The sequence below is a fragment of the Lynx canadensis genome, chromosome E2 (assembly GCF_007474595.2).
Source record: "Lynx canadensis isolate LIC74 chromosome E2, mLynCan4.pri.v2, whole genome shotgun sequence".
Classification (NCBI taxonomy): Eukaryota; Metazoa; Chordata; class Mammalia; order Carnivora; family Felidae; genus Lynx; species Lynx canadensis.
In genome coordinates, this window is record NC_044317.1 from 17,855,409 (window position 1) to 17,927,497 (window position 72,089).

At 43.9% G+C, this 72,089-nt stretch overlaps 1 protein-coding gene and 1 non-coding gene across 7 annotated transcripts; one reads left to right on the forward strand and one right to left on the reverse strand.

The window, feature by feature from the left end:
• Positions 1 to 16,387: 16,387 nt before the first annotated feature.
• On the reverse strand, positions 16,388 to 54,381 carry ZFP90 (ZFP90 zinc finger protein). Of its 6 annotated transcripts, XR_003965129.1 has the most exons (6): positions 54,206 to 54,379; positions 53,850 to 53,916; positions 23,945 to 24,071; positions 23,511 to 23,606; positions 20,651 to 20,756; positions 20,149 to 20,232 (listed from the first exon to the last, which is right to left on the reverse strand). XR_003965129.1 is itself a non-coding variant. In XM_030298071.1 (5 exons), exons 2-5 carry the CDS (start codon positions 53,880 to 53,882, stop codon positions 16,798 to 16,800), a joined length of 450 nt encoding a protein of 149 aa, XP_030153931.1. In that variant the 5' UTR covers positions 53,883 to 53,916; positions 54,206 to 54,373; the 3' UTR covers positions 16,388 to 16,797. The 6 variants fall into 6 exon arrangements, 4 of the variants coding, with proteins under 4 accessions (XP_030153931.1, XP_030153928.1, XP_030153930.1 ...); XM_030298071.1 differs by lacking the exons at positions 20,149 to 20,232; positions 20,651 to 20,756 and adding an exon at positions 16,388 to 16,991 and having other exon boundaries at positions 54,206 to 54,373; XM_030298068.1 differs by lacking the exon at positions 20,651 to 20,756 and having other exon boundaries at positions 16,903 to 20,232; positions 54,206 to 54,377.
• Positions 54,382 to 65,521: 11,140 nt separating this feature from the next.
• Positions 65,522 to 65,628, forward strand: LOC115503607. The gene has a single exon (XR_003965442.1). It is a non-coding gene; the product is annotated as a U6 spliceosomal RNA (small nuclear RNA).
• The last annotated feature ends 6,461 nt before the right edge of the window (positions 65,629 to 72,089 follow it).

The window sequence follows — 72,089 nt, forward strand, 5'->3', positions numbered from 1 at the left end:
GAGACAAAGAGAGCGAGAGATAATCCCAAGCAATCTCTGTGCCGTCAGTGCACAGCTTGACTCAGGGGTCAAACTCATGAACTGTGAGATCATGACCAGAGCCTAAATCACAAGTTGACCTGAAACTGAATCAAGAGTCAGACACTTATCTGACTGAGCTACCCAGGCATCCTAGCTGGTTGCTTCTGACAGTGTCTTGATCAGATTCAGTTTTGTTGGGGAGATAAAGGGAAGTACAGGAAACTCATGTAGCCCAGTGACCAAACCTCGTGTCACCAATATGCTACAAGTCTACAAGATGGGCTTCCTGATAATGATGTAATGGTAAATAGATAACAAGGGCTGTTATCTATTTTACCAAAAGTGATGTCACTTGGGGTGCCTGGGTGGCTCAGTCGGGTAAGCGTCTGACTCGGTTTCGGCTCAGGTCATGATCTCAGTGTTAGTGGGTTGGAGCCCTGCATCAGGCTCCGCACTGCCACTGCTGTTAAGGGCCTGCTTGGAATTCTCTTTTTCGTCTCTCTCTCTGCCTCTCCCCTGCTCGAATGTTCTAAGTAAATAAACTTAAAAAAAAAAAAAAAAAGTGTACCTGAATCTAATTATGAAGAATAAATAGGACAAATTCAGATTGTGGAATCTTCTACAACTTGTTTGGATTCTTCAAAAATGTCATGAAAAGAAAAAATGAGATGAACATTGATCAGATCTTGGATCACAAACAAAACAAAACTACAGTATACAGGACATAACTGGACAAATTGCGGAAATTGAAATGTATATAAATGTGGAGTTTCTTAGATGTGATAACGGCACTGTAGCTCTATGGGAGAATGTCCTTGTTGTTAGGAGACACAGGCTTAAGTATTTAGGGGTAAAATGTCAGAATGTCTGCAAGTAACTGTCAAATGATTTAGCCAAAAATAAAATATATGTGTGTATATAAATAACCTGGTAAGGTGTATTGACAATTGATGAATACAGATGAAAATTATAAGGATATTTATTCATTGCAGTTTTTAAAACATTGCTATTGGTTTGAATTTTTCTTAAAGAAAAAGTTGTGGGAAGAAAAAAAAAAACCTTCCTTTGCTCTCAGAACTGCTGGGCATCCTCTGCATTATTACCACAGGGGCGCCTTGGATTTGCGAGTCTTCACCATAGCTGACATTGACGCCAATCTCCCTTATTGCCGAGCGCTCCCCCGCCCCCCCTCCCCCCCGCGCCAACCCACTCCCGTTGCAAGAGCCACGGTTAGAAGCCCCAAGAGCCCGGATCCTATCACTTCCAGGCTGCTAAATTCCAAACACTGGAGGAGGAAGAAAAGAAGAGGGAAGGCCCTGCCGGTTCCCTGGCACACTCTGCGGTCCGGCACCGCCCCCTGGTGGCCGCCAGCATGCGCGCGGCGTGGGTGCTGGGAGATGGGCACTTCCGGGGAAAGATTCCGCACCCCCCCCCCCCAACCCCCCAGACTAGCGCCCTCGCAACCCCAGCCTGTTCACCCTGGGACTGCACATTTTAAAGAACACCACCTACGTGCCCAGCGTGGTGCAAAGTGCTTAACAGATGTTATCTCACTTAAGTCTCACATCATCGGCCCTTACAGGTGTGAGTATGACAGACCCCATTTTAAGGACAAAGTGACGTGCAGAGAGGGGAGGGGAAGTGCACAAAGACTGCAAGGCTAATGTCACATTTTTTCTTTCTCTTTCTTTTCTTTCTTCGTTTCTTTCTCTTTCTTTCTTTTTCTAAATTTACTTTTGAGAGAGAGTGTGAGTGAGCGAGGGGCAGAGAAAGGGAGAATGCAGAGCCCAAAGCAGGACTCAAGACCTGAGCCAAGTCACATGCTTAACCGGCTCCACCCAGGCTCCCCTAGTGTCACATTTTCTAACTCAGGTCCAATGCCCATTACACTATGTGCCCATTACAGCCCAGTTGATTCCAATGATGGTGATGTGATGATAATTACCACAAAATAATAGCAAGATAACCTACAGCGCTATGAGCCATGCACTGTGGGACATAAACACATTAGGTCTACAATAGCCCCAGGGGGTAGGTTCTATTAATATGCCCATTTTACAGTTGAGGAAATTGAGGTACAGAGAGTATTAAGACAATTGTCCCAGGGCACCTGGGTGGCTCAGTCAGTTAAGTGCCCAACTCTTGATTTGAGCACAAGTCATGATCTCATGGTTTGTGAGATGGAGCCTCACATCAGGCTCTATGCTGACAGCGGGGAGCCTGCTTGGGATTCTCTCTCTTCCTCTCTCTCTCTCTCTCAAAATAAATACATTTTTTAACTTAAAAAAAAAAAAAGAAGGGGCGCCTGGGTGGCGCAGTCGGTTAAGCGTCCGACTTCAGCCAGGTCACGATCTCGCGGTCCGGGAGTTCGAGCCCCGCGTCGGGCTCTGGGCTGATGGCTCAGAGCCTGGAGCCTGTTTCGGATTCTGTGTCTCCCTCTCTCTCTGCCCCTCCCCCGTTCATGCTCTGTCTCTCTCTGTCCCAAAAATAAATAAACGTTGAAAAAAAAAAATTTTTTTTTAAATAAAAAAAAAAATTAAAAAAAAGAAAAGAAAGAAATTCATCCCAGGTAACTCAGAGAGTAAAGAGTACTGTGAAGGCATCAGGAGACGTGGAATTGTCCAATGGCTCTGTTCATAAATCTTTACTGCACACCTACTAGGTGCAGGCCCCTGAGCTGAGGCCTGAGTGCAGCACAGAGGAGGACTAAACAATGCTAGCACAATGAAGCATGAGAAACCGCAGAGCAAGTCTATACACCAGAAATGTATTACTGAAAATGAGATCCTCAATGAGGAAAATGGTTTAGGATCAGCCAGAAATAAAAGTAAACACGAACAACTGACCACTTCTGGGGGAGAAGAGGATAGTTCAAGTAAATATAAACACTGTCACTGCAACATGCCAGCAGGGATAACACAATGGTAACACCTAATTTGAGGCTTGGCTGAGCATTTGCTTTGAAGAAAAGTAAAAGGCGCTGCCATTCTCCTGAGAAATTCGGAAAAGGAGTAGCATTTTAGACACGAATTAAAATTCCTACTCCTAATAAACAGAATCTAGCGATTCAATCTGACTTTCAGAGAAGGCCATTAGACCACCACCTACAACCAACTCCTCCTGCTTCAAGCCTAGGGCCTCAAGAATCCCCTCCCTGGTTCTAGGAAAGTCCACTGTTCTCTGGCCCAGCGGCCTACCCTCTCCCTCCCTCGGGTGCCTCCCAAGCTGGCTGCGGAGCACGTCTCCTTAGGAAGGTTCCAGACTTGGGGCCGCCGGTTCATTGCCAGAGATACACCCCTTCCTTACCTGGGTGAGACCCCAGGGTGAAGGGACTGTCACAGGAGGCCAGGTCTAGGGCCCACCGTGGGCTGCCGCTGGGACTGGAGCACTCTCAGGGCCAGCCCAGCGCTGCCCCTCTCTGCCCACACATTTTTCTCTTTTCTTGTAGACATTTTGTAAAAAAATGAAGAACATAAAGCTTTATCATTTTCATTAACCACCCCCCCCACTTTATTAAGGTATGATGGGCATACTTTAGCTGTACATAATGTTTACAACATGTTGTTTGGGTACGATTTTTTTATTGAAGTATAATTAACATACAATGTTTTATCAGTTTCAGGTGTACAGCATAGTGATTCAGTGCTCACCAGGATTAGTGTAGTCACCATGCAACATTATTACAATATTACTGAATATATTCCTTATGCTGTACTTTCCATTTCCCTTAGCTTATAACTGGAAGTTTGTACCTCTTAATCCTCTTTATCTATTTTGCCCATTCCGCCCCCCACCCACCTCCCCTCTGGCAACCACAGATTTGTTCTCTGCATTTAAGAGCGTGGAGTATCATTTTCATTCTTGCCATTCTTGTTACTATTTTGGTCTGTATCATCCAAGAAATGTTGTTTGGACATATTTGAGGAAGAGATAAGGCTGGAAAAATTGGCTAAGAGTTTGAATAAACTGGAGAAGAGTGTTTGAAAAACAAAACAAATACAGCTTCCCCTAAAAGTAGCTGTAGTTTTGATAACCTAGATTAGCAGGGCTCAAAGTGTGGTCCCTGGACCAGCAGTGTCGGCATCATCTGCAGACTTTTTAGATCTGCAAATGCTCTGGAAGAGATCTGCTGAATAAGAAAACAGCAGGCTGGAGCCCAGAAATCTGTTTCAACCAGTGCTCCAAGAGATTCTGATGCGTGTTCAAATTTGAAAACCACTCTACTACACAATAACCAAATCTCCTGTGAGTTCAGTCATATTTAAAAAATGAATTTGTATTTCCCTAGCCATAACAACAACTTCTATCTGAGACACTATGGAAAGAGGAGCCTGGAAAATGCCTGGTGTGGGGACAGTTTTCCCACCCAGAATTTCTCCTGGAGGTAACAAGTAGTATGAGTTACAGGCACCCAGATGGGTTGGGCAATGTCAAGGGTGTGGTTCCTTAATCCCCACCCCCCACAAAGTGTTTGTAATGAAACTGGAAAATAAAATGAAAGTGGAAAAGGACCAAAAATGTCCTTCCTCAGCCTGGCTAAAGGTAGGAGTGGATGGGCATGGAGGAAAGGGTTACTGTAGTTTGTGCAAGATCTCCCTTAACTGAACACCCTTGAGCTCCCAGGAGGGGTCCCCTGGGTGTTTTTTCGGCTCCCACCCCTCTGTCACTTGTCTTCCTCTCTTCATCCCTTTCAGGTCTCCTTTTGATCACCCTGGGGCCCATTTTCCCTGGCTCCATCTTTTTACTCTCTACCTTTTCCTGCACCCCACCACACACAAGCTCCTGGGTCTCCAGCTGCTGACTCTTCAGCACAGAGAGCACAGAAGTCATCACCTCCTTTTGATCCCTACATAACCCTTCACGGACTTCAGGGGCAGAGGGCAGAGGCGGTGCAGGTGAAGGAGGATGTGCAGAATCCTGCTAGGCCTGGAAGGAGAGGGGGACCCCTGTAGGGCCTGCAGGGGTTCATAAAGCTCCCCAATTTGGAAGCCGTTTTTGTCCCAAGGAAAGGCCACAAAGCCACTACCTTTTGGGGAGGCTCACCACTGCTGTTCTGCTGGGTCTTTGAGTCAGTGAAGTCACCCGCACCTCTGGCTGGATCCCTGAGCCAAGAAATGCCACTGACCTGGCAACCTTTGGGGAATGTCACACACTAAAAGGGGAGGCAAATAAGTACTTCTTTTCTCTCCCTGCCTTTGGCTGTTGCCTTGCTGGACTCCTGTGCCTTTGCCCCCCGCTCTTACGGACACAGGGACTATTTCTGGGCAGAGGCGTGGTAGGTGAAAGCCACTCCTTTCCAGAAGCTGCAGAATTTCTTCCAGATCAAGTTGGGATAGTGAGGCAGGGTGTCTGTGGCTGTGGAATCCTGGGATTTCTCTAGGCCAGGGCTGGCATCCAGCCCATTACCCAGGTTACAAGTTCCGGTTCAAGCCTGGGTCTCAGATGAAACTTCATCTGTCCACTGACCCCCACAAATAAGAGTCAAATTGCCCATGGTGACTCCTCAGCTGGATTTGCTACATTTGTGGATATTCAGAAGGCTCTTGACATGTTTTTTTCTCACCTTATGAATTAATGAAATATTTTTATTTTGTTCTTTCCATTAGCTTGTTAGACACCTGTGAGGTTTTATTTTGTTTTGACCATTCTTTCAGTATTTACTCTTTAAAGGTAAAATGCCTTTTTTTCCTTTTGATGTTTTTAATGTTTTCTAGTCTTTTTCAACCGTTTTACAATTATGTGACTAGTCAACTGTCTCTGTGGGAGAGGAGGCAATGAGAATGCTGGGCTTGCCTCAGTGAACAACCCTTCTCTTTGGTATCTTGGATCCTCAGTTCCTGCTGCTTTGGGAGCTCTCTAATGCCTTCAAATATATATATTTGTATTTTATCCATCTCTTCTAGCTATCTCTAGTAGACGTGTTAGTTTATGACATGCTATTCTGTTAATACTAGAAATGGAAGCATCACTGTCTTGGATTTTAATTCTGTATGTTTATTTTTTTTAATGTTTATTTTTGAGAGAGAGAGAGAGAGAGAGAGAGAGAGAGAGAGCGTGTGCACAAGTGGGGGGGTGGTGCGGAGAGAGAGGGAGACAGATGACCCCAAGCAGGCTCTATGCTGACAGCAGAGAGTCCGATGTGGGGTTCGAACTCACAAATCCTGAGATCATGACCTGAGCCGAAGTCAGACGCTCAACTGACTGAGCCACCCAGGTGCCCCTAATTCTGTAATGTTTAAAGACATATAAATAATACTGTTGTTTTGTACACTTAATTATTTACTTTATTCACATATGATCACTTTCTTTGGGCTTGATTCTTTCTTATGTCTCTGACCATCCATCTGGGATTATCTTCCCTTTGTCTGAAATACAGCCTTTACAACTTCATTTAGGGTCTGCTCATGATGAAATTCCTGTTTTTAGCTGCATAAATAGGTCCCCATTCCTGAAAGATTTTTGCTATACACAGAGTTCTAATTAGGCACATATTTTCTTTTAAGTGAAGATTTCATTCCTCACTCAAGTGGCTTCCCTTAATGCTACTGGGAAGTCAGATGTTACATCTCTGAAGTTAATTGATCTTTTTGTCTAATTGTTTTAAGATTTTATGTACCTTTTATATTCTTTAACCATGATGTGTATAGTTGTGGACTTATTTTTATTTATACTCTTCTGAGTTTCATTTGGCTTCTTGAATCTGGAGCTTGGTAGGTCTTTCATAAGTTCTGGAAAACTCATAGCCATTAACTCCAAATATTTCTTATTTTCCTCTGGAATCTAATTAAACTTAAGTTGGGCTTTCCTACCCAAAGGTTGCATGTGTTTTACTTTGTCTTGTCCCTTCTTCTTCTGTCTTCATCTCACTGTCTCTGCCCACCAGTTTCTGGACAATTTCTTCCTACCCATATTCCAGTTGATTCTCTTTTATGTGTAATTTGCTGTTAAAAAAGTTGTTCCATTTTTTTTTCCCAAAGGTCAATCTTTTTAATTTTTTTTTTTTTAACATTTATTTATTTTTGAGAGACAGAGACAGAGCATGAGCAGGGAAGGGGCAGAGAGAGAGGGAGACACAGAATCCAAAGCAGGCTCCAAGCTGTCAGCACAGAGCCTGACGCAGGGCTCCAACTCACAAACCGCAAGTTCATGACCTGAGCCGAAGTTGGACGCTTAACCGACTGAGCCACCTAGGTGCCCCAAGTTGTTTCATTTTTAATTAGCTATTTTTTAAAGTTCTTTGGTCACTTTTCCAAACCTACTACATGAATTTTTTAAGCTTTCTTGGTTTTGTAGGTATTTTCTAGTTTTTTTTTTAATAACTCTTTAAAAATACTAAAAATTGCTATTTTATACTCTGATAAACAATTCCAGTATTTGGAGTTTTTGCGTATTTGTTGTGCGTTATTTCTGTATGTTCTCTTTCATGATGTCCTACATCCTTGTGTATCTGGTTATCATTGAGAATGTGCTGGAAGTTACTAAGAAAAGGGCTGTGTGTGAATACTCTGATGTCTGAGATGACAATACCTTCCTCTAAGGGTCATTTTCATTTGCTTCTGTCAACACGTGTACACAACACTAGTGTGGTAAATACTGAAGGTTGAGATTCCTTTACACGTCCAAGATACCCTGAATTTGGGAGACATGTCTGCGCCAGGGCCTTTTTATCTCAACATTTACTTGAGGGTACCTACATTTGGGGGTCCCTGTTCAAATGTGGGGTGATTATTCAGACTCCCAACTTTCAGCACTTTTATACTTGTACCCCTTATACTGCAAGTCCACCAATCTTACAGCTGGAATTGTCAGTTGTCTTCTTCCATCAGCAAATGCCTTCAGGCAAAAGCAGCTTGAGTGACAGATTTATGAAGTCAGTCTGTTTCATCTCCTGGAGTTTGATTCCTAATTCTTCACTCTTCTTGTTAGCTCTTTTGAATGCTGTCGTTTTTCAACATTTCAACCAGCTCAGGTTATTTTGTATGTTAGAGTTGGTCGTAATTACCTAGACTACCATTATTGGGAGTGTGGCCCTTCACTCAAGGCTTTATTATTCTCCCTCCAGCCTGCCTGCACAGGACCGCTCCTATCCAGAGTTAGGGAGAAAGGAGAGCGGAAGAGGAGACGGTGTCTCTCTTTTTACAGCCTTGTTTCAGGGGAGCAGAAACTTACACTTCCTCAGGAAGAGCCACATTTTCTCAGAGAGATAAGATATGGTTACCTGGTTTCTCCACTTACCTACACAATCCCATTTGGTTGAACTTATCCCCATTTTGTCGGGTAGGTCACATGATCGGAAATGGTCGTGCTATCAGGGCGAAGCGCGGGGAGAAGAGGGGCGGGGCCTGGCCTGGGGTTTTCTGGTCATGGGACTCCCGTGGCTGGTGGCGGCCACTGGAAGAGGGTAGCCTGGCCCCGGGAGCAGGACGCTGGGCACAGGTCGCGAACGCCCTTGCTCCTTTGCACTCCGCGCACACAGCGCGATGGCCACGCCGACGCAGACTGGAACTGGGTGTGCCGGTGTCAGCGGCGGATGACGTCAGACACGGTGGCATAAGTGCGCCGACGCCAAGGCTTTCGGGGAATGTAGTCTCCAGCCGCGCCATGCGTCTCGGCAGGCGGAGGCCCTCTTGGTGCGCGTACTCACCCGGCTTCCCACCTAGCGCCCGTAAAATGTGAGGGGACGCAAGTGGGCCTCCTTTGACCTCTTTAAAAGGGCACACTTAGCTCTTCCTATTACTAATTCGAAATTTGGTGGTACAAACCCTTCTAACCTGCCTTCTCACCGCCGCCACGCTGTCATATCCCCTTTTAAGATGCTTAACCTGAGGGAAAGCCAATTTGTGCTTACTAATGGATATTGAAACTTACAGTCTAGCCCTGTTTAAAACTCCAAACTCATACCTTACTCTCAGATGGCCGAATGCCCTGCCTGCTCCGCGCATGGGTGAGGGGAGAGCGAAGGAGAAAGAAGATGCCCGTTTGCCGCGTTAGGTCCTGTTTGGGGGTCGGTGGCCTGCCCTCATCTGGAGATGCGCACCTGTCTGGGCGCGGCATTCAACTTCGCCCCAGTCCCAAGTGTTCATTCACAGCGGGCGGTCTCTCATCTCTTTGGCCCCATGCAGTGCTTGCATTTTTTTTTTTTTAACCCCTTGCCAGATGGGTCATCCCCTAGCTTGGTGCAGCAGTCACTGGGTCACAGCCCTATGGCTCCTGCCATCCTATTTTCCTTCCCTCTTCTGAGACCCCCAGGCACAGAGAAAAGGTTTGCCGCGGTTTTCGAGAACCGCCCCCAGCTTCTTGTTTGGTTAGCTCCCCATTCATTCTCAAGGGTCTTGGTTTCAATGGTCAATTTATATAATCACCCTCTTCAGCGTCTAGTGAAATCCGGCCTTGGGATCTTTGGCAGCAAAGAAAACAGTTGGAGTGGCCTTATCCCTTGCTTCCTAGGCACAACATGAACTCGGACCCTTAGAGGGCTTCATGATCTGCTGGTAGGGGCTACTCCAGCAGCAGCCGCCCCTCCTTCAGAAATCTCGTTTCGCCCCTGCCTGTGTTTTGTTCCTCCCCATCCCCTCACCACCGCATATACACTCTTCAGAGGTAGGTACACGGCAAGCTCTCCCAAGAAGGGGGCCTGTGGTTTGCTGGAGATGGAGCCACCAAGCTCCAAGGATTTCTGACGTCCCCAATATCTCCAGTTATTCTCTTGGTGCCGGAGTCCCCCCCACCCCTCCCCATCCTATGGAAAGGGCAGAGGCCTTCACCCCAGGACTATAAGGCCCCTCTCCTCTGGATCTGAACCTTGTTATATGGTAACATGTCAGTGGAGGCCCAAGAGCAAGAGGTTGTGTGAATCTTAAACCTCCTAGAGTCTCCTGTGGGACAGGGTGTCCGAGCCTTGTGGTACCCTTTAGAATGCAGAAGAACACGAGATTTTGCCTTTGGGGTTTTATCAGCAACTCCCAGCCAACAGAAAAGTTCCTGTCAAAATCCTGTGATAACTCTTCTGAAAACAAGCACTAAAATTCAAGAGCAAATGCTAATTGCTAGTTTCTTAATGCATACAGTGTAACAAAAACCCCGTTAATTATAATTAATACTTATCTGTTCATAGTGCAGTAAAATACCATGTATACTTCAGGTCCAAATTCTTGGTTCCTTTATCCACTAAAATGTGTCCAAAAACTGTTCAAAGGAGTGTTTTTCCAAAATAACAAGGTTTTTACTGAAATGTATTATCAAAAATCAGTTTTCTCCTCCCACCAACTCCTGCAAATAATCACTAGGGTTCTGGATCTACAGGAAGTTCTCTGCTCCCTTGCCCTTCCCCCCCCCCCCCCCCCCCCCCCCCGCCCTTCTTTTTAACTGGTCCCTAAAGAGGCATTTACAGGGAGTGGAAATGACTTTGCTTGATCTTGACAGTGCCAAGAACCTTTTTTCATTCTTAGGGTTGGATCAGCTTTTCACCCTTGAGAAAAGGAATGTCTATTTTCCTTCTCCTAAATCCTCCTAAATGTTTGATGTACAGGTCAAACAGGCTCATACCCTGAGGGGAACCAAGCTTTGCGGGAGGAGGGACCAGATAAAAGCAAGGAGGCAGACTTTAAAAGAGTTTGAACATTCAGAGTTGTACATAAAACATATGCAACATCCTTTAACACATGTTAGTATTTTGCCATGTTTGCTTTTAAAAAAGAGAAATGATGCTTTAAGCTTTATTGTATTCCTTCCTACCCTCTCCCCTCTAGCTCCAGAGGAAACTACCATTCTGAAGCTGATATTTTAATACTTCCCTACTTTTACTTCATATGTTTATTAAAACTAAAGATTTTTAAGTTATAACACCTCACACTTTACGTATCCCTCAACTTTATTTTCAACGCTAGCCTCATTAAGACATGTACATCCAGCACAACCATTTATTACATATTTGAGTATCTCCTGTGCTGAGGACACAGCACCGAATAAGATGCAAACATTGCTGCCCTCGATCACCACGCTGTTTACTTGCCATTTGTGCACTTTTCTTTTTGTTATGCTTCAATAGTTTATCTCCTCTTTCCCCCACCTCCAAATTCCTACTTTCATGGAGTTTACCTTCTAGAGAAAGACATATAGTAAGTAAAATATTTAGATGGTGGTATTATGGAAAAAAATGAAGCTGAGAAGGGAGATAGGGTGTGCCATGGAGGCAGCAGGCTCTTTTGATAGGGTAGTCAAAAAAGGGCTGTTGAGAAAATCTGGAGCAAAGATTTGGAGGAGATCAGGGATAGACTGTGTGACATCTAGGGCAATGGATTCCAGGAAAGGGAACAGCAAACGTGCAGGCTCTAAGGTGGAAGCTTGTTGTGTGTGTAAGTTACCGCAGGGGTTCAGTGGGCCCAGAGCAGTGATAAGGAAGTCGTAGTGGGGGGTGCCTGGGTGGCTGTCAGTTAGGTATCCAACTTTGCCTCAGGTCATGATCTCACGGTTCGTGGGTTCGAGCCCCAAGTCGGGCTCTGTGCTGACAGTGCAGAGCCTGGAGCCTGCTTCGGATTGTGGCTCCTTCTCTCTCTGCCCCTCCCCCACTCACGCTGTCTCTCTCAAAAATAAACATTAAAAAGAAAATTTTTTTAAAAAGGTAGTAGTGCGTCAGAAAGATCAAATAGGGAAGCAGGTGGTAGCAATATTATGTACAGCTTTTTAATTTTTATTCAGTGAAACGAAAGCTATTTGAGGACTTGAGAAGATGAATGACATGATCTTAGGTCACTACACTATCACTCTAGCTGCTAAACTGTAAACAAAGGGGGGCAAGGATGGAAGCAGAGAAACCAATTAGGCCTTTACAAATATCTGGGCCAGAGATGATGATGGTGACTTGGGCTAGGGTGGCAGAGGGAACAAGAAATGGTCATCTGCAGGCGCGCCTGGGTGGCTCAGTCAGCTGGGCGTCCGACTTTAGCTCAGGTCACGATCTCACAACTCGTGAGTTTGAGCCCTGCATCGGGCTGTGCTGACATCTTGGAGCCTGGAACCTGCTTCGGATTCTGTGCCTCCCTCTCTCTCTGCCCCTAACACACTCGCATTCTGTCTCTGTCTCTCTCAAAAATAAACATTAAAAAAATTTATTTAGAAATGGTCATCCGCATATACCCTGGAAGTTATCATACAGGACTTACTGAGGCTTGGATGTGGGGTGCAAAAGAAAAGAATCAAGAACAGTTCCCCAGTTTGGGGACTGAGCAACCAGAAAAATGGGGTTCTTTCTCCAGAAGAAAAGACTGAGGGAAGAACATGATTATGATAGAGCTGGGAGAAGGAGATCATGAGTTAGTTCATGGACACATTAAATTCAAGATGTGTTAGGCATCCAAGTAGGGATGTCACATATGCAGCCGATCATACAAGTATGGAATCCTGTGCTAGAGATACAAACTTTAAAGTTGCCAACAAGTAGATATTTAAAGCCATGAGACACAGTGAAAGGCACAATGAGTGTGACTATAGAAAAAGAATCCTAAAGATTGAGCCCTAGAAGAATTCCCATGTTTAAATAAAGAAATTAAAAAAAACTGGAAGTAGCTGTCAATAAAATATAAGGGAAAGTGTGATAACCCAGAAGCAAGCAAAAGAAATGTGTCAAGGGTGAGGAAGAGATGAACTGTAACAAATAATGCCGAAAGGTCAAGCAAAAGGACTGAAAAAAAAAAAAAAAAAAAAAAAAAAAACCCAGTGCATTTAGCTACATGGAGTCCCTCAGTGCCCTTTAGCAAGAGCAGAAACAAAGACCTGACTGGGAGGGTTGCAAGAAAGAACGGAAGGAGAGGAAGTGGAGACCATGCACATTGGAATATTCCTCTTAAGTGAAGAAATGGAGTGGCAGGTGGAGGGGGATGCAGTGCGTATATTTACAAATATATATTTAAGATGAGAAAAACCACACATTACTATGTTAATGGGAAAGATTCAGTAGACAAGGGGGAAAAAAGATGCAGAAAAGAGGACACCTATAGGAGCGATGTCCTAGTTTAAGGACAGGATCTAATACAAGAGAAGTTGGCCGTAAAGAGAACCAAGCATCACACATAGTAACAGGAAGAGCAGGAAGAACACAGACAAGATGCACATAGGTGACAGTAGTTATCTTCTAAATGCTTTTATTTCTCACTTAACTAGGACACAAGGTCTCCAGCTGAGTGAGGACTGGGTAGAAATGCTGGAGGCTGAGAAGAGAAAAACTATAAAATTATAGTTCAGGAGACTGGGACCTTAGGAGACTGGGACAAATGACTGGACTAGGGAAACAAAAGTTTGAGGTTCGCAGTCAGGAATTTAAGGTCTGGCTACTCACCAGGGCTCTGTTTTTCTGCAGTCTCATCTAGCTCCATGGGGACAGGAGTGATATAAGCAGAACTAGAATTTTTTTTCTTTTTTCTTTTGGCCAGATGCTCTGGTTACTTCACTTAAAACTGTTTTGTATTTAATTATAATATGCCACAACCTATTAACCACTTCACTTACTGATAGACATCTATCATGCGTCCGTATTTTTACTATTGCAAACACTGCTGCAATAAACATCCTTGTGCATCTTTGTGCTCACGCAGGAGTTTCCAGTCCGGGGTACACACCAAGGAGTGAAAATGCTGGGCCATGAGGTATGCTCAGCTTTACTCTTAACTGGATATTGCCAAGTTACTCCCCCAAATCATTGCCAAGTTACTCCCCCAATTATCCTCTCACCAGCACTGTGTACATGTTCTCATTACTCCCCCTCCCAGACTTCTAAATTTTTGCCACCCTAATGGGTATGAACTAGTATGATGGCTCAGTCAGTTTTAAGCATCCGACTCTTGATTTCAGGTCATGATCTCACAGTTTGTGAGATCGAGCCCCGTATGGGCTCTGCGCTGACAGCATGGAGCCTGCTTGGGATTCTGTCTCTCCCTTTCTCTCTGCGCAACCCCCCCCCCCCACCCCCCCGCCTCACCAAATAAATAAACTTTAAAAAATATATAGTATCTTATTGTCTTCTTTTGTAAAATTCTGATTTCACAATTAAACATCTTTTCATTTATAAGCCAGTCTTCTTTGTCTAACAACAGATCTCCATTCCATCGCTCACTTAGTAAAACTACAAAAGTACCTACTATGTGCCTGGCAATGTGATGAGCAGGGGAACAAAAAAGTTACCAAAATAGAAATATACCCTGCCTTCCCAGAACTCACAATCTAGTGTGAGGTGGAGGTGGGGAGAACACCAAATAATCACAAATACATACTATGGTAACATAAAGCACATTAACAGTAACCTATGAAAATTTAAAAGAGGGTGACCAATTTAGTTGAAGTAGGGAGGCAAAACCTTCCCTGAAGTGACATTTGCATTTCAACAGCTGAGTAAGAATTAACTAGTTCAGCAGCTATGAAGAACCAGGCACCATCATCAGCATGGCTAAGAACTGGAAAAGTGTTTTCTATCTTTCCATGCTGGCACAGAGGTGTGCTAGATGCTGTGACAGAAATAATGCCCGCCCTGGGGTCCTTCCCCAGACACACCCAGGGACCAGGAATGGGAGGTTTTCTCCTGGCTGCCTTCTGCAATTTTGGACTATTACTCCTGTGCTACTGTATCCAGTTTATTCCTGTACGAGTCTCACACCATCTGATTATACTAACCTATACACACTGACCCAGAAAACTCATTTTTGGATATTTTAAGAAAAAATTCTATAAAAAGGAAGGGGTGCTTCAAAAGATAAAAGTATTAAATGTCATTATTATGAAAGCCAATAACAAAGCCAATCCAAATGTGTCCCAACAGTAAGGGACTTAAGGAGATCTTGAGACTGTATAGCAACACAGAAAATATTTACGAAAAATGGTGGTTCAATTATGGGCAAATGTAAATAACAACTTGATATATTAAGGTATGAGGGTTATGGGTGAATTTAGGGGATTTAATTTACTAAAGTAGTCAGGAAAAGTATTGCAAAGCCCTTCACCATTTTCTCCCTGTTTGGTCTCCAACCTTACGTATCACCGTAACCCTTCATCCACTCCTCCCAAAACAATACTACGTTACATGCACCTCCTTGAACAGAACATGGCTCTGGGTACATCAGAGTTAGAGGTAAAAGGCCAGACAGTCCTGGGTTCAAAGCCTCAATCTTCCATGGGAAATACTACCTCAAGGGAATTGCTTTACCTCTCTGGTCCCCCCACCCCCGTTAGAAAACAGGGATACGTGTATTAGGTTTCTTTAATGCAAACAACAGAAATCTGACAAATTAGCTTAATCAAAAAAGGGTAATCACTGAACTGACAGTAGGGAGTCCACTGAATCCCAGGAAGGGCTTCAGAAATTGAGCCAGGTCCAAAAGGATCTCAGGATTAGAAATGAGAGTACCCGGGCACCCAGCTGGCTCAGTCAGTTAAGCGTCTAACTCTTGGTTTTGGCTCTGGTCAGGATCTCATGGTTTGTGACATCAAGCCCCGCATCCGGCTCTGCGCTGGCAGCGTGGAGCCTGCTTGGGATTCTCTCTCCCCACCTCCCGGCCCAGCCCCTCCTTGGCTCTCTCTCTCTCAAAATAAATAAACTTAAAAAGAAAAAAAAAAGAACTTAAGAAATAAAGAAAAGAAATGAGAGTACCATCATGTCAGCTGCATCCCCTCCTACAATAGAACTCCTCTCTCTGGTAAGGAATTGGGCTCTAGGCAGTTCTAGAACTTCACCTTTCCAGCCTAGCAACACAAAATAAAAATGGTCCTGTCAAATCTATTTTGAAAATATTCTGGCAAAGGACTCTGGCTCAGCTAGGTAACAGACTTGCCCCTAGAACTATTACTGAGACCCAGGGATATCCTGACTTGTGTTCCTGTGGTCAGTACAGCAGAGATCTTACAAGAGAAAGAGGGAGGAAAAAGTTGGGCAAAGACAAGAGCTACCACAAGATCTAGAACAAAGAGTTGTAAGGATTAAATGAAATGATGGTTGGGGCGCCTGGGTGGCTCAGTAGGTTAAGCGTCTGACTTCAGCTCAGGTCATGATCTCACACTCCGTGAGTCTGAGTCCCATGTCGGGCTTTGCGCTGACAGCTCAGAGCCTGGAGCCTGCTTCAGATTCTGTGTCTCCCTCTCTCTCTGCCCCTCCCCTGCTCATGCTCTGTCTCTCTCTTGAAAATAAATAAAAACACTAAAAAAATAAAAAAATAAATGATGGTTATGAAATATTTCACACAATGTCTTTCTAGTAAACATTCAATAAATGGTACCTGTTATTAACTCACCTGACTGTGATAAGATTAGCAGTCAATCCCTCCTTCTTGACACACCATGGTTTTAACCTTAGCCATGTTGTGAAAACTGAAAAAGACAAACTGACTCCCATTCAACTAAGAAGGCTATTTATTGAAATAATACAATGATGTTACAAGGATGCATTTCATGTGGCCTAAAAAGTTGGGTGTTTGTAAGTGCATGGTGCCTGGTTGCTGGAACTAGAGAATCCTCTGCTCAATCAACCACGCATACCATGAACATTCTGGGCTCCTTCACTATGAATGAAGATGTGCTGATATTCAGACACTGGGTGATCTAGGCCAAGCTCCACACACAAACCAGTGGTTTTCTTTGAGTCTTCTGGAACCAAGTCTTTATAAACTTTCATAAAGGTAGGATAGCACTCAACTGGTTACAATTTATGTCATTCTTGCAAACAGTCCTCTATGAGGATCCCCAATCGGCAGCAAATAAGCTCCTGATAAGAATGGTAGCCACTCAGTAGTGGAGGGTCTATGCAGGATTACCCATTGTCAAACTACGTATCAGACAACATGTGGTCTTGGCACTGTGTGTGTGGGTGTTTAAGTATGGAACATCACAAACAAGGTGTTTTTGAACAGTTAATGTCTTGGAAGAGCAGATTCTCATCTTGTTCCACTTATTGGGCTGGACACCACACATTTCAGCCCCCACGCACATTTTTCCTGCAAAGAATTATGAAGAATCATTGGGAGCTACCTCATGTGGTCCAGGATGAGACAAGGATGATGGATCCTGCTACTTGGCATGCAAAGAAGGCAGTAAGGAAGGCTTACCATCGCCACTACCCATATAACTCCATCTCATGATTCATCAGAGTGGGAAATTTTTATTATCTTAAAGGGGGAGAGGCTCTTGTGTGAAAGGGGTCAAAGTGCACACTTGCTTCCAAATTTCTCTCCACTGTTGGCACCATGAACAAACAAAGGTTTAGGAAATTCCTTTGGGATAGCCCATGGGAGGCATGAGAGAACATTAGGGATTGGAGTGGGCTATGGAAGCTTAACTTAGGCTTTACGGACAGAAGAGCAGCACTGAACTAAAAAAAGTAAAGGTCATTACATGGATTCCCTAAACTGATTTAAAGACAAATTTTATGACAATGGGTAATTACATTTATACTTCTCCACAGTAAAATTAATTTGGAGAAAATTTTCCCTGTTAGTCTTGTGTTGTTTTCCCATTGATCCAATATAGGAAGCTTGGAGCAGTGATTTTTCATGGGAGTGTCATAAAAAACACAATAAGAGAATTTAATAGGTTTATGAAACTGACATATGTTAAAGTATAAATATTACACTTGGGAAAAGGCAAAAAGTCACTAGTAGTTGAACTATTCACAGCTTTTGTTAACATTTTGGTATGTAAGCCCCCAACAAGTTGTTTAAAATAGGCCCGTGACAAATGTGCATGTATTTTGTTGTCTCTTATGCTTTTATGAATTCCCAAAGTATCCAACTTGAGTGCTCATCAAATGTTTGTGCATCTGATTTATTTCAAAATTTACTTTAAAGCCCTCTGAATTCCAAAATACCTTTTCAGTGGACAGACCACTGAAAGATCCAGGCAAAAGAATCTTTTTTTTTTTGGAAAGGGCAAAAGATCCAGGAGATCTGCATTCTCCACCCAGCTTTGCCATCATAAGCTCTATCACACGGTGCAAACCACTTCACATCTTTGGCTTTTGGTTTCTTCATCTGTACAACGAAGTGGTTGAACCAGTTGATCTCATCCTTTGAATGATGAATTCCTGGGGGTGGAATTGGTTTCCATGGTGAATTTAAGTTAAAAGCTGCAGATGAATGCAGTTGTCAAGCAATTTTAAAAGTAAGTTTTGGTCATTACTGCAGGAGTTTTATTTATTAAAAAAGGCTGTAAACAGAGTGACAAGTCAAACTGTTCAAAGTTGATGATCTCCTGCATAACTGTATTTAAAAGCTTTATAAAGTCCAATACATAGGCATATCATTTCCAACTGGTTATATATGATGTTTGTAGTTGTTTTTACAAAAGTCTGTAATCAGATTTGAGAATGTAGCTTCTATTTATTAAAAAACATGGTCTACTAGCATAGAGCTTTCTTCTCACACCACACACATGTACACGCGTGCGTGCGCACACACACACACACACACACACACACACACACACAAATTCATTACATTCTCAAGCTTCCTCTCCATTAAGAATCTTCTGATACTGAATATGAACGATATTTTAGCTAAAATTTTCTGCACATTCCTTAATTTCAGGGTTTCTACAGTTTATTTCGTGTATGAATTCTCTGATGTTTAGTCAGCGCTGAGCTTCTACTGAAGTTTTTCCCGCATTCCTTACAAGCATAGGGTTTTTCTCCAGTATGAATTCTCTGATGATCATGCAGATTGGTTTTCTTTCGAAAGGCTCGCCCACATTCATTACATTCATAGGGTTTTTCTCCAGTATGAGTTCTCTCATGCTGAATTAGGGATGAACTTTGACTGAAGGCTTTCCCACAGTCAATACATTCATAGGGTTTCTCTCCAGTGTGGGTCCTCTCATGTTGAGTAAGTGATGAACGTCGACTAAAGGCTTCTCCACATTCATTACATTCATAGGGTTTTTCTCCAGTATGAATTCTGTGATGTTCTATGAAGCTTGTACTCCTTTTGAAAGCTTTTCCACATACATTACACTGATAGGGTTTCTCTCCAGGATGAGAAACAGGTTGTTGATTAAAGTTCTGCTCACATTCATAGGGGTTCTGTCCGGTATGGATCCTCTGATGATCAGTAAAGTCAGTGATGTGACTGAAGTCTTCCCCACAATCATTACAATGATAGGATTTCACTTCATTGACAGTGCTTTCATCTTGAGTAAGAGATGAGCTGTGCTTGAAATCTACACTGTAGTTATTGCTTTGGTAAGGTTTGCCTCTCTTATGAATCCTCATATGCTTATAAAGGGACGGGCTCTGACCAAAAGCCCTCCCACATATGCTACATTCAAAAGGTTTCTCTCCCGTATGAGTCCTTTCATGCTGGACAAGAGAAGAACATCTACTAAAGGCTTTCCCACACTCCTTACATTGGAAGGGTTTCTCTCCACTATGTGTCACCTCATGTTGAGTGAGGGATGTGCCATGCCTAAAAGATCTCCCACATAAATTGCATCGATAGGGTTTCTCTCCAGTGTGAATTCTCTGGTGTTGAACAAGGGAGGAGCTGCGCTGGAAGGCTTTCCCACAGAGACTACACTGATAAGGTTTCTCGCCGGTATGAGCGTTCTCATGCTGGCCAAGCGATGAGCTATGCCTGAAGGCCTTCCCACACACATTACATTCAAAGGGCTTCTCCCCAGTGTGAATTCTCTGATGCTCAGTAAGTTGTGTCTTCCAGAGGAAGGTTTTTCCACAGTCAGTACATTCATGGTGTTTCTTTCCAGGATAAATTCCCTGATCTGTACCATTGGGGCAAGCTCCCTCTCCTTTATGAGTTTTCTCATGTTTAGTAAGTGATGATCTATGAATAAAGGCTTTTCTACATTTATCACATTTATAAGGTTTCTTTTTTGCAAGGATATTACTCTGATTAATTATATCTGAATTCTGTCCCAAATTGCTTCCAAGTGTATCACATTCACTAGGCCTTGAAGGAACATTCAGTTGTGTAACCACAACTGTATTCAATCTGGGGTTTTCACCAAATTTATTTTGCTGAAAATTTTCCTCTGGTGTGATTGTTTTCTTCTGGGTGGATGCATCTGGCCCCAGATATCTTTTCCAGTTTTCCTGGTGTCTTTCTAACTGGCTACTAACATCCCAAGTGTTTTCAAATGTGGCACGTGAAAGGCCATCTGCACTACGGGATCCTTCAGATACACTCTGCTGTAGATGTGATGATTTGCCTTCAGGCCTGGTCTTCCAGTCTGAAAGAAATCCAAAGTGCAAAAGTCCCCTATTCCCTCCTATTGAAACAAACTGCTACAGTAGGAATAGGGAAATGAAAGAGATAAAAACTATTCATGATTCTGTCTTGAAATTAATCCAGGAGTTTGGAGAGAAGAGCCAAAATGAAGGAAAAGGAAGAGTAAAGAGAAGCGACAGTGCAGGTTGCAGAGCCAGAGCGCATGGCAAGTGTAGAATGAGGAAGCCCACCTTAGGAGGGCTGGTTACGAAGTAAGGGAATAAGTGAGCATGAGAATGTTGGGCACAGATACTACTGGAATAAAATCATGGTATGTCTTGCAAGATCCTATCTGCTCTCCATGCTTCTTGTCCATTCTACAAATTATCCCCAAATCTGTCTTCCTAATACAGCCATTTCACAATTTCTTTAAAAGTTACCTCTGAGGCTCCAAATCTTTAAATCCTGCTGAGAAGATCTGCAGCCACTGATGTAACTGAAATCATTCTTTGATATACTTGGAGATCAATGGCTTTACTTCACAAGCTGAAATAAAATAATATTTCTGGAGGCAAATCATCCTTGCCTTTACCATTAGGGCTGTGGTTTTTAGTCTGAGTTCTGGTTCCATACTATTCACCTCTCTTGACCAAAAAGGATTTTACTCTGCCTAATAAGTTGATCTCTAAACCCCTGTTTAACCTCAGAATACTAGTAGCAGATAATTAATTAGTTTCTAGGTTCTAAGAATGGTAACTTTTAAAAACTAAGGGGAAGAAGTGTTCTGGGATGATGGAAATGTTCCCTATCAAAATGAATTTGGATTAGATGGGTGAATGCATTTGTCAAAGTCAACTGGATGGTACTTAGAAGAGTTGTGTATCTTATTGTATGTACATTTTTCTTACCAAAAAAACATAAATACTGAATTCTGGTTAATGATACATATGAAGTATGCAGAAGTGAAATGTACTCGTGCCGGCAACGTAGTTGGAAATGCATCAAAAAGACAGACTGATAGACAGGTGAAGAATATGTAATAAAGCAAATATAATAAAATGTTAACAACTATAGAATCTTGGTGGTAGGTATACAGTGTTCACTGTATTGATTTTTTTTAACTTTCCACACGTTTGAAAATATTCACAGTAAAATGTTAGGAGGGAAAAAACCAACAACAAGGGACCCTAACCCCCCAAATTCCTTACCCTAAAATAACATTCAATTCTAATTTCCCAAGGACAGAAAATGCTTTGAATTTCTTTTAGAATACTTCTCAGAGAGACATTCAAGAAATGCTTGTTGATATGAATGAATGAGAAAGTTCTCTCCCCAACCATATTCCAAAACAATCAAGTAATTCCTGACTACCTTCTATGTGCTCTGCAACACAGACAGAATACATAGACATATAACAGTTTCTTTCTCCATGCGTTTGAAATCTTACAAATAAGATTTAATCATCTGACGAAAAAGGAAAACCATCAGATGGTATATTTTTAAATCTGAGTTTGTGTAGTAAAGATGATATAAATGGTACCTGTGATCAGGGAAGGAAAAAATACACATATTAGTATATATTATGTTTATGGATAGACTCTTTGAACATAATATATAGCTTTGGATAGGGAGAAAGCATTATCCAATGAGGGAAAGTGTACACTACTTACAGAAAACATTAAAAAGAAGTTCAACCCAAGTGAAGCTTGTTTTAGTGGGAACAAAAGAGAATACTGGAAGGTATGACAGGGGACCTTTAAAATGAGTGGGAGTTTCTATTTCCTATAATGAGCTACAGGGAGTGACCGCAAGAGCTTGTCAAAGGCGGGTGGTTTATGAAGATAAAACATTAAAATCCAATATGGTCCACCCAGTGATGAGTAGAGAAACAAAACATGGTATGTCCATACAATGGCATATTATTCAGCAATACAAAGTAAGGAGGTACTAAAACATGCTACAACATGAATGAACCATGAAAATATTACACTAAGTGAAAGAAGCCAGTCACAAAAGGCTACATATTATACAATTCCATTTACATAAAATACCCAGAAATGGTAATCCATTGAGAGAAAAAGATTAATGGGTGCAGGGGTAGCGGGGAATGGAGAGTGCTTGCTAGTGGGTATAGGGTTTCTTTTCGGGTGCTGAAAATGTTCTGTAGTTAGATAATGAACTCAGTAAATATCTGAAAAACCATTACATTGTAAACTTTAAAAAGGTCAATTTTATGGTATGTAAATCATATCTCAAAAAAGCTAAGATTAAAAAAATCCAATATGGGTTATAAAAGAAAACACAGGGTGAGCAATTTCAACTGGGAATTCTAGTAATCTCCACCCAGGGCCTGGTTTAGGAGGAAAATAACCTGAATTGCAGGAAAACACTAAACTGACTGGGGTGTCTGGCCTGAGGGATTAGAAATCCAGTGGTTTCTAATGGGCAAAGTAGCAAAATGTGCTGGCTGGGGATGAAAGATGATTCAGACTTTAGGTATTTAATTGCATGGGACTTCTACATGGAGAGGACCTGTGAGAAGGGAAAAAGGTGACCAGGGTAGAAGTAAGGATGACTTCTGAGTCCACAGTAGAGATTCAAGAGCTGTAACTACCAGAAGGCAGGTACCCTTTTAAGGTGGTAACAAAGAAAGGGGAAGAAGTTGGAGAGCAGCCTCCTTAAGGCAGATTTGCAAACTCCTTACGGCAGTCAAAGACCAAAAGCCAAGAAATACTTAGCAAGCCAGGATACCAGGCGAGGATGATATTCCAGGAACTGCAGGGAGAGGCAATGAAGCAAACTGGCATAAAGGCATGATGGAAAGAAGATGGTACTACTCCCTAGACAGGTTTTGTAGGAGTACAGTCAGGGAGAGAAGTCTGATGGAAGTTATGAAAAGGCAGAGAATCAAGGCTGTGAGTATTTCCTACAAGTCTGGGGCCAGTGACAGTAAAAGCAGCAAGACTAAAGAAGACGGGAGTTCAATTAAAGTCTGAATGAGTAAGAAAAGGGATCGCTAATAATGAGAGACTGAGGAGAAGATAATCCAGCAATAGGGTGACAGTATAGGGAGAAATGGTATTCTGTGTAGGACAAAGGGGCACGTTTTCCTCTAATGCCTGCCAGCAGCAGGAACACCCTATTGGAGAAGGGAGACAGAGAGAAGTGTCATCCAGGAGATGGTGCAGTCTCCTGCAGGTGTAGAAGCTCCCAAGGTACCAATTTGAAGGTGCTTCCCCCCTCCCTCAGCTGTTCCACTGTCTGTATTGATTCCTGCACACCTGACTCCCCCTCGTTTACCTGGACAGAAAGGTCTTTGGATTTCTCCCTCTGATATCCATGGCTCTTCTCCTTGTTCCAATTTGAAGATCACCTCTGGCTTGGAAACTTGATATCCTGCTCATGGGTAAATACACAAGATTTGGTTGTTTGTGCAAGTGGACAAAGACCCCTCCTATAAGTCAGTACTAGTCCTTGATCGTCAGGAACTCTGAAGGAAAAAAAAGGTGCAACTTGAGGAGTCATGCAATCAAATGACCTATTTCCAGTTCTGCAAAAGAAAGAACTTCACTTAAAGAACAGTCTCAGAAAACTGTAAAGCTGAGTCCCAAAAGGGAGAACAAGCTCTAATGGTGAACATCCTCCTCACAGCCACCCGATCTACGAGCCCCACAACCTTAGCAAATGAGAGAGGAAAGACCTGCCAGTAGGCAAGATACTGAGTTGGTCCTTACCAAGAGAAACCAGGTGGCTATAGTTCTCCAGCATCACATCCCTGTACAAGCGCCTCTGAGCAGGGTCCACGTGGTGCCATTCTTCCTGGGTGAAGTCCACAGCCACATCTTTGAATGTCACGGATTCCTGTAGGATCACATTCCTGTTCAACTAGGGATCAACATCAAAAATGTTCCCATGGCAATATTGGGAATATACTGTAGGGTCATCAGGAACAGTGATCACACATTTGATATCCTGTGGGGGCAATGTTGGGTTAAACATACTAGATGTTTATGTAATTTTTTAAAGGATCCAGTATGGCAGGCAGGAAAGTCATGAGGGGCAGTATGTCCTGCAATCCCATATCCCTATTAGCTGTCTTGTTTTCCTGCAAAGCCAAGCCTTGTCATACAATCACCAATTCCTCACTGCCCATGCACTTCCTTTGTTAGAAAATCCAAATACAGCGGGGAGTAAAAACAACAGCCCTCCTTTACCCGCATCACCAATCCCACCATGCTCCCTAGAAATAATGACTGTTTAACAGTTGGGTATTGCTTTGAATTGCTTCATCCCTTTGATTCAAATCCCTTTGGATTGCTTCATAGTACTCCACATGCAAGTATCATAACATATTCTTGATTACAACCAACAGCACTCCATGCTACTGTGGAGAAGATCCAGATATCCCCACCACTTACTGGGCTCTAGCCAGGCTCACCTTGCTGATCCCTGAACACATCAAGCTTGTTTCTACCCTGGGCCTTTATGCTTGTTTCTCCCTCTTCCCCTAGGATCTCCATGTGGTTGACAACTAGTTACTAGTTATTCAGTCTCATCTTGAGCACAGGCCCCTCAGAAAAGCTGTCTTAGCACCCTCCAGTTTATTCTCCATCACATTACCACATTAATCTCTCCCCAAGCACAGCTATCTCTCATGGCCAAATCCCTGCCACCTGAACTCAGGAACCAAACACATTCAGGTAAAAAGTACTTGTACTTCTAACAATAATCTGCGATTAGCTTACTTGTTAGCTTCACTGTCTCCTCCACCATGAGCTCCACAGGAACAGGGACTTGATCTATCTTGATTGGTTTTATACCCAACACAGAGTGGATGCTTAAAAAATGTTTGGTGAGGGGCGCCTGGGTGGCTCAGTCGGTTGGGCGTCTGACTTCGAGTCAGGTCATGATCTCACAGTTCGTGGGTTCGAGCCCCGCATGAGGCTCTGTGCTGACAGCCTGGAGCATGCTTCAGATTATGTGTCTCCTTCTCTCTCTGCCCCTCCCCTGCTCATGCTCTGTCTCTCAAAAATAAATAAATGTGAAAAAAAATTTTTAAAAAAGCTTGGCGAATGAATAAATGGAACAGTCCCTGTTAGTAGACATTTGGATTATTTTCAGTATTTTGCTACTACAAACATCACTACAATAACTCCTTTGCATAAATATAGCTAGTAAGAATTGGAATTGCTGGGTCACAGGTCTTTTCCTGCTTCTTACCCCCTCCAATCATTTCTTCTTCACTACCCCAGTGAAGCTGTGCTGCCTGAGATCCCTTCAATCCGATACTCATGGACTGATTATAGTCTTGACTTACTAGGCCTTGTTAAACCATGTCACCATGCCCTACCTAAAATACTTCCTCTGGTCCTGGTTAGACTTCAAAAAAGTCTATATAGTAAAATATGGTAAAGACAATTAGTGTGAAAAGACTTTGAAAGCAGAGCTGACTACAGCAGTGAAGGAAGTTTCAGCCTTACTTTGTATCCCCGCCCCCCGCCCCCCGCTGCGCTTAGCTACAGCTGAACTGGAGTTCTTTCAATTTCCTGGAGGGTACCATTCTCTCCCCACCTTCCCACCTGTCTTTTCTTTGCTAATTCTGTTTCATATTTCAGGTGCTGGTTAAAAGATCTTCAGTGAAGTCTTCTGATCCCCTACTGGAGGGCCAATCCTCTTATTATGTGCTTTAAGCATTTTGTATATCCACAATTATTCAAATAAACCTAATAATCCATTTAATACTTGTTTTCCTAGTTAGATCATGAGCATTATGAGGGCAGAGACTCTATCTTTTTTTTTTCTTTAACTTGAAAACACCAGTGTCCAGCAAGTGCCCGATTCATACTAAACTCTGGTTTCCTGACAGAGATTTGAACTTTACAGAAGACAGGAGTGGCCCCTTTTACTGAGTGAGGAACATGACCACATCCACACATACCACTCACTCATCTGTATCGTATTCTGGCTCAACACTGCAGCTGGGTCCCCGAGGGAACAAGGAAGTGCTGGAACACGAAACTTTTCTGACTGAGATCAGGGATCTGAATGGGCCAGGTAAGATGATACTCAATATTTACTAGGCACCTGGCTTTACCAGATGCACTACGGCAGGAAAAAAAAATGCAAATGAAAAACACTGCAGTCCTTGAATACATTCCAGTGTATTTTAAAATGTGCTATTTATTAGAGCACAATATGAGATGATACATAGTGAGGTACCACAGGCATTCAGAACACGAAAAACTGGGAAAGGGAGAGAAGCTTCAAGGCAGGCAATGTACTGAACCTGAATAGGCAGAAGTACCATTTGGACACGTGAAGGAAGTGGGAATCCAATCCAGGGATTACCAAGCTTGAAAGGGGAGGCTGGGCTTGAGACGGGCATGGGGAGCAAGGAAAAAGGGGTTGGATCAAGGCAAGGCAACCTAATTACAAGTTAGGTTGTGAGAAGTAACACCTTCTCCCCACTGCCTACTCTGTCCTGTAAACACACAGCCCGCTCTAGTTAGTAACAGGTGGTTATCAGCCAACCTGGACTCCTTTGCTCAACTGGCCCTCCTTATTTATTTACAGTTACTTAATTAATTAATCTCTACACCCAGTATAGGGCTCAAACTCATGACCCTGAGATCAAGAGTCACATGCTCCTTCTGACTGAGCCAGCCAGGAGCCCCCAGGTCCCTCCCTTCCCCTTCCCCTCTTTTCCTTTTCTTCTTTCTTTTCCCTCTTTCTTTCTTTTATTTTAAAAAATAAAAAAAAAAATTTTTTAACATTTATTCATTTTTGAGAGAGAGACAGAGTGTGAGCAGGGGAGAGGCAGAGAGGGAGAGAGACACAGAATATGAAGTAGGCTCCAGGCTCTGAGCTGTCAGCACAGAACCTGATGCAGGGCTCGAACTCACAAACAGTGAGATCATGACCTGAGCCAAAGTCACACGCTCAACTGACTGAGCCACCCAGGCACCCCATTCCTTCTTTCTTTCTTAAAGTTTATTTATTTTGAGAGAGAGACAGAGAGAGAGAGAGAGAGAGAGAGAGAGAGAGAAAGAGAGAGCAACGCCTTTTTAAAATTAAAGAATTTAAAAATTAACAAGGTTATCATGAAGTATCAAGTATTTCGTCTTCCTCATGTTGACATAAAAGGTCCAAAGAACTAGAAACAGCATATACTAACTTGAGAAGACTCAATTGCCTGGGCCTGTAAAAAGTGGCACATTAATAACGTATAATATCCTTTGGGTAAATCACAGACCTCCTGCTCCAATCTTCTTATCTATAACATGGGCTCCCTGAACTAAAGATACAGGAGTTTTAAGAGCAGAAGGGTGAAAGGTCACTTCCAGCTGTACAGGACAACACTTGCAAATACAGAGAGCCCTCCAACTCTAACATGTGCCAACTCTGGAGGAGAAATCTGCTCAAATTCTAACTCAGGAAACTTTGTAACTTAGAAACTTTGCAAAGCTGAAAACCAGAGAACAGCAGCTAGTAAGTAAAAACAATCAAATTTATAAAAACGACTCCCTCTGCGACCAAAGTTAATTTGGAACACATTACATCTGCTAAGACATAGTGCAAGGTTTTCACTCAAGTACTCAGTGCTCTCTGATATCAGGCCAATAATAGTTTGGTAAACTGGGTTAACGGCGTATCTAACAATTGAGCCTGGAGAGAAGAAACTATTCACTGTTAGCCTTTACACACACAGATGCCCTACTTAGGCTAAGGGCATCATCTATTGCATCCTAACTGAAAACCCGGACCTCATCCTTGACTTTTCATTTTTCCTTTACGCCCTGGAATCCCCAAGAGCCTCAAAAACATCTATCTATAGTCCCTCCCCTTCACTTATCAAATCCTGCTCAAATCCTCCCCTGCTAATGATGCCATTAAGCCAGGAAGTAACTTTCTAGATCTATGCTGTCTAATATGGTAGCCACCGGAAACATGCGCACTACTGACACTTGTAATGTGGCAAATTCAAATTGGGATATGTGGCAAGTGTAAAATACACATTGGATTTCAAAGACTTAGCACCAAAATAAAGAAATAAATAAAATGCCTCATTCATAATTTTAAAATATTGATTCATATAGAAATATTTCAGTTATATTGGGTTAAATAGTATGTGTTACTAAAATTAATTTCACCTATTTCTTTCTACCTTGTGACTACTAGAAAGTTTTATTTTATTTTATTTTTTTTTAAATTTTTTTTTTCAACGTTTATTTATTTTTGGGACAGAGAGAGACAGAGCATGAACGGGGGAGGGGCAGAGAGAGAGGGAGACACAGAATCGGAAACAGGCTCCAGGCTCCGAGCCATCAGCCCAGAGCCCGACGCGGGGCTCGAACTCATGGACCGCGAGATCGTGACCTGGCTGAAGTCGGACGCTTAACCGACTGCGCCACCCAGGCGCCCCAACTACTAGAAAGTTTTAAATTAAATATGTAGTTTGTATTTCTTTTGGACAGTGCTGTTCTAGACTGTCCTAGCTCTCCACCTCAGCCACTCTCCAATTGAATCACCTTTCTCTCTTGGGGGGAGACGGTGGACTATGAGGATTTTAGGCTTGCCTCGTCCTGTGGATATACCTAGATAACATCCACATCTGTGTAAGTAATCCACAAAACGACCTAGAGACTGGCAGAATAGACTCTCCACAGCGAAATGTAGAAAAGAGTAGGAAGGGCAAAGACTGGTGAAGGGCCAAATCGATCTGTGGGACAGTATACAGGAGGGAGTGACAATGTGGGCATGGAGAGGACAGATGCAGACCTCCACCTGAGTTACCCCAGGCACACAGGACTGCCACTGGGAAGATGAGTCCCTATAACATTTGGCTTTGAAAGCCAGAAGAGCCTAACTTTGAGAGTTGCTACAATAAGTGGGGGCTTGGCACACAGAACTAAATATCAGTGGGTTCGCTCTGGAAGAGCCAGACAGGGTGACAGGAAACTGAGTGCCTGCCCTAAAAAGAGCACAACAAACAGCCCCACTGAGATAAACCATAGAAGCAGCAGTTTGGAAAACACCTGGGGTATAGGGACAGGAGATTTATTCGCTAATCTCAGGGCATGTGCTGGAGGAGCAGGGATCTTTGGGAGATTTCTCCAAGAACAAAAGAGCTGGAGGGCACCACTTCCCTCTCCCACTCCCCAGCCTGGATTCACCCAAAGCAGTGCCACAAGCCTGGCAACGTGCAAACAGCCCCAACAGGGGCCAGCACCACTCCAAAGTTACTCATACCCCAGAGAAAGGGGGAAAATAACCACACCCACCAGTCCCAACTGTGGCCCCAGCAGTGGGCTGGGGGCTGACAATGGGTCTGACTGTAGGCCCCGCCCATCAACAAAAGCTTCTCAGGGAACACCACCACAACACCAGGAAAGCACCCTGCAATTCCGTGCTACCACTACCAAAGCTCTGGCAAATGCTTGGCATGACTCAACTCAAGCTCAAGGCAGCCCCAGACCGGCCTGCTAACAACAGAGCGACTAAACTCTTCCCACAACAGGCAAAGAAAGTCCAGACAACTGGACTGAAGGTTAAACAGGGCTCAGCCACAACAATGGGGCACACAAACACACACAGGAGACACCCCTCAAGTGCCAGGTTCTGATGAACAAGGGATAGTGCACTGCAGGGCACTAAAGAACCTCTTCTTCATAAGGCCACTACTTTCAAGAGTAGAAGACAGGGGCACCTGGGTGGCTCAGTCAGTTAAGTGTCCAACTTTGGCTCCGGTCATGATCTCACAGTTCTTGAATTTGAGCCCCACGTCGGACTCTGTGCTGACAGCTCAGAGCTTGGAGCCTGCTTCAGATTCTGTGTCTCCCCTCTCTCTGCCCCTCCCCCACTTGCACTAGTTCTCTCTCTCTCACACACACAAAAATAAGTATTTTAAAAAATTAAAAAGATAAAAATAGAAAATAAAAAAGAGTAGAAGACATAGCTGACTTTCCTAACACTGAAACAGTCACAGAGAATTAGACAAAATGAGGAGACAGAGAAATGTGTTCCAGATGAAAGAACAAGACAAAATCACAGCAAGAGACCTGAATGAAATGGAGATAAGGAATATGCCTGATACAGAATTTAAAGTAATGGTCATAAAGATACTCACTGGACTCAAGAAAACAGTGGAGAACTTCAATGAGACCCTTAACAAAGAGAAACCATAAAAAAGAACCAAGCAGAGATGATGAACTCAAATAACAGAAATTAAAAATACACTAGATAGAATAAAGAACAGAATAGTGAAAGCGGAAGAATGGATCAGCAACCTGGAGGACAGAGTAATGAAAAGCAATCAAGCTGAAAAGGAAGAGAGAAAAAAAAAAGATAAATGAAAACAGACTTAGGGAACTCAGCAACACCATCAACCAAAATAACATTCACATTACAGAGATCCCAGAAGGAGAAGGGAGAGAAAAGGGAGCAGAAATTTTTTTTGAAGAAAGAACAACCAAAAACTTCCCAAATATTTCCCAAATCTGAGGAAGGAAACAAAATCCAGATCCAGGAGGCACACAGAGTCCCCCAAAAAATCAACCCAAAGAGGTCCACAAAAAGACACATAGTAATTAAAATGGCAGGGGTGCCTGGGTGGCTCAGTTAAGTGTCTGACTCTTGATTTTAGCTCAGGTCATGATCTTAGGGTTTGTGAGTTCGAGCCCAGTGTCAGGCTCTGCGCTATTGTGCAGAGTCCACTTGGGATTCTTTCTCTCCTTCTCCCCTGCTTTTGTATGCACACTGCTCTCTCTCTCAAAATAAATAAATAAACAAACAAACAAAGTAAAATGGGAAAAAGTAGTAATGAGGAGAGAATTTTAAAAGCAGCACAAGAAAAGATAACAGTTACATACAAGAGAAACCCCATAAGGCTATCAGCTGATTTTTCAGCAGAACCTTTCGAAGCCAGAAGGGACTGGCATGATATATTCAAAGAGCTAAAAGAAAAAAATCTGCAGCCAAGAAAACTCTATCCAGCAAGGCTATCATTCAGAATAGAAGGAGAGGTAAAGGGTTTTCCAGAGAAACAAAAGTTAAAAGAATTCATGACCACTAAACCAGCCCTACAAGAAATGTTAAAGGGGACTCTTTGAGTGGAAAGGAAGGACCATAAGTCGGAGTAAAGAAAAGTAGAAAGCCCAAAAGCAGTAAAAATCAGTATATGTCTAAAATGAGTCAAGGGAGGGATACCTGGGTGGCTCAGTTGGTTAAGTATCCAACTTTGGCTCAGGTCATGATCTCATGGTTCATGGGTTCGAGCCCTCTGTCCGGCTCTGCGCTGACAAACTCAGAGCCTCAGAGCCTCAGATTCTGTGTCTCCCTCTCTCTCTGCCCCTCCCCCACCTTGTGCGTTCACTCTCTTTCTCTTTCAAAAATAAATAAACTTCAAAAAAATGAGTCAAGAGAGTCACAAAATAAAAGGATGTAAAGTATGTCACCATATGCCTAAAGTGTTGGGGGCAGAGGAGTAAAGAATGGGTTAAAACTTTGGTGACTACTAATATGGACTGCTACATGCATAAGATTTTACATACAAACCTAATAGTAACTACAAATCAAAAACCAGTAACAGATATGCAGAAAATAAAGAGAAAGGAATCCACGTTTGTCACTAAAGAAAGCCAGCAAACTCAGAGAAGAGAACAAGGGAAGAAAGGAACAGAGGAGAACTACAAAAACAACCATAAAACAAGGAACAAAATGCAATACATACCTATTGATAATTACTTTGAATGTAAATGGACTAAATGATCCAATCAAAAGATATAGGGTAACACAATGGATAAAAAGCAAGGCCCATCTATATGCTGCCTACAAGAGACTCATTTCAGACCTAAAGACATGCAGATTGAAAGTGAAGGGATGGGAAAGCATCTATCATGCCAACAGAAGTGAAAAGAAAGCTGAGGTAGCAATACTTATATTGGACAAAATAGACTTTAAAACAAAGACTGCAACAAGAAACAAAGAAGGACACTATAGGGGCGCCTGGGTGGCTCAGTCAGTTGAGCGTCCGACTTCAGCTCAGGTCACGATCTCACAGTCCATGGGTTCGAGCCCCAAGTCAGGCTCCGTGCTGACAGCTCAGAGCCTGGAGCCTGCTTCAGATTCTGTGTCTCCCTCTCTCTCTGCCTCTCCCCTGCTCATTCTCTGTCTCTGTCTGTCTCAAAAATAAATAAAAACATTAAAAAAAAAAAAAAGGACACTATATAATCATAAAGGAGACAATCCAACAAGATATAACAATTATAAATATTTATGCACCCAACATGAAAGCACCCAAATACATAAAGCAGCTTGAACAAACATAAAGGAAATAATCAAGAGTAATACAATAATAGTAGGGGACTTTAACACTCCCCTTACATCAATGGATAGATCATCAAAACAGAAAATCAACAAGGCAATAGTGGCTTTGAATGACACATTGGACCAGATGGATATAACAGATATATTCAGAACATTCCATCCTGAAAGAGCAGAATACATATTCTTCTCAAGTATATGTGGAACATTCTCCAGAACAGATCGTATGTTAGGCCACAAAACAAGTCTGAACAAATTCAAAAAGAATGAAGGCATACCATGCATCGTTTTCAACCACAATGCTATGAAACTAGAAATCAACCACAAGAAAAGATCTGGAAGAAACACAAACATATGGAGGTTAAATAACACGCTGCTAAACAATCCACTGAAACCAAGAAATCAAAGAGGAAATAAAGAAATGCATGGAGGCAAATGAAAATGAAAACACAATGGTCCAAAATCTTTGGGATGCAGCAGAAATGGTTCTAAGAGGGAAGTTAGAGGGATACAGGCCTGTATCTTTCTCTCAAATGTTGCCTCCTGCCATACACCCCGTGCTCCTACTACATGGACTCTTTGCGCTTATAATATCATTTTCTTTGGAGTCTCCTTGTCTTTGCACATCTTATTCTCACCACCATGTACTTTCTTCCCTCGGCTCTATAGGAAAAATTCCTACTCACCTTTCTAGAACCAGTTCAATGATGCCTTCCCTCATGAAGCTTTTCTGGAAAAGCTCCCTGCCTCCCCCTTCAGCATTTGGTCCACATCTCCATTTTAGAACTGTAGTTGTGTTGATGCTTTTTTAAGCAAATATGCTTTTCTTTTTTTTATTTTTTATTAAGTAATCTCTATCCCCAAAATAGGGCTTGGACTCATGACCCCAAGATCAAGATCTGTATGCTCTACTGACTGAACCAGCCAGATGCCCCTAGTACTGTAGTTGTTTATTCACATTGTTCTCCCTCAACATTTTCTCAAACTCCTTTTCATTTCTGTATCTCTAAAACCAAGCACGTTGGAATCGTCCAGAATCATGGGGGCAAGTGACAAAACCTGCCCATGCATGCATGGAGACCTCTGCTAAAAAATTTTTAAAAACTCCTCAGGTGATTCATTATCAAAGAGCAATAGCTAACATTCAGTGAACATTCACCACAGGCCAGGCACTGAACGTGGGTCATTTACATGCACCCTCTCACTAAATTTCCTCATTGAAGCCCTACTGCTGCCCCAAAGGAAGCAGGTACCTTCTGCTGACAAGTTATGAAGTGTGGGCCTAGTCAAGAACCACTGCCTGGCACAGAGTAGGTATTCCACTGCTGAGTGAACAAATACAGAGTCTGGGTCATTCTTAAGGAAAATGAGGAGATTTTGAGGCTCCCCAAAAAATCAGGTGAATTAAATTCTTGGAAAACAAAAAGCAGCATTAAGAGCCAAATTCAAAAGCTGGTTCCTCTTAAATACCAGCCAAACAGAAAGAGTTTTGAGAAATCTAGTATATCAAAGAAACAACTGGGGCACCTGGCCAGCTCCATCAGTGGAGTGTGTGACTCTTGATCTCAGGGTTGTGAGTTCTAGCCCCACATTGGATGTAGAGATTACTTAAAAATAAAATCTTAAAACAAAAAGAAACAATAACAAAATAAATGACTTTAAAGGGAATAAACAAACCCATAAAATATATAGCAGGTATTAAGAAATGTGAAAAATCTTAATGAAGTGGGTAATTTTTAAATTTTAAATCACCAGTGTTGACAGAAAAAAACCTTAATAATTGAGGAAGAAACAGAGCAAACTGTTCCCAATTATCCTTTCCATTAAAAATCCTAGATCTAGGGGCGCCTGGGTGGCGCAGTCGGTTAAGCGTCCGACTTCAGCCAGGTCACGATCTCGCGGTCCGTGAGTTCGAGCCCCGCGTCAGGCTCTGGGCTGATGGCTCGGAGCCTGGAGCCTGTTTCCGATTCTGTGTCTCCCTCTCTCTCTGCCCCTCCCCCGCTCATGCTCTGTCTCTCTCTGTCCCAAAAATAAAAAAAATAAAACGTTGAAAAAAAAAAAAATCCTAGATCTAAATGTTTTATAGGGTAAATTCTTTCAAAAGGCAGAAAAAGATAATAAGCAATCTGAATGCTTCTGTAAGTTCAGGATAAACATATCACCAAAACCTGTATAGATCTTTCTCACTCTAAGGGCTATTTCACTTAAGAATACAGATGCAGGGGTGCCTGGGTGGCTCCGTTGATTAAACATCTGACTTCAGGTCAGGTCATGATCTCACAGTTTGTGGGTTTGAGCCCCACATTGGGCTCTCCGCTTTTCAAGTAGAACCCATTATAGATCCTGTTTCCCTCTTCACTGCCCCTCCCCTGTTTGTGCTCTGTCAAAAATAAATAATAAAAAAAAAAAAAGTGTTTTTTTTTTTTAAGATTTCCTTTAAAAAATACAAATGCAAATACTTTTTAAAAAAAATTTTTATTTACTTAGGGAGAATATGCACAAAGGGGAGGGGCAGAGGGAGAGGGGGAGAGGGAGAGGGAGAGGGGGAGAGGGAGAGGAGAGAGGGGGAGAGGGAGAGAGAGAGAGAGAATCCCGAGCAGACTCTGCACTGACAACATGGAGCCTGACTCCAGGCTCAAACTCACGAATTGGGAGATCATGACCTGAGATGAAATCTAGGGTCTAGAAAGTAAGCCATTCAGGCACCCTGCAAATAATTTTTTTAATTGTATTTTCAAAAAAAACAAAAACAAAAAACTATCCACCGTAACCAATTTTATCCCAGTATTATTTGTAATTGTAAAAATTTTAGAAAACAACCTAATGCTGAGAAAATGGTTAAAAAATTTTAGTATGCTCATGGAAATCAATATAAAACAGGGGCACCTGGGTGATTGTATGGAATCACCATATATCGCCATTGAAAGTGATTTTTAGGGTCACCTGAGTGGCTCAGTCACTTGAATATCTGACTCTTGACTTTGGCTCAGGTCATGATCCCAGGGTCACAGGATCAAACCCAGAGTCAGGCTCCACACTGGAGCTCGCTTAAGATTCTTTCTCTCTTTCTGCTCCTTTACCCTGCTCTCTCTCTCATTCTCCCTCTCTTTCATGTTAAAAAAAAAAAAAAAAACGATTTTTAAAAAAACATAAAGGGGCCACCTGCGTGGCTCAGTTGGTCTGACTCTTGATTTCAACTTTGGTCATGATCTCAGGGTCGTGCAGGGTATGGAGCCTGCTTAAGATTGTCTCCCTCTCCTTTTCCCACCACTTGTGCACTCACACTCTATCTAAAAAAAACTAAATAAGTAAATAAAACAAAATAAAACTCTTCATAAAAATTATATGAAATTTAGGGGTGCCCGGGTGGCCCAGTCAGTTGAGCATCTGACTCGCGACTTTGGCTCAGGTTATGATCCCAGGGTCATGGGATTGAGCCCTGCGTCAGGCTCCAGGCTGAGCATGGAGCCTGCTTAAGATTCTCTCTCTTTCCCTCTGCCACTCTCCACCACCCCCGGGAAAAAAAACTTACAATAAAACCTTGGATTGCAAGTAACTTGTGCAAGTGTTCCACAAGATGAGCAAACATTTCTAATAAATTTTAACTTGATAAACGAGTGATGTCTTGCAATACAAGTAGTACGTGATCACATGATCACAAGTGAGCCAATGGTTCTTCTCTTTCTCTCTCTCTGTGGGATTGTGGGTGATAGTCAATGCAATGTCACATTTCCATGAAATCCTCAAAAGGAGGCAAAAGCAAGTGTCATTGGATAAGTTCCTTGTTAAAGTTGCACAAACTTTCTTGCTTCCCTCACACCAGCCACAAAGGTTTTCAAAGATAAGTGCAGGTTAATTTATTTTTTTTTATATTTTGTACTTTATTATTCTGTATTGTAATCATTTTTATATGAAAATATTTCAGTTGTGGAACGAATCATCTGAGTTTCCATTATTTCTTACAAGGAAATTCGCTTTGATATTAAGTGCTTTGGATTACAAGCATGTTTCTGGAACGAATTATGCTCACAAACCAAGGTTTTACTGTAGATGAAATTTAAAATGTTTTCATTGAAAATGTTTAAGGGAAAAACATGCATTAAGGAGAAAAGAAGGAAATTTATTACAACAAATAAGAGGTGCTAAAGAAGGATGACAAATGACTCTTTTCTGTTAAAAAGTCTATGTTAGGGAGGAGTCAAGAGGAGTCAGGCAGAGGAGTACGGAGACCCTAGGCTTGCCTCATCCCTCGAACACAGCTAGATAAATATCAAATCATTTTGGGGGTATCTGGGTGGCTCTGTCAGTTAAGTGTCCAACCCTGGATTTTGGTTCATGTCATGATCTCAGTTTGTGAGACTGAGCCCCGCATCAGGATCTGCACTGACAGCATGGAGCCTGCTTGGGATTCTCTCTTTCTCTCTGCCCCTCCCCCACTCCCTCAAAATAAATAAATAAACTTTAAAAAGATATATCAAATCATTTTGAACGTCCAAGAAATTGATCTGAGGATTCAGAGAGTAAAAATGCACAACTAGAGCTGAAAAAAACCTACCACATTGTGGAAAGTAGTAACTGCAAAGAGTTGATTTGGGGAGGAAAAGAGCTCTAGGTGCTGCAATGGGGAAGGAACCCTGATCGCAGAGAGAAAAGCACGAGAGACAGAAAGAGACAGAAGAAAGAGTGAAAGTGCACGTGGGGAACTGCATAAGAAAAACTCTTTCCCCAAAACCACTGCCTTGGGAAAGGAGAGGGGCTCAATACCACAAGTTTGAGTGCAGAGTCTGAAGTTTCAGAGGTTTGCACCATCACCAGAATCTCACTTGGCAGGCTGAATTGTGGGCTGGTGGGGAAGGAGAGCAGAGACACAGAGCAAGCACCATGGTCTGAAGATCCCCTGGATCACATGGGGAGAAGCAGTTATGCTGCTTCAAGTGCATTTGGGAGAGGTGGCACAGTCTCTCTGGGGGCAAAAGATCTGGCAGGTGCCACTGAGCTGCTCCATTTGCTAACATAGCATAGGACGCTAGCTGAGGGCAGCAAGCCTTGGTGCCAGCTTTCTGCTGTGCTTTACATTTTTTTTAAGTTTATTTATTTATTTTGAGAGAGACAGTTTGTGTGCAGGAAGGGCAGAAAGACAGGAGAGATAATCCCAACCAGGCTCCACACTGTCAGTGCAAGGAGCCCAATACAGGTCTTGAACTCACAAACTAGGAGATCATGACCTAAGCTGAAATCAAGAGTCATGCTCAAACAACTGAGCCACCCAGGTGCCCCTCTGCTGTGCTTTACTATAAATAATGAACTGCTGTGCATTTGTATAACCCATTTCTGCAACAAGCTGGCACCGGCCAGTCTTGCAGAGCAAGACCCTCCTCTAGAGGATCAGCATGGGTACTCCCTGCACAATCTCTAAAATGTGGAGCTTTGAAACTCAGCCAATGCACCTGAGATAAAACACAGAAGTGCTGTGGCCTGTCAGGTGGACAGCTCAGATACAGGCAGGATGAAGTTGAGGATCTGGCAGAAGCCAGCCACACAAGAAAGGTGATTGTTTGCTCTCCTGTGAGGGCTTCCTGAAGAGTGGTGGGTGTGAGGTCCTCGCTGGGGGGAAAAGGGAGCCAGGTGACACAATTTTTACCCCACCCATCAGCAATGATCAACTTCAGTGAGCAAAACAGCACCACCAAGGGAGGCTAGAGTCATTTACACCAACCCCTGCCCCCTGTGCCCTGCAGGTGCATCTCCACTAGGGCAAGTCAGCCTGAATCAGTGCAGCAGCCTGCACCTCCAGAAGATAAGCATAAACCCTCACATGCACAAGTTTACTGATCATAGAATGTTACAAAGCTTCAGCTCTAGGGGAAATATTTCCCACTCTTCTTGGGATACAGAAAAAGCAATTTTTAATATTTAAAAAAATTTTTTTAATTTAATGTTTTATATGTTACTTATTTATTATTATTATTTTTTTTGATCTAGCTCCTTTTAACAAGGAGACCAAAATACACCTAGGATCTAGCTTCCTTTTTTGTTTTGCTTTGTTTTTTGACCTGGACAATATGAGAAGACAGGAATTCACCCAAAAGAAAAAACAGGAAGAAGTGAAGGCATGGGATTTAATAAATACAGATGTAAGTAAGATGTCTGAACTAGAATTTAAAACAACAATTATAAGGATACTAGCTGGACATGAAAAAAGCATAGAAGACACTAGAGAATCCCCAACTGCAGAGATAAAAGAACTAAAAACTAGTCAGGATGAAATTAAAAATGCGATAATGGAGATGCAAGCTCAAATGGATGCTGTGATAATGAGGATGGATGAAGCAGAGGAACGAATCAGTGATAACAGAAGATAAAATTATGGAAAATAATGAAGCTGAAAAGAAGAGGGAAAGAAAGGTATTGGGTCAAAATGCAGACTTAGGGAACTCAGCAACTCTTTAAAGCGTAATAACATTTGTATTATAGGAGCCCCAGGATGAAGAGAGAGAAAAAGGGGTAGAAGGTTTATTTAAGCACATTATAGTTGAAAACTTTCCTAAACTGGGGAAGAAAACAGACATCAAAATCCAAAAAGCACAGAGAACTCTCATTAAATTCAACAAAAGCAGCCATCACAGGGGCGCCTGGGTGGCTCAGTCGGTTGGGTGTCCGACTTCGGCTCAGGTCATGATCTCACCGCCCATGGGTTCGAGCCCTGCATTGGGCTCTGTGCTGACAGCCCAGAGCCTGGAGACTGCTTCGGATTCTGTGTCTTGCTCCCTCTCTCTGCCTCTCCCCCACTCAAGCTCTGTCTCTGTCTCTCTCAAAAATAAATAAATATTAAAAAAAAATTTTTTTAAAGCAGCCATCACCAAGACATATCATAGTCAAATTCATAAAATACACAGTTAAGGAAAGACTCCTGAAAGCAGCAAGGGAGAAAAAGTACTTAACATACGAGGGAAAACAGATCAGGTTTGCAGAAGATATGTCCATAGAAACATGCCAGATCAGAACGGAGTGGCAGGATATATTCAATGTGCTGAATGAGTGAATGAATATGCAGCCATGAATACTTTATCCAGTAAGAATGTCATTCAGAATAGAAGAAGAGAGGGGCACCTGGGTGGCTCAGGCAGTTAAGTGTCCAGCTCTTTGTTTCAGCCCAGGTCATGATCTCATGGTTTTGTGAGTTCAAGTCCTGTGTTGGGCTCTGCTCTGGCAGCATGGAGCCTGCTTGGAATTCTCTGTCTCCCTCTCTCTTTGCTCCTCTCCCACTCACACAGTCTTTCTCTCTCAAAATAAATAAACTTAACAAAAAAAAGAGAGAGGAAGAGATACAGAGTTTCCCAAACAAAAACTAAAGGAGTTCATGACTACTAAACCAGCCCTACAAGAAATATTAAAGGGGACCCTATAAGTGGGGTGAAGAAAAGGACCAAAAGTAACAAAGACTAGAAAGGAACAGAGAAAATCACCAGAAACGCTATTTTTATAGGTAATACACAGGCACTAAATTCATATCTATCAATAATCACTCTGAATGTAAATGGACTAAATGCTTCAATCAAAAGACAAAGGGCATCAAAATGGACTAAAAAACAAGACCCATCTATATGGTGCCTATATGAGATTCATTTCAGACCTAAAGACACCTGCAGATTGAAAGTAAAGGATGATGTAAAGGACGGAGAACCATCTATCATTCTAATGGAAGTCAAAAGAAAGCCATACTTTCATCAGACAAAATTGACTTTAAACCAAAGACTGTAATAAGAGATGAAGGAGGGCATTACACCATAATTAAGAAGATCTAACAATTATAAATGTTTATTTCCCCAACTTGGAAGAACCCAAATATATAAATCAATTAACAAACATAAAGAAATTTATTGATAATAATACAATAATAGTAGGGAGCTTTAACACCCCACTTAAAGTAATGGAGAGGGCATCCAAACAGAAAATCATCAAGGAAACAATGGCTTTGAATGACACACTGAACCGGATGGAACTTAATAGGTATATTCATAACATTTCTTCCTAAGGCAGAACACACATTCTTTTCAAGTACACACAGAACATTCTCCAAATAGACCACATACTGGGTCACAAAACAGCCCTCAACAAATATAAAAAGATTGAGATCATACCATGCATATTTTCAGACCACAATGCTATGAAACTTGAAGTCAACACAAGAAAAAATTTGGAAAGACTACAAATACATGGAGGTTAAAAAACATCCTGCTAAAGAATGAGTGGGTTAACCAGGAAATTAAAGAAGTAAAAAAGTACATGGAAGCAAATGAAAACGAAACCACAACAGTCCAAAACCACTGGGATGCAGGAGGCAGTCCTAAGAGAGAAGTAAGTGGCAACAATACAGGCCTACATAAGAACCAAGAAAAATATCAAATACTCAAGTTAACTTAACACTTAAAGGAGGTAGGAAAGGAATAGCAAATAAAGCCTAAAGCCAGAAGAAGGGAAATAATAAATATGAGAGCAGAAATAAACGATATAGAAACAAACAAATGAACAAACAGAACATATCAATGAGACTAAGAGCTGGTACCTTGAAAGAATAAAATTGATAAACTTCGGGCACCTGGGTGGTTGAGTCAGTTAAACATCTAACTCTTGATTTCATTTCAGGTTATGATTTCATGGTTGTAAGACTGAGCCCCACATAGGGCTCCATGCTGGGTGTGGAGCCTGCTTAAGATTCTCTCTCCCTTCTCCCTCTGCCCCTCCCCCACTCATGTGAACACTCCCCCCTCTCTCTCAAAAATAAATAAATAAATAAATAAATAAATAAATAACCCCCTAGCCAGACTTTTCAAAAAGAGAAAGGAGTCAAATAAATAAAATCACAAATGAGAGAGAAGATCATAACCAATACCACAGAAAAACAATTACAAAAGAATGTTATGAAAAATTATACACCAACAAACTGGGCATCTGGAAGAAATGGACAAATTCCTAGAAACATACAAACTACCAGAACTGAAATAGGAAGAAATACATAATTTGAACAGACCCATAACCAGCAAAGAAATGGAATCATTAATCAAAAATCTCCCAACAAACAATACTACAGAGCCAGGTGGCTTCCCAGGGAAATTCTATAAGGCATTAAAAGAAGAGTTAACACCTATTCTTCCTAAACTGTTCCAAAAAATAGAAATGGAAAATTCCAAACTCATTTTACAATGCCAGTATTACCTTCATTCCAAAACCAGACAAAGACTCCACTAGAAAGGAGAATTACAGGCCAATATCCTTGATGAACATGGATGCAAAAATTCTCAACAAGATACCAGGAAATCAAATCCAACAGTACATTAAAAAAATTATTCACCATGATCAAGTGGGATTTATTCCTGGGCTTCAAGGGTGGTTTAATATTCACAAATCAATGCGATATATTACATTAATAAAAGAAAGAATAAGAACCATACAATCCTCTCAATAGATGCAGAAAAAGCATTTGACAAAATCCTGCAACCATTTTTTTTTTTTTTTTTTTAGTTTATTTATTTCTTTGGGCGGGGGGAGGGGCAGAGAGAGACAGAATCCTAAGCAAGCTCTGCACTGTCAGCATGGAGCCTGATATGGAGCTCGAACACACAAACCCTGAGATCATGACCTGAGCTGAAACCAAGAGTTGTACGCTTAGCCGACTAAGCCACCCAGGTGTCCCTACAGCATCCATTTTTTATAAAAACCCTCAACAAAGTAGGGATAGACAGAACATACCTCAAATCATAAAGGCCATATATGAAAGATCCACAGCTAATATCATCTTCAGTGGGGAAAAAAATGAAAGCTTTTTTCTTTAATCAGGAACAAGACAGCGATGTCCACTGTCACCATTACTATTTAACATAGTACTGGAAGTCTTAGTCTCAGCAATCAGACAACAAAAAGAAATAAAAGGCATCCAAATTGGCAAGGAAGAAGTCAAACTCTATTTGCAGATGGCACAATACGCTATATGTAGAAAACCTGAAAGACTCCACCAAAAAATTGCTCGAACTAATACATGAATTCAGCAAAGTCGCATTTCTATACACCAATAATGAAGCAGAAAAAAAAAAAAATCAAGGAATCAATCCCATTTATAATTGCACCAAAAACAATAAGATACCTAGGAATTAACCTAAAGAAGTAAAACTATAGAACACTTATGAAAGAAACTGAAGAGGACACAAAGAAATGGGAAAACATTCCATGTTCATGGAATGGAAGAACAAACACCGTCAAAATGTCTATACTACCAAAGCAATCTACACATTTAACGCAATCCCTATCAAAATACCACCAGCATCTTTCACAGAGCTAGAGCAAACAATCCTAAAATTTGTATGGAACCACAAAAGAACCCGAATAGCCACAGCAATCCTGAAAAAGAAAAGCAAAGCTGGAGGCATCATGATTCCAGACTTCAACCTATATTACAAAGCTGTAGTCATCAAGACAGTATGGTACTGGCACAAAAACAGACACATAGATCAATGGAACAAAACAGAAAACCCAGAAATGGACCCACAACTATATGGTCAACTCATCTTCAACAAAGCAGAAAAGAGTATCCAATGGAAAAAAAGTCTCTTCAATAAATGGTGTTGGGAAGCTGAACAGCAATGTGCAGAAGAATGAAACAGGACCACTTTCTTACACCATACACAAAAATAAATTCAAAATGGATAAAAGACCTAAATGTGAGAGAGGAAACCATCAAAATCCTATAGGAGAACACAAGCAGCAACCACTTTGACCTCAGTCACAGCAACTTCTTACTAGACACCTTGCCAGAAGCAAAAAAAAATGAACTATTGGGACTTCATCAAGATAAAAAGCTTCTGCATAGTGAAGGAAACAATCAACAAAACTAAAAGGCAGCCTATGGAATGGGACAAGACATCTGCAAATGATATATATATCTGACAAAGGGTTAATATCCAAAATCTATAAAGAACTTACCAAACCCAACACCCAAAAAACCAAATAATCAAGTTAAGAAAATGGGCAGAAGACATGAATAGACACTTTTCTAAAGAAGACATCCAGATGGCCAACAGACACATGAAACGATGCTCAACATCAATCATCATCAAGGAAATACAAATCAAAACCACAATGAGATACCACTTAACACCTGTGAGAATGCATTAAAATACCTGTGAGAATGCATTAAAATTAACAACCCAAGAAACAACAAGTGTTGGTCAGGATGCAGAGAAAGGGAAACCCTCTTACATTGCTGGTGGGAATGCAAACTGGTGCAGCCACCATGGAAAACAATATGGAGGTTCTTCGAAAAGTTAAAAATAGAACTACCTACAAACCAGCAATTGCACTACTAGGTATTTACCCAAAGGATACAAAATTACAGATTCGAAGGGGTACATGTACCCTGCTGTTTAGAGCAGCATTATCAACAATAGCCAAACTATGGGAGTTAAGATGGCAGAGAAGCAGGGGGACCAGGATTTCCCTCTTCCCTCAAACACAGCTATATTGAGGTCAGAGCACTTGGAACACCCAGGAATCAATCCTGTGTCGCATCTTGTGTTGTTAATTTTATGCATTCTGACAGGTATGAAGTGGTATCTTATTGTGGTTTTGATTTGTATTTCCCTGATAATGATGCAAAACAAACTAGATATAGTGACCAAAGGAGAGAATAGAAGAAGTGAAGAGGAGAGAATAGAGAATAGTGAAATAGAAGATAAAATTATGGAAAATGATGAAGCTGAAAAAAAGAAGAAAAAGAAATTCCTAGACCATAAAGGGAGAATTAGAGAGTTAAGTGATTCCATGAAACAAAATAATATACATATCATAGGAGTTCCAGAAGAAGAGCGAGAGAAAGGGGAAGAAAGTTTATTTGAACAAATTAGAGCTGAGAACTTTCCTAATCTGGGGAAGGAAGCAGGCATCCAAGTCCAAAAGGCACAGAGAACTCCCTTCAAAATCAACAAAAACGGGTCAACACAACATATCATAGTGAAACTCGCAAAATACAAAGATAAAGAAAGAATTCTGAAAGCAGCTAGGGACAAAAGGGCCTTAACCTACAAGGGTAGACAGAAGAAGGGTGGTAGTAGATCTGTCCACTGAATCTTGGCAGATCAGAAGGGAGTAGCAGGAAATATTCAATGTGCTGAAAAGGAAAAATATGCAGCCAAGAATCCTTTATCCAGCAAGGCTGTCATTCAGAGTAGAAGGAGAGATAAAGGCTTTCCCAGACAAACAAAAACTAAAGGAGTTCAAAACCACTAAACCAGCCCTGCAGGAGATCCTAAGGGGGACTCTGTGAGTGGAAAGCAGCAAAGACTACAAAGGACCAGAGACATCATGACAAACATGAAACCTACAGATAACACAATGACACTAAATCCATATCTTTCATAATCACTCTGAATATAAATGGACTAAATGCCCCAATCAAAAGACACAGGGTATCAGAATGGCTAGAAAAACAAGATCCATCTATATGTTGCCTACAAGAGACTCATTTTAGACCTGAGAACACCTGTAGATTGAAAGTGAGGGGATGGAGAACCATCTACCATGCTATGGGGCATCAAAAGAAAGCCAGAGTAGCCATACTTATATCAGATAAGCTAGATTTTTTACATTTTTTTTAATGTTTACTTATTTTTGAGAAAGAGAGAAAGTGAGAGAGATAGTGTGGGAGGGGCAGAGAGAGAGGGAGACACAGAATCCAAGGCACGCTCCAGGCTCTGAGCTGTCAGCACAGAGCCCAACGCGGGGCTCAAACTCACAGACTGAGAGATCATGACCTGAGCCAAAGTCAGACGTCTAACTGAGCCACCCAGGAGGCCGCAGACAAGCTAGACTTTAAAATAAAGACCGTAATAAGAGATGAAGAAGGGCATTATAGCTTAACTAAGGGGTCTATCCATCAAGAAGAGCTAACAATTATAAATGTTTATGCCCCCAACGTGAGACACCCAAATATATAAATCAATAAATCAAATGTATAGATAATAATACCATGATTGTAAGGGACTTTAATACTCCACTTACAACAATGGACAGATCATCTAGGCAGGAAATCAATAGGGAAACAATGGCTCTGAATGACACATTGGACCAGATGGACTTAACAGATATATTCAGAATTTTTCATCTATAAGCAGAATACACATTCTTCTCAAGTACACATGAAACATTCTCCAAAACAGACCACATACTGGGTCACAAACAACCCTTAACAAGTATAAAAAGATTGAGAACATACCATGCATATTTTCAGATAACAACGCTAAGAAACTTGAAATCAACCACAAGAAAAAATTTGGAAAGCCCCCAAATACATGGAGGTTAAAGAACATCTACTACTAAAGAATAAGTGGGTCAACTAGGAAACTAAAGAAGAAATTTAAAAATATATGGAAGCCAATGAAAATGAAAGCATGACAGCCCAAACCCTTTTGGATGCAACAAAGGCAGTCTTAAGAGGAAAATATACTGCAATTCAGGCCTGTCTCAAGAAGCAAGAAAGGTCCAAATACACAACCTAACCTTATACCTAAAGGAGCTAGAAAGGCAGCAGCAAAGAAAGCGCAAAGCCAGCAGAAGAGAAATAATAAAGATAAGAGCAGAAGTAAACACTATAGAATACCAAAAAGCCAGAATAGATCAATGAATCTAAGAGCTGGTTTTTTTTTTTTTTGAAAGAATAAACAAATTGATAAAGCACTAGCCAGACTTCTCAAATAGAAGAGAGGACCGAAATAGATAAAATCATGAATGAAAGAGGAGTGATCATAACCAACACCATAGAAATACAAACAATTACTAGAGAATACTATGAAAAATTATATGCCAACAAACTGGACAATCTGGAAGAAATGGACAAATTCCTAGACACTCACACACTACCAAAACTCAAATGGGGGAAGAAATAGGAAATTTGAAGAGATCCATAACCAGCAAATTGAATCAGTTATCAAAAATCCCCCAACAGTAAGACTCCTGAGCCAGATGGCTTCCCAGGGGAATTCTACCTGACATTTAAAACAGAGTTAATACCTATTCTTCTCAAACTGTTCCAAAAAATGGAAACAGAAGGAAAGCTTCCAGACTCATTCTATGAAGCCAGCATTACTTTGATTCCAAACCACTAAAAAGGAAAATTACAGGCCAATAACCTTGATGAACATGATGCAAAAATTCTCAACAAGATACTAGCAAACTGAATTCAACAGTATATTAAAAGAATTATTCACCATGATCAAGTGGGATTCATTCCTGGGCTGCAGGGCTGGTTCAATATTCATAAATCAATCACTGTGATATTAATAAAAGAAAGAATAAGAACCATATGATCCTCTCAATAGATGCAGAAAAAGCACTTGACAAATTACAGCATCCTTTCTTAATAAAAACCCTCAACAAAGTCAGGATAGAAGGAACGTATCTTAGCATCATAAAAACCATATATGAAAGGCCCACTGCTAATACCATCTTCAACGGGGAAAAACTGAGAGGTTTCCCCCTGAGATCAGGAACACGACAGGGATGTCCACTATTCACCACTGTTTAACATAGTGCTGGAAGTCCTTTCTTCAGCAGTCAGACAACAAAATGAAATTAAAAAGTATCCAAATTGGCAAAAAAGAAGTCAAGCTTTCACTCTTCACAAATGACATGATACTCTCCGTGGAAAACCTGAAAAGACTCCGCCAAAAAACTGCCAGAGCTGATACAGGAATTCAGCAAAATCTCAGGATATAAAATCAATGAACAGAAGTCAATCACATTTCTATACGCCAATAATGAAGCAATAGAAAGAGATATCAGAGAATCAATCCCATTTACAATTGCATCAAAAACCATAAAATACCTACAAATAAACCTAACCAAAGAGGTAAAAAAAAAAAAAAAAATCCGTAAGCTGAAAACTATAAAAAGCTTATGAAAGAAACTGAAGACGACACAAAAAAATGGAAAAACATTCCATGCTCATGGATCAGAAGAGCAAATATTGTTAAAATGTTGGTAATACCCAAATCAATCTACACATTCAAAGCAATCCTAATCAAAATAGTACCAGCATTCTTCACTGAGCTAGAACAATCCTAAAACTTGTATGGAACCACAAAAGAACCCAAATAGCCAAAGTAATGTTGAAAAAGAAAACCAAAGCTGGAGGCATCACAATCCCAGACTTTAGCCTGTATTACAAAGCTGTAATCATCAAGACAGTACGGTACAGGCACAAAAACAGACACACAGACCAATGGAACAGAATAGAGAACCCAGAAATGGACCCACAAATATATGGCCAACTCATCTTCGACAAAGGAGAAAAGAGTATCCAATGGAAAAAGACAGTCTCTTTAGCAAATGGTGCTGGGAGAACTGGACAGCAACTTGCAAAAGAGTGAAATAGGACCACTTTCTTACACCATACACAAAAATAAACTCAAAATGGGTCAAAGACCTAAATGTGAAGCAGAAAACCATCAAAACTCTACAGGAGAAAACAAACAGCAACCTCTTTGACCTCAGCCGCAGCAACTTCTTAATTGACATGTCTCTGAAGGCAAGGGAAATAAAAGCAAAGATGAACTATTGGGACCTCATCAAAATAAAAAGCTTCTGCACAGCAAAGGAAACCAATCAACAAAACTAAAAGGCAACCAACAGAATGGGAGAAGATATTTGCAAATGACATACTGGATAAAGGGTTAGTATCCAAAATCTATAAAGAACTTACCAAACTCAACACCCCCCAAAAAAATAATCCAGTGAAGAAATGGGCAGAAGACATGAATAGACACTTTTCCAAAGAAGACATCCAGATGGCTGACAGACACATGAAAAGATGCTCAACATTGCTCATCATCAGGAAAATACAAATCAAAACCACACTGATACCACCTCACACCAGTCAGAGTGGCTAAAATGAACAACTCAGGAAACAACAGATGTTGGCGAGGATGTGGAGAAAGCAGAGTCCTCTGTTGGTGGGAATGCAACTTGATGCAGCCACTCTGGGAAACGGTGTGGAGGTTCCTCAAAAAATTAAAAATAGAATTACCCTACAACCGAGCAATTGCACTACTAGGAATTTATCCAAAGGACACAGGAGTGCTGATTTTAAGGGGTACATGCACCCCAATGTTTACAGCAGCACTATCAACAATAGCCAAATTATGGAAAGATCCCAAATGTCCATCAACTAATGAATGGATTAAGAAGATGTACACACACAGGAATACTACTTGGTAATGAAAAAGAATGAAATCTTGCCATTTGCAACATCATGGATGGAACTGGAGGATATCATGCTAAGTGAAATGAGAAAGACAGATATATAATTTCACTCATATGTGGAATTTGAGAAACTTAACAAATGATCATAGGGGAAGGGAAGGTGATAGGCATTGATGAGGGCACCTATTGGGATGAGCACTGGGTGTTATGTGTAAGTGATGAATCACTGGAATCTACTCCTGAAGCCAAGACTACACTGTATGTTAGCTAACTTGAGAATAAATTAAAGAAAAAAAAAAAAAAAGCCAAACAATGGAAAGAGCGCAAATATCCATCAACTGATGAATAAAGATGTGGGCCACACACACACACACACACACACACACACACACACACACACACACAGGAATATTACTCAGCCATCAAAAAGAATGAAATTTTGCCATTTGCAATGACGTGGATGGAGCTACAGTGTATTATTCTACGTGAAATGTCAGGTAGAGAAAAACAAATATCGTTAAGATTTCACTGATCATGTGGAATTTAAGAAACAAAACAGATGCATCTAACATATGGAAAGGGAAAGAAAAAAAGGAGAGGGAAACAAAACATAAGAGACTCTTTATGACAGAGGCACCTGGGTGGCTCGGTTGGTGGAGCATCTGGCTCTTGATTTCAGCTCAGGTCATGATCTTGTGGTTTCTGGGTTCGAGCCCTGCCTGGGGCTCCAAGTTGATAGCACAGAGACTGCTTGGGATTCTCTCTCTGACTCTCTGCCCCTCCCCTGCTCATGTGCACGTGCGCTCTCTCTCTCTCTCTCTCTCTCCAAGTAAACAAAAAAAAAGAGAGATTCTTACGATAGAGAACTGAGGGTTTGGGTTAAATGGATGATGGTCTTTTTTTTTTTTTTTTAATTTTTTTTTTCAACGTTTATTTTTATTTTTGGGACAGAGAGAGACAGAGCATGAACGGGGGAGGGGCAGAGAGAGAGGGAGACACAGAATCGGAAACAGGCTCCAGGCTCTGAGCCATCAGCCCAGAGCCTGACGCGGGGCTCGAACTCCCGGACCGCGAGATCGTGACCTGGCTGAAGTCGGACGCTTAACCGACTGCGCCACCCAGGCGCCCCAAATGGATGATGGTCTTAAGGAAGGCACTTGTGTTGAGCACTGGGTATTATTTGTAAGTGATGAATCACTAAATTTTACTCCTGAAAACAGTATTATACTGTATGTTAACTAACTAGAATTTAAACAAAAATTAAAAAAAAAAGGGGGGGGAGTCTATATGTATGCTCACATGCTTTGATTAAGATATATTTTTAAAAAATTTTTTAGTGTTTAATATTTAAGTGACAGAGAAACAGAGAGAGCACAAGCAAGGGAAGGGCAGAGAGAAAGGGAGACACAGAATCCGAAGCAGGCTCCAGGCTCTGGGCTGTCAGCACAGAGCCTGATGTGGGGCTGGAACTCGCAGACCGCGAGATCACGACCTGAGCCGAAGTCAGATGCTTAACCAAGTGAGCCACCCAGGTGCCCCAAGATATGTTTTAAGAAAAGTAGTACAAGACATAGAAAACTCAGGAAAATAATCCTATTTTTGAAATAGGTCTTAGAAGAGGTTTTGACATCCTAACATTGTCTTAAAGACAAAATTTCTTAAAACCGTTTAGTGAGAAAAAAAAAAAACTGTTTAGTGAAACTTAAACTGTTTCATGCAATTATTTTACCAGAAAATTGGGGTCACTGGAAAAATATAGTTTTTCTATGTTAGGAGCAGAAAATGCAAAAAGCACAAAATTACTGCTTGGCATTAAGTGGTTATGAGTGTTTGCTGTGACACCCACTTACAGAGTATGTACTTTGGAGAAAGGGATGAAACCAGTCAAATGGCCCTGTCCTAAAGGAGCTGAAAGCCTAGTACAGAGATGGATGGATAAACACATACCTCCATATGACATAAAAACAGTACTATGACAGCTGTGTACATGTGCTGTCGGAATGCACAAGAGGGGCACCTGACCTTACCCAGGGGCAAGAGTGTCTCGGCTGAGCTTAAAGCCCAGCTCCGGTGAGCTCAGGAGAAGGCTGAGAAAGAGGACCTCTGGACAGAGGCAGCCTGAACATCCCTGACTGCAAACATCCTGAGCTGGTTCAACAAGTGGCCTGGCTGCTCCTGGGGGTCCAGGAGCATCTCGTCTGAGTTTGGATGACCTGGGCCAGCTTTGGCTGAGCCTGTTCATCCTGATGATATAACCACAGAGCTCTTGGGATCTGGATTCAATGGAGACCAGGTCCTGGTCCCTATTTCCTCCCCTTCAAGGTAAATCTGGTCTTCATTTGCAGCTTTTTCTTCTAAAACTTTCCCCATTTCTTACTCTCCTGGCGGTTTCACCGTTTTTTTTATTCCTCCTGAAAATGGAGTGCACATATAATGAAGAAAAAGATACATAACGTCTATACAGATACAGCTACTAATGATCCCACAGATCCTAAGGATTTTCAGGGTATCCCTCCTTTTGCTCCCATTCCCCTCCACTTTGGAGCCACTTCAGGTATTAGCAGAGCACAGGGGGGGAAGGTCCCATCTACCAAACACCTCTCCACAGGAGCTCCAAGTTTCAAACTCTTGTTCCTACACTTCATCATTCACAGAAATCTTTAAAACTAAGAAGAAATCGTCCTAGTTTCCTGCTCAAGAACAGTGACTCAAGCTCTATTAACCATTAACCATTTCCAACATTCTGAACACACCAGACACACCCATCCTGCTGCTCATCCACCCACAGCACTCTCCTCCAGACCTGTGCATCGCCTCCTTCTGTACAGATGTCACCATCTCAGTAAGGATAAGGCTTACCCTGACCACCTTATTTAAGCTGTACCCTTACCATAAGCCACCCTCTCCCGCACTCAATCCCCCTTACTTTTCTCTACCTTTTTCCCCCCAGGTACTGTCACCTTCTAGGATATTATAAAAGTTACCTACTGAATCTTCCTTTCTCCTCCTTCTAGGGTGTAAGCCCCGCGAAAGCAGAGATCATTATAGATTTTGTTCACCAATGTACCCCAACTACTTAGAAACGTGTCTCAGCACATCACAGGGGTTCAATGGCTATTGGCTGAATGAATAGATGAATGAATGGATGGATTATGAAGGCCAAAAAGAAAAAAGTCCAAAACTCCTTTCTATTCTCATCTACCCACTGCCTGCAGCCACACACACTGTCACAAAGAACAACGGTTTTGTGAACATGCCCTTCATCTTCTGGCCTCCCAATGCCCTGACCCACAGTCAATTGGCTCTATCTCTACCCCCTTCATTTTCACTTGTTGGACTCTGCTCCTATTCAAGTGACATCTCCACTCACTCTTTCCCACAAGCAGAATTTCCTCTCCCCTCTCTGTACTCACAGCAGCCTCTGGACCTCTGAGACAACATCTGACACCACCTCTCTGGTACTATATACTTCTGCCAGATGCTTCCCCCACTCAGTTAACCTCCTGGATAAAGAGTCACATGACTCAATTACTCATCTCTTGCATTCCCGAAGGGCCAAGCTCAGAGAAAGGGAACCTCCGACAAAGGGAAATTTCTGCCTAAAAAGCCCCCTTTGTAGAGTCCCTTGTCCTGTCCTTTATCCTGTCCTTTATCCACGGTCATCACCTGCAGCCTGGGTTAGGTAACCCAAGTGGACTGTCAGGCCATTCCATGAGAATATAACTGAACTAGAGTATTTAGGGAACAAAGCTTTGAAAGTGTTGTTTAAAGCAGTCCCTAAATTCACTGCTCAGAACACAAATCCACTTTCACCATTAAAAAGGCAACCCTTATGGAAAGGATTATCACTCCCCCTTGGATCATCACCCCCATGAAATGTTAAGTGTGTTAAGTGATTCTAATTCTCACAGCCTGCTGAGGAAACACTTTCTATGGAAATGCACTGATGACCAGTGATTTGCTCTGGCTCACCTCAAACCAAACAACTGTCTTGTTGTACTAGTGTTACTTGTCTTCCTCCTTAAGGCTCACCCTTATAAAGCAAAAACATATAACAAGAAGTAAAAGATATAAAGGCATTATACATACTGTGTGTGTTTAATTTACAGTAAACTGCTTTTAAATGACATTATTAGTCAGTATTTTTATCTGGATTGATTTTTTTTTTTTAATTCTACTTTTAAGTAATCTCTACACCCAGTGTGGGGCTCGAACTCACAACCCAGAGATCAAGACTCACATGCTCCACCAAGTGAGGCAGCCAGACATTCCTGGATTGATCCTGATAGTCTAAAACACTCAACAGCTAGAATCTGTGATTTTTCCTTAATTCTAAAGAGAGTGTAGATTAAAATACCATCTGAACCTTGTTATATTTTCATGGATATACTCTATGCAGATCAATGGATAACCTCAGAGTTGTGATGCTTCTAGACAACGCCTCCTCCCTCACAAGAATAAATGAGTTGAGAAGTCAGCTTCATAAAATTAATGAAAGCTGAAGTCTGGACGCCTGGGCTGTGCACTATTATACCTTTGTTAAAGCAGAAAAGTACACAAAAAGTAATGGGACAGGTCCTTCTTGTTCTGTTTTTTCCTCTGGGCCCAAGAGAGCCTATCTCCAGCCTCTTCCTACGCAAATCCTGACCAAGCTTCTTTGGCTCCTTAAGGTCTCTTTATGGCCCCCGGGTCGGAGACTGGGGCTCCTCTCTCCTTCACTCACTAACAGTTACTTCCTCCTCTACAGTTGTCTATCCTGTGACCCTACCCTCTCCATTCCTTGACAAGAGTTCAAGGAATTGGCTTGGCACTCAGGACTCTCAACAGTGACAGTTCCCAACATGTTCACTCTTAACTCCTCCAGCAGAACCGCACCTGGTCCCCTCCTTTTGGGAAGCCCGCTCCTCCCAGCTCTGGACATCTTGGGTTTTCGCAAGGCTAGGAAGCTCGGAGGCGAAGACCGAGCTAGGAAAGGGAGTCGCTCAGGCGGAGAACAATGACCGCTCTAAACCTGCCCCAGGGGCCTCGCTGGATGGGACGCCCTGGGGTAGTGTGAAACCCGCTGCTCACCTGGGGCGCGGCCATCGGAGGCCTCGGAGCCATGCCTGCCACGCCGGGGTCGGCTTCCAGACTGGGGCTGGGGAGAGAGGACAGGGCCCACTCACCCGGCTGCAACCGCCGACCCCTCACCGCCGCGCCGCGCCCGCCTCTGCCCCTCAGCCAGTTCTCTGTGGAGAGGGATTAAAGGGGCTGCGCGGACAGCGCCTGGGCCTGCCGTTCCCCCACCCCCAAATTAAAGGGTCGCCGCGTCCGGGACACCGTCCTCTGGCCACGCCCAGTCCCATCCGCAGGATGGTGGGCGCGGCCCGGCGGATAGAAGCCAAACCCGTGGGAGGTGCCGCCTGGACCCGCGCACTCGGAATTACCGCTTCCTGGGGACTCCGGATTTCACGACCTCGGGGCCACGCAGGGCTCGGGCCAGCTCCTCCTACACCTGCTGCAGGGTCCGTCCTCTCCAATGCTGATGTGCGGAGGGACGGCCCAAAGCGGCCTCAGCCGCACTGGGGCCGGACAATGGCCGCAGCGGCGGGGCAGAGACGGAAGTGCGCTTGCGCACGCGGAGGCTCACTCCCGCAACTCCCGGGCAGCGGCCGACTACACTTCCCAGAGGCCTCCGCGTGTGGGTCCCATAGAGGCAGCCTGGGAGGTCTCTTCGCCACTTTTGGGCCGCTGTGGTGGGGTCGGCAGTGTGGCTTGGGTACTCGTGCGTCCGTTTATTCCAATAATAGTCACTGAGCACCTCCTCTGTGTTTGGGGCATGTTGCTAGGGGCGAGATTCAGCGGTAGATCGGAAAGAAAAGACCCTGCTTTCGGGGAGCTAGCGTGCACTCCTGTGGACGAGGCCAACAATAAAAACGTAAACATATCAAGGTACTGACTTCAGCTACAGGAATTAGACAGTTAAGCAAGTGGGGCAACGTTGCATATTCATCACAAGATGCTACTTCCTTTTCCTCTTCTATGCCATCTTCACCCATGGGTCACTACGGAAGGTTTAAACAATGATTCCCCAGATCACACTTACTATGACTAAGATACTTGAGTCACTTATTGCTCCGAGAGGATAAGAGAAACTTTTCCTTTTGTCCCAGAATTGGTAACCCGGACTCAGCTGAGGACTTAGTTCTTCTTCATTCTAAAGAAAGACCAAACATTTGAGACTAGACATCATCAGGTCTTATAAAAGGGGAGCCAGGTGCTGAATTTGTGCCCTGTTGCTATTAACCGTTGCCTGGACACAACCCCTTTCCCAGGTTCTATGAAGAGACTGGAATGGGAAAGAAAACAATTCCTCATAATGGCATGTTCCCAGGAAAAGGGGAGGTTACATAAACTACCCCCAATGCCTGCCAGAGCAAGAGAAAGGGAGTTAGAGAAGAGGCTGGGTGTAAGGAGAGCAGCCTGAATTCTCCTTGTGTAGTAAGTGGATACACTGGAAAACAACTGGGCTTTAGCTCTAAGGGAGTGAGAGGGGTGAAGCTCACAACATTACTGGGTGTGAAAAGTTGCTGAGGAGGTTGGAAGAGGTTGAAGCAAGAGCCAGATCTCCCAAGTCAGATATCAGTTGATTTGCTCTAAGAATCTCACAAATGCACTTACGTTTCTCCCAGTGTAGCTAAGCAACTTTAATGCTGGATGAAATAGTTTTAAAACCTTTTAAAATACACCAATGCACTGAAAATTGGTAAGATACACTGAAAGCAAAAACAAAGCAAAAATAACAACTTAAGAGTGGTAGGTGGAGGGGTGCCTGGGTGGCTCAGTTGGTTGAACCTCCAACTTCAGCTAGGGTCATGATCTCACGGCTTTCGAGCTTGAGCCCCGGGTCAGGCTCTGTGCTGACAGCTGGGAGCCTGGAAGCTGCTTCGGGTTCTGTGTCTCCCTCTCACTCTGCCCCTAACCCACTCACATTCTGGCTCCGTCTCTCTCAAAAATAAATAAACATTTAAAAAAAAATTTTTTTTTTAAAGAGTGGTAGGTGGAGCACTAGAGTCAGCTCTCGCCTGGAAGACTTTTGCAAATAAGGCAAAGTTGAACTTTGTTTTCCATGGTCTCTTACTTTCCTTTCAAGGACGCCCTCTGGCCGGGAAGGCCAGGGGTGGGGCATCGAGATGGGAGCCACAGGCTCCTCTCAGGGGGAAGCGCGGCCCTACCCGGCAGGCTCTGCCGCTGAAGGTCAGGTGGCCAGGTGGGTTGATGTCGTCCAGCCGCACGGAGAAGACAGCAAGCTGGCCAGTTCCTCCTAGGCCAGTGCACACCTCAGGGTTGATGGCAACCTCCCGGGCGTGGGGCGTGGCGCTAACCTGTCTTCCAGCCGGTGGAGAGTCACATTCTTCTCAGAGCCTCCTGTTTCCATGACAACCGCCTCCGAGGTGTCTCCGAGGTGTCTGCTCCGTACTCGGAGTCGCGGAGCTGAAAAGATCAACTCGCGGGTCCAGTTGAGGTCCCGGGGCACCGGCGCTGGGCCAGGGACATCGGCGGGGGCCACCAGGTGCCCGAGTGGTGCTCCAAAGCCTCTCACGTCCCCGCTACACGGTGGGCAAGAGGCCGCCCCTGTGCTGGGGAAGCGACTAATAATGCAGTATTCAGCGGGTTTTTGTCCCAGCCACGACAGAGGCGAGAAGACCCGTCGTTAATGCCAAATGCCTTCCATATTGCCTTCTCTGTCTTTAATATCCACGTGGATTTGACCTTCAATTCCTCACTCGGCCCGCCGTGGGTCCAAGGCTTCTGGCTGGGGCCTTCCCCACAGCACAAGAATATCCAAGTTCCAGTCCCTTAAAATGTTCATTAAACTGTTCCACCCTCTGGTTTCCAAGAAAATTCGTGAGAAAAAAGGTGGGGGGGGGGGGGGACTTGACGAAGGTAGCTCGTCCAGATCCTACCCTGTTAAGCCAGAGAACCAGCGATTCCTGAACCAACAGTGAACTCGGGTCCCCTGTCTTCCCTGCACTCCCGGGCTGGCAGGACACGAATGAGGCGCTGAGTGGAGGCTGTGTAGCTTCAGCCACCCACTGCTAGATCTGAAGCCGACCTTCGAGTCGGACACGAAGGGAAGCGAGTTCTCAGCGCCCAGGTCCTCTCGCTCACATCGACTAACACCTGCTTTAAGTTTGGAACTTCAGGGGTCAGTCCGCAAAGCGCTGGGGCTCTAGTGCCACCTGCTGGCCACTAGGACCCTCTACTCCTGTAAAGTTTTCTGCATCATAACAATATTGAGAACATTAATTTGACAGCTTCCGGACCATTGCCGACCCTGCCAACCGCCCACCCTCAAGTCAAGCTTCCTCCATACGGCCCAGAAAATGTTTTTCAATTCAACAAAATTTCACTTAACACCTATGTAGCCCTCATTCCCTGAGCCCCCGCTGCCCTCTATTTCCTCACAAAACCTCCCTGGTGGTCTCCTGCTACTCTGGGCTGAGCTGAAGACTCAGCTCTTGCTCCAGACTCAGCTGCAGCTACTCAGGCTGGACCCGAGTGGTGTCGCCTCAAGGGCAATGTAGTCCCCACAGGTCACAAGAGCCAGGTGTCAGGAGACCCTGATGTGGTTTTGGGGTGATGGTGGGGTTCGGAACTGACAGCCAAGAAAGAATTCTTGAAGTCGTCTTTGGTGCAAAAAGGTGATTTTATTAAAGCACAGAGACAGGACCCCTGGGCAGGAGGAGTTGCACTGGGTTGTGAAGAATGGCTGGTTATATACTATGGCACTGGGGGAGGTAAAGTCTAGAGGAACTTTCTTAGGGGCACCTGGGTGGTTCATTCCGTTAAGCATCTCACTTCAGCTCAGGTCGGCTCAGGTCATGATCTCGTGGTTTGTTATTTCAAGCCCCGCGTCAGGTTCTGTGCTGACAGCTCAGGGCCTGGAGACTGCTTCAGATTCTGTATTTCCCTCTCTCTCTGCCCTCCCCCCTCCCCCATTTCTGTCAAGAATAAATAAACACTAAAAAAATATTTTTTTGATTAAAAAAAAGAGGAAGTTTCTTAAAGGGATTTTCCAGATGCTAAAGACTCACAGATTACTGGAGGCCTAGCTATTGTCAAGCTAAGGTTGTTTTTCCCTCTAGCAAAGCATTAACATTAAGAGAGTAGGGAGTTCCTGGAGAAAGCTTTACTCTGCCTACCTCAAGTAGTTGTCAATGGGCTGTAGGTTATAAGGAAATTTAATTTTATATGCCATGTCCTTCTTGCCCTTGTTCCCCACATCACTATGGAGGGGAAGGTGATGTTGGGCTCCAGGAAACTGAGTCTATAGGTTTCTGGAGATTAGGCTATTGATAAGATTGCCTTTTCCTTGTAATTTACTAAGATATTTGTAAACCAATGGAGACTCTATCAGTTTAACCATTTGTTTCTGTCCTTTCCTTTGACCTTGGGCAGCCAGGAATGCCTGAGGAATGTCACACATATCCCACAGGCGTGCTAGCTTGTGCTGGGCCCTCAGCTTGCCTCTTGGTCCCTTATCAGCCTCATTTTGGCTTCTGGCTCAGCCATCTTGCTCTCCCTGTCGCTTGCTCCTTGTTTATCAAGTCTCCTTATGTCTCAGTGGTGCCTCAAGTGTATCCTGGCATCTCATCTTTGCCCTGGCACTGTGGCCTGGTCCCATTCTCTCCCCGGGTTTGGAGTCATGGAAAATGTCTACTCAAGGAAGGTTTTCCTCAGATACCTCTGTTATCTGAGACAAGGGTGTTCAATGACTGTGAGATGTGGTTAGTTGTGTGGGAAGATTGATCCTACCTGGAGATCCAAGATGCAAACGGCATCTGAGGGCTTTTCTGGACAAACACAGGGACACTGCTTAGAGACCAAGAAGTGGACAAAATGAGCCAAGGACAGAATATGGAAGGAGGGCAGAGAACGGATGAGGTGCTAGAAATAAACAAGATTATATGATACTTCTTGATTAACCGTGTTTCTGAGTTTTTGTTTTTAAAATAAACTTGCAGGGGCGCCTGGGTGGCGCAGTCGGTTGAGCGTCCGACTTCAGCCAGGTCACGATCTCGCGGTCCGTGAGTTCGAGCCCCGCGTCAGGCTCTGGGCTGATGGCTCAGAGCCTGGAGCCTGCTTCTGATTCTGTGTCTCCCTCTCTCTCTGCCCCTCCCCCGTTCATGCTCTGTCTCTCTCTGTCTCAAAAATAAATAAACGTTAAAAAAAAAAATTAAAAAAAAAATAAAATAAACTTGCAGGTTAATTAACTTGAAATTATTCTCAACAAGGTAATTTTTTTTCATGGCTAATGTTCTCTAACATTACAACCAGATATATGAGTCCAAGGGACCTGAGTTAGGCCACCCTTAGACTAAGCCTGCCAGGGGCCCAGTTCCAGAGACATCTGTGGACTGTAGCTCCAACTGGACTGTAGCCACAAGTGGATCTTGCTCACTTGCATGCCCAATAAACGTGTGCCCAGTTAACCTGGCTGAGTTTATGAAACGAAGGCTTTGCTTTATTAAAAAGAGTAATGGGCTCTGAGATCAGCTAGACCAGCTTCTTCCTTTTAAGGATGAAATAGAAGCCCAGAGAGGGAAAGACACTAGTTGGAGAAGAAAGAAAATGGCACAGGAAGACAAAGCTGCATATGATCAGCTGAAGGAGATTCATAAGTTACATGTGGCATTGGGCTGGTTTTTTAAAAATGTTTACTTATTTATTTACTTAATATTGAGAGAGAAAGAGAGAGAATCCCAAGCATGGGGCTCAGTCTCACAACCGTGAGATTATAACCTGAGCGAAAATCAAGAGTCAGAAGCCCAACCAACTGAGCTTCACATTGTGTTTGTTTGTTTTAACTCATCAGGTGAATGCTGGGGTTTAAAACAATTTAAATTTTCAATTTATTTTTATTTTTGAGAAAGAGAGCACATGAGCGAGAGCGGGGCGGAGGGGGGGTACAGAATTTGAAGCAGGCTCATGTTGACAGCAGTGAGCTCGCCCGATGTGGGGCTTTAACTCAAGAACTGTGAGATCGTGGGGAGCCTGGGTGGCTCAGTCGGTTAAGCATCCAACTTCGGCTCAGGTCCTGATCTCACAGCTCTCCTGAGTTCAAGCCTGGCATTAGGCTCTTGTGCTGACAGCTCAGAGCCTGGAGCCTGCTCCGGATTCTGTGTCTCCCTCTCTCTCTGCCCCTACCCCACTTGCACTCTTTCACTCTCTCTCTCAAAAATAAACATTAAAAAGAAGAAGAAGAAGAAGAAGAAAAGAACTGTGAGATCATGACCTGAGCCCAACTTGAACGCTTAACCGATTGAGTCACCCAAGCGCCCCTAAAACAATTTAAATTTTAAAATGGTAATTAAAAAATAGAACACATTTTAGATTAGGTTTTTGGTCATTTGCATCATTTTCTTCTTTTCCATTTTCTATTCAGCCTTATTTGAAGGACTGCAGTTGTATGGTCACCAACAAGTGTGTTTCCCTCTCTGGGTTCTATTTCATCTGGAAAATGAAAGATCTGGTGTGGCTGATCCAAAGCCAAATTTTATTTTTCCCCTACAACTGTTATGCCTGGCTCAAACTGCATAGGTGTGACCGCTGGGAGGTGAGAAAATGTGGAAGTTAAAATCAGCTGGGTCTTCGACCTGCCTGGGCCTTTGCCAGGAGGTGACTGCCACACATCCACTGGCATCTGGGACCCCACATCTTGGGCGTTTCCTGCACCTCCCGGCACAGAGGCACAGGTCTAGAGGGCTAACGCGGGAGACAGGCCCTGCCGTTACCATGGTGACCTGCCGGCTGCTACAGCCTTGGTTGCCGCCTAGCAACCAGGACATCCAGGGCACCTGCAGCTCTATCATTTCCCTCTGGCCATGTATTGGGGGCAGCTGTGTTCAGGGAGGTGGCTGGCTACCTGTCCCTCTACTGCTAGGCCCGGACCTGACCTCTTTAGCACTTCTGGCTTCTCTGCCTTGGGGCCAGGCTTCTATGACTTTGTTTCCCCAGGCCCAGAAGTCCTAACCACCCACCCCTTCCAGCCAGGGTCCTGGGAGCTTAAAAAGAGTTCTTACCTCGGACACTCCTGAGTCCCTCTAGAGGAGCAGAAAGGTCCAATGTGGTGTGAACTAAAACAACTTCCTCTCCGCCACACCACCCAGCAACCGTTGATTTAGGCCTCAGATTTTGGAGCCACTTTTCTGGATGGATAATCTTTGGGATGGGATACCATTGACAGGACAGCCTGGCTAGAACCCAGGGAGGCATCAGTGTTGGGGGGTATCACCAGAGCTGGGGATCCCTTCCACTGGGAGATGGGCAGGCATACAGACAAGCTAATCCAATATAGGTAGGGGTGGGATGGGCAGTGACAGGGTTGGTGGCACAGGGTATACCAGGAGCATGCATGGGGAAGGGGACTCACCCCAGGCTAAGTCAGAAAGGAATGTTTCTTGGGGGACATGATGCCTGAGTTGAGGCTGGAAGGGTAAATAGGCATCTAGGTTGGAGTCAAGATTTCCATGAGGGTGGGCTTTAGGTGGAATGGGAGGTCTTCAGAGTCTGCCTTTCTGAGGGTGTGATTCCCCATCCAAACCCCACTGATCTTGTGTCTCCTTGTCTGTTTCCTCCTCTTATCCTGTCCCCTTTCCCTGGGCGATCTCCAACTCCATGACTGTAACCCACACTCCTTTGTTACATGTGGTCCCTTCTCCCTGGGCTACTCACAACTTATTTGTCCACCTGGTGAACTCTTACTCATTTTTCAAGACCCAGCTTGATGTTCACTCCTTTCTGGCCTTACCAGAACCACCCTTTCATTCATACATTCAATTCACACACTTCTAATGAACAGCAAGTGTTAGGCCCAGAATGTGACCCTATATTGTAACTGTCTGTTCACTTGTCTGTCTCCTGGGGGGGCAGGAGATGGCAGGGCTCTTTTGTTTTTCTTTTTTTTTTTTTAAATTAATTTTTAAAGTTTATTTATTTTGAAAGAGGGAGAGAGAATGCGAGAGAAAATACACCCAAGGCTCAGAGAGAAGGGGAGAGAGAATCCCAAGCAGGCTCCGCACTGTTAGGAGAGCCTGATGCAGGGCTCGAACTCATGAACTGAGAGATCATGACTTGAGCTGAAATCAAGAGTCAGAAGTCTGAGCCACCCAGGCCCCCCACCCCACCCCATCTTTTGTTTTTCTAATCCTCAGGCTTTAACATTTACTCTCTGAATGAATGGGTGGATGGATGGATGGATGGATGGTGGATGAATAATCACACAGTTTCCTGTAAAGCAATGAAAATAAACACCCCAGGTAACTCTCTGAATCCCAGTTCTATCCCCTGACACCAACCCAAAGGGATTTGGCCATATGTTATTAAATTATAGTGAATTAAAATTTGCTTGAAATAACCACAGACTCCCCCGCTCCCCTGAGCCTGCAATGACCAGATTACATCTCCTCCAGGCACAGAAGTTTGACATTTCATTGCAAAGTCATTTTCTTCTCATTTCCTTATGTTGCTAAAATATTCTATTTCTCTTCACTTCCCCTTTGTGTCCCCATTACTCATGTTTAGTTAAATTTATCTGCTGCCATTTTTAATCATCTGAGATAGGCTTGCTGGTGTAGATGTTCCTGGGGCACTGCCTGGCCTTCCAGACCATCTGTCTCCTCCTGAGCCACTCTGAGAATTGAGCATGGACCCCTCCCTCAGCGATTCTGGGTTGACCCTCAGATCCAAGGTTTTTCCCCAAGGCATCTCTGACTTCAGGGTTCTCCCTTTCTCCCCACACTCATTATCTTCCTCCTTCCAGTCTCCTCCTCTCCTGTTTCCTGGGGCATGGTTTTCATTCTACTTCAAGGCCTAGTACTTCCTGAGGTCCCTTTGGTCACACTGAGCAAGGGCCTCCTAATTCTTCTCCCATAAGTTCCCTAAGTAAGTCCCTAATGGGACAAAATAGCCAGCAGCCAACGTGGGGATTATTTGGTGCTTGCCTGGGACACTGCCATACCCATCACATTTCTGTGGCTGGATGGATATCTTCCTCTTTCTCACTAGCCCATCCATCCTCATAATATAGGGGTAGGGATACTGTTCTCCCTGGAGGCAGTTGGCAAAGACCAGAAAGGAATATTTTGGCTTGGAGTGGAATCTCAGTTTGGCCTCTCAATAACTGTCTCACTTAGGGACCTGGAATTGCCTTTGGGACTTAGGGCTTAGAACTACTCAGGAAGGGGCACCTGGGTGTCTCTTCCCTTACCCCTAGGCCTAGAATTTTTGTTCCCCATCCTCAAGCAGGCTCATTTCTGCTCCCAAGCTTCCCTGGGCCCCTCAATCCCCCTTTAAAATTTTTTTTTCTTAATGTTTATTTATTTTTAGACAGAGAGATACAGGGCATGAGCAGGAGAGGGGCAGAGAGAGAGGAAGACACAGAATCTGAAACAAGCTCCAGGCTCCAAGCTGTCAACACGGAGCCCCTTAATGGAGGTTTCTTGCACTCTCCAGACTAGTTTCTGCTCTTGAGCTTCTCTGGGGCACTCAATTAATAAAAATTCCTTTATTTTCGGTACGTTAGGTGCCCAACTTTGGCTGAGGGAATGATCTCACATGTTGTGAGTTCAGGCCCCATGTTGGGCTCTCTGCTAACAGTGCAGAGCCTTCTTCAGATCCACTGTCTCCCTCTCTCTCTGCCCCTCCCCCCACTCAAAATAAATAAACAAATGTTTAAAGATTAAAAAAAAAAAGAACTGCTCAGGAAAGGGGCAGTCAATTCCCAGTGGCCATTGAGAGGCAGGTAGGTCTCTGGGAGGCAGGATCAGAAGGCTGGGATGATTGCCATTTACTGAGCATTTGCAGCGCACCGGGCTCTGTGGACATATTTGGGGAGTTAGGGTTGTGAATCCCCTTTCTCCAGGGTGATAGTAAAAGATGCTTGTTCCTCACCTCAAGCTTAGGGAAAGGAGCTTCTGTGGGATCACTCAGAAGGCTCAATACATGTCCTTTGGAGTTCAGGGATACAGTGAACTAGGGCAGGGAAATCTTAATGGCAGGAGACAGGCTGGCCAGATGTGTTCACAGTGCAGCTAGGAGAGGGGCCGCATTGGGGTCTGCCTGCAAGGCCAGAGATCATGGGGGCGAAAGATGAGTGAATGTTTCCAGTGGACCAGAGGTGGCTGCTGACATGAGAGAAACAGCATGGGGTCATTTTACAGCTTGATCACGAAAGCCTCTGGGAGGAAGAAAGAGCTGAAAATTACTGCCAGGCCAGGGGGTAAAGAAGAGGTCATATGGGAATTTAGCTTATATTTCATCCAAGAGCAAGGCAAACTATTTTATAGTTCTATTTTGTGAGTCATGTTTATAGGGCTACACATAAATTACCTTATTTTCTTTTTGTTTAATGAAATGTACTTCACTCTTGTGTCAATTCAAAACATATTTCATCTTTCTAGAATAAGATCATATCTCCAATCTACACCCATCTACATTTTCTATGATTTCCAGCTGCATTTAGGCCAAAGAGGTCTATTATCTTTATTATTTCCCAAATAGTTTATGTTTCTGAACTCTTATCTCATTTAATTCTCATAACAACCCTGGAAGGAAAGTGCCCTTGTTATCTGTTCCACTTTTGGGTATCAGCGATTAAGAAAGGAGCTCAAAGGTACATAAGAGTGAATGGCAGAGTCAGGTTTATTACTTTATTTTATTTTAATATTTTATTTTATTTTATTTTATTTTATCTTATTTTTATTTATTTTTTGAGTCAGGCTTAATTAGATAAGTAAGGCCAGGGTTAGGGTGGGAGTTCAGGCAGTAGTGGTGCCAATGTGAGGAATGAGCGGCGTCAGCAGCCCTCCCCCGAATCTCCATCCCTGCTCCCACTTTAAAATACGGGCAGCTACTTTCTAGACAGGTTCCACGTGGGACCTCCTGACAAACAGTGGCCCTACCGCTGCCCAGGACTTTGACACAGGTGCTTGGGGCACTCTGTCCCTGGACACCCTCCACAAAGGGGCCAGAAGAGGGTTTCCTTGGTTGATAGTGGCTCTCCAAGCACTGGGTCAAGTGCCATGACCAGATGAACCCAGAGTCATGTTTGTATGAGCTCAAATTTTGGGAGGGGAGCAGGAACCAAGAGCGCACCTGCAGAGAGGGGTGCCCAGAAGCAGGAGATGGATGAGCAGCCTCAGGTCTGGTGCCAGGGAGGTGCTGCCTGTGACCAGACAGCTCCCAGGAGTCCTGGACTGCTCTCCCATTTGGCTCCATCCCAGGATTTCCTGGTGCCTGCGGGCACCTGCTCCACCCTTGTAACCTTGGCTGTTGATGGTTTTATTTTCACATCAACACATCTTTGACTGAGACAGAAATTCTTAAAAAACGTATTTCATTAAAATTTACAATTCCCCTGCATGCACTGGCCCACATCAGATTCTTCCTTCCTTTTTCTTTCTTTTTTAAAATTTTTAATGTTTATTTATTTTTGAGATAGAGACAGAGTGCAAGCAGGGGAGGGGCCGAGAGAGAGGGAGACACAGAATCTGGAGCAGGCTCCAGGCTCTAAGCTGTCAGCACAGGGCCTGACGCGGGGTTTGAACTCGTGAATGGTGAGATCATGACCCGAGCTGAAGTCGGGCGCTTAACTGACTGAGCCCCTCAGGCACCCCAGATTCTTCCTTCCTTAATACCACTTACTCATCAGTACTATACCTCCAGGAATACAACATGCCCCCAAGAACGCCATGCATCCTGTGCTCGCTTCGGCAGCACATATACTAAAACTGGAACGATACAGAGAAGATTAGCATGGCCCCTGCGCAAGGATGACACGCAAATTCGTGAAGCATTCCATATTTAAAAAAAAAAAAAAAAAGAACGCCATGCACCCTGCCTAGTCCCACCAGCCTCCTTCCGGCCACTTTGTTTCCTTGGAATCAACGGAGAAAAATGAGCAGACTGGCCTAAAAGCAAGGGCCTTGAACAGACACATGGCTGTAGCTTGCAGCAGGGCTAGAATGAAGTCCCGTGGGTTTTTCTCAGCCCAGCTGCATCTGCCTGGTGGCCAGAGGAGGCGCCAGGGGCTCAGACACACAGACATCTAGACTGGTTCTGAAGGAGAAATCTTGTGTTTTGCCCGCCACTGGGACTTCACCGGTGATTTAACGGGACTCTGGAAGAGGACACAGCTGGGGTGTCCCACTGGTGTTATTTGAATCAGAAGCTCCTCTTTCGTTTTTTTCCCAGTGAAGCAGCTTCAGCAGGTGTTGAAAAGTCTGAGGCAGCCGAGGGTGAGCTGCAATAAGCAGCTTGTGTCTGGCATCTAATTTGATTTGACTTGTTTTCCTAGCCATGAGAACTTGGAGCCAGGAATAAAAAGCACAGGCTGCAGAGGTGACAGCTCCCTGCTTCATGTCCCTGGCTCTCTCAGCTGGAGGGTTCACTCTATAGCCACAAAGCTATGCAGAGGGAGCATAGCCAAGGACTCATGTCAGGCACACACAGCATGGGAGATTATTTTTGATTATGTTTGAAAAGCCCCAGAAAAATTGCTTCCCCAAACTTTCCATGTTCAGGCAAGGGAGTGATTTATTAAGCATGAGTCGGGACTGGGCCAGCTCTCCTGGTCGGCTAAAATTGGTCTGGAAAATAAAGTAATTTGTGGTTGTCAGATCCTAAATTAAATGATTCAAATACTACTGTGGCTGATTAAAGGACTTTATTCAATTTCCTCTTGACCACATGCTCTTCTGTGAAGGCAAGAGATACTGTTTCTGGAAGAAATGCAGTATTTGGGGACCGTCGATCTAATCTAATGGGTGGTGTTTATTAAGTATGGTCTCCCCTCCCTTTTTTGATGACAGGTAAGACTTAAGTGGGAGGAAGAAGTGACTTCCTGTTTATCAATGATCCTCCCCATGCCAGGCATCTGGGTAAGAGCCACTGCATTAAACCAGGCTGGGCGCCTGAGGAATTTTTAAGGACCCTGAAAAGACCTCAAGACAACAATAACAAAGGCCAAAAACTGAAACACGAGCATGAGTAAACAATAAAAAAAAATGAATCTGGGACCGTAGCAGACAGTCTAATAGTGGTGTCTGCATCACCTTGGCCACTGGCAGAAGGGACAGCTGGCTACCTTGGTGCCCTACCTTTTTGGCCCCAGTGGTTGAACCCGGATGGGACTATCCAGAGATATGATGTGCCCTGGCATAAAATAGATGAGCTGGCTTGGGGACACAAAGGAAGAACTCCAGGGCTGAGGTGGCCAGTTTCTGATACAGATGCTGAAAGGAGAGAAGAGAGAGGTCAAGGAGATGTTCAGATCAGTGACGTGGTCAGATATGAGAAAGCAGCTCAGGAAAAAGAAGCCAGGAGCCAGGGAAAGGAAACTTTAAGTAAGTGGGGGACGAAGGTGCTGCTGATGGAGAAGAGAAGAGAACAAGCTCAGAGAGAGACTCTGTGACCCTGGGAGAGAGATGGAGATACCAGCCGGCCCTCCCCGGGCAGCCCTTATGCTAAGCTCCTTCTCTTCCAGGTTCTGCCCCAGTTTGTGCTCATCTTGAAAACAAGCTCACCCCTTCCTAAGGTCATCCAAGCAGGACTCAAAAGAACCCAGGTGGACACAAGAATCAACAGAAGTCTTCAACACTGAACCACAGGGCAGTTCACCATATAAAACATAAGCAGTTTTTAGAGAGTGATTCATCTTATCTCAAAGGGATGAAATGAGACCAAACCAGTAGGGAAAATCATGGCCTTTTGGCCACAGCAAGGAGGAGGTGGCAGGCACTGAGAAAGAATTGGGTTCACCTCCTCTGGGGCTACCTGCTCTCCCTCTGACCTTACTCTTGGGTTTCTGTCTCTGGAGGAAAGGTGAGCCTGCAGACTACAGTCATGGCCTGGCCCTCCTATCCTGGGGCCAGACAGGAAGCTCACTAAGGGGACATTTCACTCAAAATCCCAGGTGCCTCCAAGATCTAGCGAGGAAGACCACAGAGACCCGTGAAGGGAACACAGAAGTGAGAGCATCTGGATCCTGCTGGGACCACTGGAAGCTGCAGATGCACTCATCCGGATTCCCTCAGGCCTCTCAGAGTCTGGGCTAAGAGTTAGATGGCTCCCCCGGTAATGAAACTTCTCTCACCACATTTAACAGGGCTAAATTTTGCTGTGTCCCAGCCCAGACACCTGGAACTTGGGTCAGTTATCCCCACCCCCAAATATTAGTGGGGGCTTTCCCTTTCACTTCCCCAGATCCATCCCACCTTCTGCTGAGACCCATGGGGGATAATTGTCACACTGGGCCAGTGGCAGGGAGGTGAGTGAATACTAGGAGCAAAGATGAGCACCATCCCCACTGAATGGCTAACACGCAAGTCTTCCTCCCCAAATGTCTAGCACAGTCCTGGGCACAGGCAATGGATCACAGCAGCTGGACGGGAGCCCACCAACTCCTGTGGACTATACAGACAGTGCCTTCAGCATGGCTTCAGGGACCTTGCTCTCCCTAAAATGCTCTCCCCACAGATAACCACGAGCCTCCCTCCCCCACTTTCTTTAGGTCTCAAAGAGAAGGATCTGATCATCTGATTTAAATATCCCTTCTTTCCCCCCTTACCCTGCTATTTTCCCCCTAAGCACTTATCCCACTTGCCACAGAATATAGTTTCATGTTTATTTATTTATTTACATTGAAATGGAAGTTTAATGTTTTGTGTGTTTTGGTATCCATTCCTCTGCACACAGAATAGGCCCTGGCTCACAGTAGGCATGCAGTAAATACCTGTAGAATAAATTTATTGAGTGGATTGTTTTAATTTACACTTTGTTTTTTAGCCAGAATGTACATTTTTCATATATTGACAATCAGTCTAATGCAGTGAGTAAGGCCATAGACTCTGGTGTCAGGCCGCTGGGGCAGATTCCTAGCCTTGTCACTTTATGTGTGGGCTTGAGCATAAGCCCACAGTTTACTCTCAGTTCTGCGCCTCAGTTTACTCATTCATAGAATGGGAGTACTCTGTCTTCCTAGTAGTGTTATTGAGAGATTTAAAGGAATTGATGTATGTAATGGCTTGCAACAGATCCTGCCTATGTAAACGTCAGATTAACGTTTTATTGGGCATTTGTGTTTCATTCCAAATGTTTCTGTTCCTGTCCTTTGTCCACTTTTATGGGGGCTATTTTTCTAGCTGATGGGAGCACCCTCCTGGGTCTGGGCTGAACGCCTGAAGTCCGCACGCCCTCCAGGGGGCGCCCGGGGCCCGCGCTGCGGGGACGAGGCAACCCGTGAGCGGGCAGGGAACGGCGGCCAGAGCCGCGATCTGGGTCCCCCTGGGTTTGTCCCCATTGTCCCGAATCCTTTTCTCGCTGCCCCATCCAAGTATGGTGAGCTGGAGAGGGGCCTGGCGCTGGCGGCTGGAGCGTCGTCTGGGGACTACAGCCTTCAGGATCGATCCCACTTTTGTCCCACCTTTGTGTGGGGACCTCGAGTTTTCAAACCAATGTTACATTGTTTCTCCACCTTCCCGCCCCGCCCCCGCCCTGCGCCCTCGGGAAGCAAGCGGGGGGATGCTTGCCCTAGTGTCTCAGAAGATGCCCCCTGCCTGTTGCCTGCATCTGAGGCGGGGGGGGGGGGGGGGGGGGGCGGAGGGGGAGTCTTGGTTATTTTACTATTAACACGTTTTCACGGCCGTTTCGCTGTGACCTTAGGAACTGGGGACAGAAGGCAGGGAGGGGTAGGGGCGTGGGAGGCTGCACGGTCAGGATTCCCTCCGGGGCTGGCTAGTAGGGTCGCCAAGCAGCAGCTCCGTGCCCAAGCAGGGGCCTTAGATGGCAGCTCCTGGGCTGAGGGATGGAGATGATGGGGTTCAGGAGCCCTAGACAGAGTAAGAGGGATGGCCACAGCGTCCCAGCCAGAAATGAGGCCACAAAATCCTTGGGGCTGGGGACCAGAGGCCTCCGCAGGAGCAGAGGGTAGGGGAGATACAGGGCGCTCACTGTGGCCAAGGTGTCACCTAATGGCTAAGATTGTCAGGTCTGGACATGGCAGCCTGGTTGTGAAAGCAAGTGGAAGGGTATCAAGGAAGTCTGTGACCTGGCCAGTGCAATGGGCCGTTCACACCATGTTAAAGTTACCCAAGATGAAGGCAGTTCTTTGAGGTGAGAAAGGGTAAGCCAGGGCCCAGAGCAAGGGCTGAGAAAGGGGGGAACAGCATGCAGGAGCCTCAGAGGCTGGGTGGGGCTGTTCAAGGGCACAGAAGCCATGGTCTCTGGGAGTACTGGGGGTCTGGAGAATGAGTGGCAATGCTCAGGGGATATGGGGAAGCTTAGCAGGAGGGGTCAGGTTCCAGGCAGAAGATGGAAGGAGAGGTTGTGCATGTGTTGGTGGGAGATGGCCCGTGTTTTCCAGGGTGGGAGGAATGCAGATGGGGGCAGGTGAGGTGATATAAGACTTCTCAGGTTGGCTGGACAGGATAGGGTGACCAAGGGTACGAGGGCTGGACAGGCCCCAAGGCCTCACGTGGGGCCCTGGACAGAGACAGGGCAACAGAGACGTCATTCATGCCCCAGGCCTCAGCTGCTGCTTCAAAGGACCTATCTCCTATTAAGAACCCCCTGCACCACGATATATCCTTAGAGGGAGCCAGTCATGGGCTCTCAGTGCACGCCAAGGAGCCGCACACGTGCAAACACTTCCTGAAGCATTAAGTGCTTTAAAAGGCCCTCTGCCTGGCATGTCAACCCCATTAGAGGGAACATTTATCACAATGGAGGCACAAGTAGGTTGTTTGACGGTAATTGCTTTCCTAACCCATAGAGAAAATGCATCACAAACCCACCACAATTAAGTAAAATGGTCGCATTCCTCTTTTTTGATTTAGAGCTATTTAGAAATATTAGCAACTGACTTTGTTTCCAGTTGTTGTTGTTGTTTTTCTCAACTGAAACTTTTTTCTTTTGAATCCCATAAAATATTCTAAGTGCTCCAGGAGAGGGGAATGAAAGGGTGTTTGCATTTCCAGCTCGGCAGCCAGCCATTGCTCAAATAATACCCTCAATATGTAACCTGGGAGCTTAACATCCTCAAATATTTATAATTACACAAAAATGGCCCTAACAAATGTTCAGCTTACTCACAGCTGGATAATTGTTGGCATCCAACGTTCACAGACTCAGAGCTGCTTCTGAAATTTCAGTGGTGTCCCTCTGCCACTCAAAGCATGCACGGTACGTGGAGTCTGTGGGCAGATCCCCAGTGGGGCAGAGAGATGGCACATAGAGGCCCTAGCTCTCCCTGGCACGTTGCAGCCTCCTCTCCTGCTAGGCCTGAATTCCCTTCTCCTTCTCCAGAGCGTGAGAAAATGCAAACGGCACCCAGCCTCCTGGTCATGAGGAAGAGCCAGTGTGTTGTACAAACACACATACAAAGGTGGACTCAATCATTCCCCACAAATCCCTCAGTCACTCGTGGATGAAGTCCCATATCTGGTGGTGTCCCATGGAGTCTCAGATGCTTCCCATAAAAGGGTGCTGTGGTCAGATGAGCATGTGACCGGCTGCAAATCCCAACCTATGCCCCTTTGGAGAGGTACAATGCATATCCTCTACTAATACATTTTCCCTTTCCCGTGGTCTCTCCTGCTGCTCCCTGTGCTCCATGCACATTTCCAGAAGAACATCAAGAAAAGTATTTTCCCTGCATAATTATCCGCCTCCTCCCCACCCACCTACACACATCTTTCCTGCTTTGAAGTGGCAGCTGCTCTGATTTCTTTAGGTGGACTGCACTCTGCATTTACTAGTCAGGTGGAGTTAAACTGCAGCAGCTGCCAGCCAAGGCTGGGGGCGAGGGACCCTGGCACCAGCCCTCCCCTCACCCCACCTGCCTAGACTTTTCTGTCCATATTCGGGTCTCCTTCCCACTTCTCCTGAGCTGGGGACACAAGGCTGTTGGTCCTTGGATGGGTCACTAACCAGTGCCTGCCCCTCCTTCCCCAAACCCAGACTGCCTTTCAAGGTCAAGAAACCAGATTTGAAATTCCTCTTCGGTGAGATCAGCGAGTATGCTCTCAGCTGCAGGACACAGACGACCCAATCCAAACTAAATCACACAATAAAGAGAGTGGATTGGCTCACATAACCTCAGAGTCCAGAGGTGGCCGAGGTGCCAGCCGAGGTTCAGGCAGGGTGCTGACTCCACTGCTCTGGGATTCTCTCAGGCCTGCCTAGCTCTGGCTATGGGCTTCATCCCTAGCTGAGCCACACTCAAGGCTGTAAAGAAGTCAAAGCTGTTCCAAACCCATGTCCACACTCTGA

Excerpts from the sequence above, each read along its gene's own strand:
- ZFP90 (XM_030298068.1), bottom strand. The coding sequence starts at position 53,882 with ATGGCTCCGAGGCCTCCGATGGCCGCGCCCCAG. Across the intron at positions 24,072-53,849 it reads CTCCGATGGCCGCGCCCCAG|GAATCCGTGACATTCAAAGA; the intron begins GTGAGCAGCGGG and ends GTGATCCTACAG. Across the intron at positions 23,607-23,944 it reads TAGCCACCTGGTTTCTCTTG|GATATCAAGTTTCCAAGCCA; the intron begins GTAAGGACCAAC and ends ACCCATGAGCAG.